Below are 72,089 nucleotides of genomic sequence, written 5' to 3' on the forward strand. Positions count from 1 at the left end.
CCACCTTTCTAAAGAACAGCTCTGACAATCCAATATGGCAGAATTTGTGAGATAACAGAAACCTGGAGCTAAAGCAGCCCTTGAAGATAAACTCTATTGACTCTTAGGCAACTTTACAACCTTTAAATACTTGAGTAAATTTTAAAATAAGCAGAGGAGATAATGGTAGCTGCCAAAGATTCCATCTTGGCTTTTTCTTAAAGGGAAGTGGCTTGGCCTAGGGAAAAGAGCACAGGCGCTGGAGGCAGGTGCACCTGAATCTGAATTCTGACGCACTTTCTGGTTGTGGGACCTAGTGCCAAGGAAGTCAATAACTTCTTTGACCCTTCTTTTGCTCATTTGCAAAATGGGAAAATTAATGCCTATCACTGGAGATTGCTGGGAAAGTTAAGTGACTTTCAGTCTGGCACGTAGTAAGCACCGTAGTAAGTTCCTTGTTGCACATATGAACATCACTGTGCCAAACAGACTCAAAAGATGAGCTATTGACCTATCAAGTCATTGAGAATAGAAAAGGATTCAGGAGAAGGCTTTGCTAACCATACTAAAACTGTAATTTTTTAAAGGATAATCCGCTTCCACTGGTAGAAGTAGATTTCCTAATAAATATAATAAATAAGGCATTAGAATGGCATTTTTTTCTGTGGTCATGAATGACTGAATTTCGTTTCTGCTGTGTAAAGAGATATGCCTTGCTTTGGTCTGTACTCTACCCATACAGTATTTTTTCTTCTTTTTTCTTTTTTTTTTTAAAGGCTGGTCAAATAGAGCAGTGGGAGTGGAGAGGGAACAAAGGAATCTGTAACTGGTTGTGATCAATTAGTTGTAAACACCACTGCACTTGGACCAACCAGTATTTTTTCTTTTAATTTGCTATCATTTTTGAATACCTATCATGTACTTCTTTAAGTACTTTACATACATTTTTCTCTCTTAAGACTCCCAATAATCCTATGGAGGGGTGTGATTATTCCAGTATTACTGATGAAGCTCAGTGAAATTAAGTGACTTTCCTGAGGCTACACACATTTGCCTAAGTCCCCTCATGATTTTAGAGGGTGTGTGTTATGTGTGGACCTCTGAAATGTGGCCTTTATATGTACATGACACTGGCTTATGTTTATCAGAAATGCACTGAGTTATTTCTCCCATGATAAAGGTAACTGGTACTCAACAGTTATTTCCTGGATAAATGAATCTTCTCTTTTTCATCAGATAATCAGCCATATGTCTTCATGTTAATAGCAACATCCATGGAATGGAATTTTCCCTCAGGGGTAAAAATCTTACTTTCATTTTTCCTAAGCTAACCATGTCAGACAAAGGTCTGGATATCCATTTGACACTCAGTATCATGTTTATTCTTTTCTTACTTACAAGCCTTGAATCTGGCCCTTGTCTGCCTTTCCAGCCTCCACACTCACAACTTCACATTCCAGCCATACTGTGCTTCTTCTAGTTCTTGAAGGCACCATGTTTCTCCATCCCTGGGGTCTTCACAGGCTGCTCCATCTGCCTGTAACCCCAGCCCCTTCCCAAAGAGTTGTATCCTGCTCTTCAAGTCTTAGCTTAAATAGAACTTTCTCCAGAAAACCTCTCTGACTCTCTGTTTCAGTTATCCATAGCTGTATAACAAACCTCCCCAAAACTTAGTGGCTTAAAACAATGACCATTGATTTTCTCATGAATCTGCGAGTTGGGCTTGGTTAGGGAAAGCTATTTTCTGCTCCACGAGGTACTGGCCCAGGTTGGCTGATGTTTGACAGTCCAAGATGGCTTCACTCACATGTCTGGCATCCCAGCTGGGATGGCAGGCTGGGCCCCACTCTCCATGATATTTCTAACAGCTGGACTTCTTTATGTGGTGGTTGACTTCTAGGAGGTGAAAACAGAAGCTTTGAGGCATTTTAATGACTATGCTTGGAATGCATATGGTGTCCCTTCTGCCACATCCTACTAATCAAAGCAAATCACAGGGCTAGCTCAGATTCAAGGGGAGGTGAATTAGCTCTCATCTTTGGAGTGGCAGGTGCTTAGAGGGTTGGGAGGCAAAGCTGGTGGCCTTTTCTTTGCAGTAATCTTCCACGTGCTCCTAGACTAGGTTAGTTCTATTAATATTATATAGAGTACCACCTCCTTCTCTGTAAAACTAAGTGAACTTGTATGTATTTATTTAATTTCTATCTACATTCTCCCATCACCTCCCACCCCAGCCTGTAAAATGTATTAGAACAGAAATCCTGTCTATGTTCATGGCTAATTATAAATATGGGATGGATGAATGAATGAGTGAATGAATGAGTAGGTGAACATGTATACCACAGACCAGGCATACCATACAGTTAGCACTTAGGTAATATGTGTAGTTTTCCTTTCTTGGTGATCATAAGCTTGCTATTTAAAGTTATAGCACTTCCTCTTCTCTGGAAATATTGATACACATCTCATTGGCAGTCTCTAAGGGCACAGACAAACTTACAGTCCTCAGGAGTGCTTGGAAAATTCTTACTTCTCTAGGCAATGCCTTTTCTATGAGGAAAAGGCAATGATCACGTTGTTAGCAATTGTCTTAAAGTTATTGCAACATGCCTTGTGTTTTGGTGCCTGGAAGGTCTTTACTGCAGTATTAGAATAACTTGCCTTGCTGGTGTTTGTCTGTAAGTGCCTGTTTTGGAAACACATTGGAAAATCCCTTCCCCCATCCCCATCTGTCCCTTTTTGTTTTTAATATGAACAAAAACCAGAAGGGGGCTTTAAGAGAACAACAAAACCAAACATGGCTATGTCGCACTCATGGGAGTTTGTTTCAGAAGCTCACATTTCAAACGTTAAATTAACTACAGGCTTGTAAGAGTAAGAGTGAAAAAGTAAATTCTTAGAGCCAGAAAATTAAAAAAAGAGTAAGTCAGGGGAATCAAAATCAATGTGCATTTCTTTTATGTATTTTTTCCATGAAAACAGAACAGGATGTGAGGCACAGGGAAATTGGGACTTTTTCAGCCAGAACAGGGCTTGAAAAATCTGGTTTTGACCTATGAGTCATTTGATGCCAAATCTGGAGCCTATGCTGGTCGCTGGCCATCTCCTCGGCCTTCATCTGCCTGACTAGCTGAGCTGGGCCAACGCAGATGACAAGCAGAAATTGGATTATCAGCCACTCTTGCATTGTGTCTCATATGTTCTTCTCCATACTAATCATGCTTAGGTGCCAGGAATATTTGCAAGCATTCCTAAGATTAAATGAGTACCTGTTGCCATTATTCACTGCGATTTTTTTAAAAAAAATAATAGAGTAAGAAATAACCCTAAGTTGCTTCAAATTCCTGTAAGAAAATATATAGATATACATATATACAGGTATGTGTGTGTGTGTGTGTGTGTGTGTGTGTATTTAATTTTCTTTTTCAGCAAATTGAAAAGATAGTTCTGAGCTAGAAGAATGCAGGCAAGCATGCCTTCTTAGTCTCATAGACCAAACACTCAGTATCTGAGAGCTGAGAATGACATGTTTTTCATTTGGCTTTCTAGGCTTGAGTTCAGCATTTATTTCTTTATAAATACATATAAACAAAGTCTCCAGGCAACCATCATGAAATAAAAACAACTAGTTCTGAAAAGCAGAATAATGACATTCCTTTTAGTCTTCTTTTTTGCTACTTAGAAAATCTCTCCCACTCTACACCACTCCCACCAACCACCCATACACATTCCCCAATAAAAATAAGAGTAGCTTATAGGTTTTTTCACCACCAAAGAGGGAAAAATTTCTTGAGCCTCAACATGTTGAATATCAGTGGCAGATGCCTTCACAAAATTCCATCAGATAGTGCCCTACGTTGGCTGGTCTTTCCGACTAAAACACAAATCAATGAATGTGGGAGTTTTCATTGGCTTCTAGCATCATCTGCCTCAGCACAGGTTGCCTTTATTGCTGCACAGTTGCCTAGCAACCTGTCACCAGCCAGCCTCACTCCTTCCTGCTCATTACCTTACCCTGGTCCCCAAAGGTTTTCTCTACTTGTTTGCCCTGCAGTAGCAGGATCCAAACACCCAACTCCTGCAAGGTTGGCTTAGAAGTTGTTTGAGATAAGATTGTGGTGGTCCTTGAATGCCAAGCTGTGGAGTCTCTCTCTAATTTGGGAGGTGATGAAGAGCCACTGTCATTTTGATGCAGGGGAACAACAAGACCAGAGCTGGCTCCTGCTTAGGAGGCTAGGAAGCCATAGACCACAGTGGCCTGTGGGAAGGGAAAAGAGGGTGCAGGGAGAGCCACATGGCGGTGTAGAAGACATGCCAGCTGTGAGGGCCCCCAGATACCCTGGGTGCAGGCACGCTTCAGGCCTGTGGGCATGATGAGTCTGAAGTGCCAGAGGAACAGAGAGGCCAAGGGGCCCACATCCTCCACAAAGCGTCCTCTAGGAGGCTTGTTGCCAGAGAGACTATTCCAGGAGCTATGCGACCGTGTGACTTCCTTCAAATCACAAAAATACTGTGAAGAAGTAGACACATTGGGACAGCATGTAGTGATTTTCCCAAAGCCCCACTATGCCACCACCCACTCACAGGGCTGTCCCATGACCCAGGCTGAGCCAACTGTGGCACCTCCGCCCACTAGCCCCGTGATTGGTCTAAGCTGGGCAGGGGTCCTGGGCTGAGGAATCAGCAATTCCCTGGAAATGTCTACAAAGGTCTCTACCTGGAAAGATCTGAGCCTAAACCACATTCCCCACCAACAAATGCAGCCTGTCTTCAAAAGGAGAGAATAAAACTACTTTTCAAAGGTAAACAAAGACAAGAACCTGAGCTGGTGGGGATCCAGTCCCTGAGGCCAGCCAACTCTGCGGTCAGGCCTTCCCTTGGCTGGGTTACATGAGCTAATAGATTCCTTTTTTTTTTTTTTTTTTTGGATTAAGCAAGTTCAAGTTAGGTTTCTTTCACTGCAACTTATGAAATCCTGCATAATATTGTATTGCCATCTTGATTTCACAGACAAGGGAACTGGGGCTCAGAGGTTAACTAAATCCCTTATCACAGTAACGTATGTTAAGGCACAGGGTTTTGAACCTGGGTTTATCTGGACTCCAAAGCCAGTGTTCTTTTCTTTACACCATTTTGCCTCCCAGCTAGTCCCACAATTGTTGCTCTCAAGAAAAGGGAAAAAATAAACAAATGTGTTTGGATCTCTGCACATTGTCCATAATCCTCTAGTAAAGCCATCTGTGACATTTTTAATGCCCGATGCTATGGAAAACAGAAGATCTCTCATTTTGCAAATATTTTTCCATTCACTCCAGATAGTAACTCTTCTGGCTGCTCCAGCTTTACAAGCAAAACACCTGCTTTCAGCTTGGGAAGAATCACAGGACAGGTATTTGCAACCTGCCACTTAAAGGGAGTGGTAGAGACCTCTGTGCTTTGAGGCACAAATCCTCATTAAGGACCACGGGTAGAGATGGGGAAAGTCCGGCCGAATGGGGCAAGTGTCCAGCCCCCAGCTCTCTAAGAAGCAGGAGCTGACTCAGGATTGAAGAGAGGATGGCTGGGGATGTGGCTGTTGCATCAGCTCACAAAAGCCTCTCTCCAGAGCATTCCCATTAGCCTGACTCAGCTCCAGCAACAGTCACCCTCTGAGCCTGTTGGTTCCAAGTTGCAGATTCACATGTTTCAGGACACATACTGCTTGGCATAACACAGGTCAAGGGCCAGCTCCTAAATTAACAACCTATGGTGAGGACGAGGGTCCCACAGATCAGCTAGGACCACGGGGGCCAGAAGAGGGAAGGTGGAGGTGAGTCAAGTGGTCACCCCAAGAGATGTCCACCACAGCATGAAGGTGGGCCCTGGAGGCAGTGACAAGTTCTGTCACTTACTGTGCAGGCAGGGCCACAGTAGATCATGGCAGTAAGAGATCACTGCAGATGCTACTTGTTTGTGAGCAAATGGGAGACACAACCTGGGGATCCAGGGGACGTGATGAACATGAGGATAGTAGTCACAATGATCAGTTACTCAGCCTGCACAGGCGTATCCCTGTCCTGAGCTCTTTACTCACACTCACTAACTCATTTAATTCTTACCACCACCCTGTACAATGGGTGCTACTACATTACACAACCAAGTAAGTAAACCAAGCACAGAGAGATAGAGCAGCTTACCCAAAGTTGCATGCAGGGGAGAGCTGGGTCTTAGCTTTGAACCCAGACACTATAACCCAGAGGTCCTGTACTTAACCAGTATTTTGCTCAGCAACTGGGATGATGAAATAGGGTTGTTGCTCTTATGGTGGCCCCATTTGTAGCCAGATTACAGTTAGGCCTGCTGGGGCCTTTTTGTTTGTGTTTTGTTGTTCCTATTGTTTCAGATCAGCCTTATTCACCACTTGACAAAACATGTTCAAGGCACAGTTTAAACAGAATGACCTAGAAAGGCTTAATTCAGACCCCACATATATCCATACATGTGAAACTGTTCACACTCTTGCAGCTGTAATAGCCTTTCTCTATTACAACCTCATCTGAGTAATACCAATCCTACCCCATAACATGCAATCAATCTGTTCCATGTATGGATGCTCGACTGTGTCCTTGGGAACCAGGGTATGGATGTGTGTATTCACATTACCACCCTGTCCTTTCTAGAGGATAGCATGGTGTACACCTGTTGGGATTTCGTGGTTATTTGGAAGTTGCTGCTATTGTTGCTTTGGGTTTTTCTTCTGGCATTCATCTTCTTAGTCCAGATGGAATTTATTTTGAACTAAACCTTAGGCTATGCTCACATCCATCCGCTAGGGGCATTTCTAAGCCCACAATTATGGATTTTTATGCATGCATGCACAATGGGGAATGGGGCTGGGGGGTGAGGAAGCAGCTTGCACAGGAGGGTTTTTAAACAAGTCAACCACTAGAGGGAGCTGCAGAGGAGCGTCTTCAGGGAATGGAGCAATTCCCTGTATGAGCATCCCCAGTGAGTCAACAGATGATAAGGTCTTTACCCAAGAAAGAATATGGTCTGGGGCTACATTTCTGTCATGAAGAAGATTTGCCATCTCCTTCCTGCATGTTTGGCTAATTACATTTTCTCAGCTCCCCTTAATTATACACACCAGATGCTTTATGACTAGAAATAGCCTCAAAGACAAATCATCTATGACGACGAGCCATAAATTGAAAGAAAACAACAAATTAAGTAGTCTAGTCACTGTCACACTTCACTCACCGCAGTCCATCTTCTCAATTCAATTAGTTTTAGTACTGAGTGCAGTGGTAAGCATCTTTAAAAATCGCAGCCAGAGTATTTTGGTTGTTTTCATGCTTTCCTTTCTTGTTTTTTTTTTCCTTCTTCTGAAATAAGCACTAAAGGAAAAATTAGCGTTTGGAAATGCTAATTTCCAAATACTTTAATGGAAAAATTCATCGGCTAAAAGATGGAGTACAGAAAAATCCCTTGGTAGTGCTCATTTTTAAAATTAATTCTTAATTATACAAGTAATAAATGAATACATTATCCTTGTAAAAAAATAAATTACGGGTATGGTTAAAGTCCCCTTTGAACAACACCCACCACCCTCCATCTCCCCAGAGATAACCATGATTTCCTCTTTGTGTGTTTTCTTCCAAAGCGTATTCTAATTATTAATGTAGGTGGTGACGTGCCATTGGAAGAACAGGCTTCCCTTACACCCTTTGTACATCCCGGTTTACGGCAGGCCTTACAAGATACTAGAAAGAGTACTAGACTTGGATTTGGTAAGCCTGCATTGGAATCCCAACTCTGTTCCCTGTTACATGGTTGGCTTTGGGCAAGCCATGTAAGTGCTCCACAAATAGGGTTGGAAAAACCTACTTCAGATATTTGTTCATTTGTATTCTATAAATATTTACTGAATTCCTCCTAAGTACCAGGCACCTGGACAAAGCCTTGGTCTAAGGCAGCTTGCAAACAAGTAAACAGGCCATGAATGTGTAGTGTGATCCGGGGCATGGAATGGAAGTGCCACGTGCTCTGGGGAAGGTTTCTAGGAGAGGGCTGTGACTGAGCTGCCATCTGAGGGGTAAGGAGGAGGTAAGCAAAGAGGAGTCTGGAGGTCAATTGAGGGAAGGGGGTAGGCTGGGACAGTTTTCCAGCAGAGGAGACATCATGCCCAAAGATTCACTAGCTAAAGAGAATAAGGTGAACTTAGGAATTTTTTAAAAAGTTCAGGCTGGGCGCGGTGGCTCACGCCTGTAATCCTAGCACTCTGGGAGGCTGAGGCGGGCGGATTGTTTGAGCTCAGGAGTTCGAAACCAGCCTGAGCAAGAGCAAGACCCCGTCTCTACTAAAAATAGAAAGAAATTAATCGGACAACTAAAAATATATAGAAAAAATTAGCCAGGCACGGTGGCGCATGCCTGTAGTCCCAGCTACTCGGCAGAAGGATTGCTTGAGCCCAGGAGTTTGAGGTTGCTGTGAGCTAGGATGATGCCACGGCACTCTAGCCTGGGCAACACAGTGAGACTTTGTCTCAAAAAAAAAAAAAAAGTTCAATAAGCTAAAATATGATCAAAACAAAGAATATGAAAGGGATATAACAAGAGATGAAGTGGGAGAACTTGGCAAGGACCATAGGATACCATGTAAAGGAGTGGGGTTGGATCCAGCGGGCAATGGGGAGCCACTGAATTTAACCAAGTCTGCGCTGTATTCAGACTTGCCCTGGAAATGGTAAGTGTTATTATTAATACATTATATCCTTTTAGGCAACATAACCAGCACCATCATCAACAGTGATGGCTATCTAAGAACCCATTTATAAGAAGGAGGAGAAAGGGGAGGCTGCTGGCTATAGCGGGTGGTGTGACAGTTGCCAAAAGCCCTATGGAATCAACGTTCTTTCACCCCAAACTCTCCATTGCAGTTGCGCCTTTATAGTCACACTGTGGCTTTCATCTTTTCCCTTCCCTAAAACCGGAGACCTGAGAAATAAGGGGGAAAAGACAGTGAAGTTTCAGGTACACAGAAGCCAGAGACGCAGGGGCCCCAGGTCATGGATGGTCCTGTGCTATCGTGTGAACTCATGCTGCCCAGCTATGGCCCTGGCGGCTACACGAGTGGGAGCACTTAGCTAGGGGAGCCAGGCTCCCTCGAGCTCACGCTGTGGGACGCCCAGAGCCTTTCTGATCTCTCTGGATATGTTTCAGCCCAGGAACAGGAAATTAGAGAGGGAGCCAAAGGCCTGCAATTTGCTCTGTGAGACCTTGTCCAGGCCACTCCTCATTACCCTCCCCACATCCTCAGTCTCTGTCCTTAACCTGGTTGGGGAGGGATCAGTGAAGAAGATGGTGGACATGATTATCTTTTCCAGCTCAGATGTGATTCTGCATTTGGTGACCCTGCCCAAAGCCAGCTCAGTAGGAGCAGGGGTCTCTCATTTGTAGCAGTTGGAAAGTACACTGCACCAGGCCCAGCCAGATGCCTGCCTGGGCAGGAAGTTGGGGTAAATTGTCTTGGGACCTTTTGAAATAGTAATTGATGCATCTTCCCTTGGTTTCATCATCAAAACCAAACCAGACTTACTGCGCTAGGGAAGGGAAGACGCAAAGGAACCCAAGAGAACAGTCAGCTTTGAGTTCCCATCGAGTCTTAAAGTCATGGCTTTCAACTGCAAGAACCCAGCACCAGGGTGGAAAGTGGGGAGGGGTAGATTTCCTTGGATTCAAAAAGTTTGGCTTTAAATATCTTTTGCCAAAGCTGGAAGATTCAAAGCAGGCTGTAGCCAGATTTGGCACACCAACCATAGTTTTCCAACCCTGACCTAGAGTGTATGTCAGAAACCAGAGAGAAAGGAAGAATAAGATCCTTTTGTGGGCTGAGAAAAAAGCCTTGGAAGGGATTGGAAAAGGAAAGCAAGAAAGTTTAAATGCTAGTGCGGTGTTCACCTCTTTGCCCTCACCTCAGTGTTGAAGCTGGGTGGCAGAGGGAATTGGTGATAAGGTCCTGGACATGCTTGGAGATTTAGGAACAGAAGGCCCTGTGCCCAGCACATCCTGCCTGCAACTCTAGGTGACAGTCCCAAGGAACACACATCCCACATAGGACGGCCACAGGAGAGCAGAAAAGGCAGCATGGTGGGTTTAGCAAAGAGGGTCTGAGCCAGCTCTCCCACAACTCCAGGCCATCCTTGGCTCCCACAGGGCAGAGGAAACCTGAACTTTGTGTACACTCAAGCAGAGGCATGGGAGGTGGCTCTAGAGAGCCCAGGGCTGGCTGAGAGGATGGGGAGGGATGAGGTGAACAGACTCCATAGCAGAGCCAGGAAGTGGACAGCACAGAGGGAAATCACCCCTGGCTGGTGCCAAATGGACATTTTAGTCAGCAGAAGCAGCCCACCCAGCTCCCAGGACAGTACCCAAGACAAGCCTCACTAAGAGAAGGGTCACCCGGTGTCAGTTGTGGATGCCCAGGAAGAAGAGCCCGTGGAGGACCAATGTCTCTTTCCTGATACCACATATGATGATGTCTGATACCCAAACTCCAGCTTAGATTACTAATGGGCAGGAGGGAAGAAGGGAAAAGAGGAATGCAGAGATTGTCTGAGTATTAAACCCAAAGAGACATATAATCTAAACCAGAAGTGATGGAATTACCTTGAATTGGCAAGATTAGCTTTTCTACCACAGCCTAGGAAGAAGGGATTATCTGAGCTGGATTCATGCACTGGAAAATAAAGTTATTATCTGGGAGCACCAGACTTTGTGACTGTGAGATTTAACATGAGTACTTAGGAAAAGAAGGGAAGAAATCAAAGCAAGTGCATGAAAAGGGGGCAGGCTCCTAAGGTGGGCAGTGTTTGGACCTCAGAGATGCATACTCACGTCTATCCTGGGGGGCAGGTTATACCAACAGTCACCCCAATTCCATCTGTGAGGCTTGGCAGAGTTTGAAAAGGGCACAGTTTTTGAGTGGAGGATTGCAAAGCCTCAGAGGTGAGGGTGTAGGGTCTTTCCTAAGCCCATGGGTGTGGCTGCCCACACCTACAGGTGAGTCCCCGCTGTGTAGGTGTTATCACTTCAAAACAAGCATTGACATCTTGGTGGGGGGAGTACCGAGCACATGTGGCTTAGTGTTTCAAACATATTTCTTTTCATGGGTTCGTATTATTCAAGGTAAGGCATCAGCTGGCATCTGACATAGTGTCTGCACGGAGTAGCTTGAATTAATTAGTTAATGAACACCGTTACCATCTCCTGGTTCAGCTACACACTCATCTCGTCATTGTCCCATAGCAATTATTATGCTTCGTTGTAATTATTTCTCGAGCTGTTTATTTCCCCTGATGAACTCAAAAGCAAAGACTGTATCATCTTTGTTTTTATAGCTCCAAATATATGTAAATAGATAAAATGAATTTCAAAATAGTGAATCTCTGCTTCCTAAGAGAGAAGCAGAAGCACAAGGAGAGGAAGGGGCCACCTGTCTTCTGCCCACCATGTTGTGCTGCATTTTCCTAGCACTGGGTCAAAAGCCTATTTTAAATACCTGGGCCATAATCTGAAACACTGAAGACATCTTCAATGGCATTTTGAAATAGACAAAATATTTAGAGCATTGATGGTGTTTTCATTCTATCTCACTTTATTTCCCCACAGGGACTTTCAAAATTTGGGTTGGTGATTAACAGTGAACTTTGCACAGAAAATGCAAAGCTGACATGAACTGGTTGGGAATAAATAACCTGCTCCACCATGAGGAAGAGGAAAGGACTCTTTTCTGCTTAGAGAGAAGATACCATAAACCCTGCAAAGGCCAGGGCAGTTTCCATATTGTGATAAGGTGCGCTTTGTGAAATTAAATAAAGAACACACAATAAGAAGCAGCAGCAGCATAGAAGTCATAGAAAAAAACTCAGCCTCCCATGAAAGTCAGGATAGTTTTTGTTGAGAGCATACCATTGACCTATTTCCAGCATCCAAGAATAATTTCCACTAACTGCAATGGTTGTAGAAAAAATTGATGGCCTGCCTGTTTAGTTTTCTATTGCTGCTGTAACAAATTACTACAAACGTAGTGGCTTAAAACAAGACAAATTCATCTTACAGTTCTGGAAGTCAGACATCCTGAAATCAAGGTGTCAGCATGGCTGCATTCCTTCTGTAGGCTCTACGGAAGAATCCGTTTCCTCGCCTTTTCTTGCTTCCAGAGGCCCCCTGCACTCCTGGGCTCATGGCCCCTTCCCCACATCACTCCAACCGTGGCTTCTGTTATCACATCTCCTTCTCTGATTCTGACCCCTGCAGCCTTGGAATCCATATATACAGTCCAGAAAGATCTTTTCATATCTTAGCCACAACCGAAAGCTAAATTCAAGTTCTATCCCTTGGTATTTCTAGGGCCAGGGAACACAGGAAACAAAGATTTATACATCTGGAATGGAAGGTAACTAGGACCTATCCAGCTGCCTAGGATAACTATAAAATCTGGATTAAGTATTTTTAAAAGCATCAAAGAACAAACACATTAGTGAGGAATTACTAGGCTCACATCTAAGAGAGGGTAAGAACCCAGAGATGTAAGCCCAGCGCCCAAAGCTGCCTTTGTCCTCAGCACATTTGCTGATCCAAAAGAAACAGTTGAAAACTGAACCTGACAAATTCCCAGGCCCAAGAAGACAAAAGTCAACCCAGAGCCCACCAAAAATAGGTACTGTGGTAAGACATCCCCTCTCTAAGCTGGGACCCAGAAGGGCCACAACCTTAGAATAAGGGGAACTGGAAGAAAACCTCACAGTGACCTGCAGCCTGGTTTTACCAAGCCTGTGCACCGAGGAAAACTCAAGACATGGACTTAGATTAAGGGAAGCCTAGAGGATTAGTAGTACCTCTAGGCACCTAGCAGAAATAAATGAAAATGCTTTCAGGATAAACATGTCCTCATCCTAGGCCTCATATTATAACTACAAACAACTTTTCAAATACATAGACACACTCAGAAACCAGATACCATAAGTAAAAAAAAAGAGCAGACAGGCCAGACAATAGAAACAGATACACAAAGACTTAGTTATTTTAATTATCATATGCAAACTATACAACAACTATGCTTACTATGTTTATAGAAATATAACAAAGGCTTAAAAGTTTTAGCAGGGACCTGGAAATTATATATTAAAAAGTAACATGGCAGAATTGAAAAAGAACCAAACAGAAATTCTATAATTTAAAAATGAAATAAGAAAAATTAATAGCTCAATAGAAGAGTTTAATAGTAAATTATACATGGCTGAAGAAAGAATTGGCAAACTGGAAGATGGGAGAGAAGAAATGCCACACCGAGAAACAAAGAAATGGAAAATACAAAAGAGAGAATCAGAGACCCCAAGGATCCAGTGAGAAGATTTAACAGGTTTTTCAAAATCCCAGAAGCAGGGTGAGGGAGGAGAATGAGGCAGAAGCAATGTCTGAAGAGATCATTGGGATATGGCTGGCATCAGGCTCCCTGAATAGTCGGTAAGTTATGTTCCAAAAGCATTCTGGAGTTAGCCAGCTGGTTGGCCCAGAGCACACAGAGGTCCTCTAGGGGGCGGTGTTGCCTAGTACCAGACACCAGGGTGAGCATCTCAGATCTGAAAAAGCACAAATGCTCTTTGCTGATGGAAGAGGAGGTGGTTAGCCTGAGTAAGAGGAAGAAAGAGCGTGTTCCAACTGGAGGAAGTCACATATGCAGAGACTGGGAGGCAGAAAGAGGAAGAGATAGAGACTGAGAGAGAATATGAATAACTCCTTCTAGAAACATGAATGAGTTCACTATGTCTGGGGCAGAGAGGAAGCTGATGAGATGATGGAGAAGCCCTCAAAGGAACAGGTGGAACTGGGACATGAACTTCATGAGCCATAGGACATTGGGGCCTCATCTTCTGGGCTACAGAAGCTATTAAAGGGTTTTAAGCAGAGAAGTGATGTGTTCAGATTTACATGTTAGTGCTGTTGAGAATAGTTAACTGATGCAACTTTCTGGAAAGCAATCTAGGAATATGTAATAAAAATTTAAAGATGGATATATATCCTATAACTCAGTAATTCCATTTCTAGAATTTGTCCTAAATAAATTATTAAGAATGTGGCATCCATCTCAATATTAATTATAGGAAGAAAATATTGAAAACAACCTAAAATGTCCAATATTGGGGAATGATCATTAGTGCATTGGCTTCTTAAAGAAGAAGCATGACAGAAAAAGTAAGGCAGCATTTGAAATAGAATGGAATCCGCCACACTGGGGCAGTATAACTACATCCTGTGGGCAATTGCCAACCACCTGGGCTTCCACACTGCCAACCCCAAAGCTCTGAAGAGGAGCCCTACTTGATGAATAAAGCAGGCAAAGAGAGAGAGGCTTATAGAGGCAAAGTATCAATTTGGGACACTGTGTTCTCTGGTTTAGAACAGAAATTGAACTTGGAAATAGCTAGATCCATATAGTGAGAAAAGATCAGGAGGGAGATTAGAGATCAGAGAAAAACACATTGTGAAGGATCTTATTGGTGTTTTTCCACTGGGGATTCCAAAGTGGATATTTTCCCTTCATGAGTTAGCCAGGTAAGTATCTTGTCACTGACTGCTGTGCTTTGGAAACAATCCAAGTAGAATCTGCTTTTATTAGCAACAAAAAGCCAATTTCTTGTTTCAATTCAATGGAGTGGAAAAATGAATAAACAGACCTGTGCCTACGAAAAGGTCATTTCCAAAATTGTGCTGTTAGGCCAATTGTTTGGAAGTTGGAATGCATTTTTGCACAGAACCAAAGTGATGTCTAATAATTAGGTTTTCATGACCAGGTCAAAAGAATCTAGTCATCCCATAATGAAACTAAAATATTAATTTTGCAATTGAGAAGAAAAGAAAATAAGAGAAAAGAAAAAATAAGAGAATAATAAAATGAGCCAAAAAAATAGAGGGATTCAGTAGTCATTTATTAAATATTTGTTTTGTACAAGATGCAGTCGATCTGAGTTTGATGTTCAGAAGATCAGCAGTGGCCTGTGACAGCAGATTTAGTGGGTGAGAGGAACCAAAGCCCGATTAAAGTGAGTGAAGAAGGAAGAGCAGGTGAGACAGGAGAAACAAGTGAGACTGCTCTTTGTAGGACCTCAACTGGGGAAAAAGAAAAATGCGGTCATGATAGCTGGAGGAGGATACAGGTCCAAGGCCTTAAAGTTATTGGAGTTCTTTGTTATGCTTTTAGCCTGCTCGAAAGAAATCAAGACAAAATAAGAGGCAGAAATACAGGTTCAAGGGGCATAATCAATGGATCTATGTCCTTGTGGCAAAGACTACTAGTTGCTCTCTGCCATCTGATCTCTGCCTCCCTTCCTTAATAAAAGAACCCTGATTTTAATGCACCTAGCTAGAAGATTACATCCCCCGGCTTCCCCTGCAGCTAGGTGTAGCCTTGTGACTAAGTTCTGGACAATAAAATACAAGTAGAAATCAGCTAAGGGCTAGGTGCGGTCCTAGCACTCTGGGAGGCTGAGGCGGGAGGATCGCTTGAGGTCAGGAGTTCGAGACCACCTGAGCAAGAGCAAGACTCTGTCTCTACTAAAAATAGAAAAAAAATTAGTGAGTCAACTAAAAATAGAAACAAAAAAATTAGCTGGGCATGGTGGCTCCCACCTGTAGTCCTAGCTACTCAGGAGGCTGAGGCAGGAGGATCACTTGAGCCCAGGAGTTTGAGGTTGCTGTGAGCCAGCCTGATGCCACGGACTCACTCTAGCCTGGGCAACAAAGTGAGACTGTGTCTCAAAAAAAAGAAACTTCAGCTAGGACATTTAGGGAAATGATTGACTCAGTTGGGAGGGAGCCCTTTGTCCTTCCTGTCAAAACATATAAATGTTAAAAAAAACATAATTTCCACACATACCAAATTATCTGAGCACACATCAAAGTAAAATTAATTCATTACTGAAGAAAGCCAGTAAGGTAACAGAGCTGGTTCAGTAGAAACAAAAAACCAAAACTCTGAAATACTAATGCTAGACATAAAAGTGGCAAATGTTCTGCAGGGTATCTATAGTAAAACCACCTCTCCTAGTTTTCATTTGCATCTTATTAGTTCTTCTAAGTTAACATCTAACTCCAGAGTCTAAACTCTAATCAACAGTAACTAAAGAATGATTCACCCCCCAAGGGTGAGATGACTGTTGGGGGACTGGACAATGCTTTAGTATGACATTGGCAGAATATGTAGTCACCTTTTTGCCTTATATCCAAGTTTTGGATAATTTTCCTGAACACCACTTTCCTTCTTCCTGCTGACTGGAATGTGGATGCAGTGGCTGGAGCTGCGGCAGCCATGAGGATGGAAGCCACAAATAGGATGGCAAGACAGAAAAGGAGACCGTGTCCCCAATGACTGTGGAGCCACCAAAACAACCCTGCAGCATCTACTTCTGGCCTTCTTTTATAAGAGGGAGAGAAATAAAGTTCTCTCTTACTTAAGCCACTGCTATTTTGGATTTCTCTTATGTGTAGCCTAACTTAATTTTCTATCAGAGCAGGAAGCAGACAAGAGAGAAAGAACTATTTAAATAATACTGGAAACTCAATGGGCCATTGCCCTCAAAGAGGCTGCCTACAGGCAGGGATTCAGGCAGGGACGCCGCTTAGTGAAAGCTACCAAAGAAGGTATAGATGACTTAGGGGTTTCCAGACCACAGACAAATAAGAGAAATGCATTGGTCCTATTAGTGGATAGTGGTGGTTTTACGACAGCACTGGAGAAGAAATTGAAGCACTAACTAAAGACTGTAGAAAAACTGATAAAGTTATCCACAAAACTTGGATGATGACACCAAATGGGAAATCAGAATATTTATAAATTTGCTCATGTTACAAAATGCTTACTTGATTTATTTTCTCAATATAAACCCTCTTTGGAATTGCATGCTATATATTACTATATATGTTATATGCTGTATACCTGATATAGTCTATATACCTAACACCTATAAATTACTGTCTACTTGATACACTCACATCTACATATTACTTGACAGGATTGTATTCCCAAAGCCATGTCTGACCTACTGTTATGGGTGATTTAAGAAATCTTCTGAGTAATGTGACTTTTGCCTGTGGGCTAACTTACAAATCTAATCTATACCTTAAGATGTGATTCCATTCTAGAAGCTGAAAGGTGATCTGGTCAACAAGACTGGTGGAGAGATAGGCCTTAAAACCACAGAGAAGCGGGGAGGTATAGAAACAGATCGATTTGTTGGCTAGGAAGTAGGAAAGTAAGCAAGTTCTTGGCTGATGGCTTCCATGTTCTCAGTATGAGACAAGCCATCTGTTGAAAGCAGGTGGGCAATGGGACAGGAAGACTTTCAGGATGCTTAGGAAACTGACAAAACTTTGAAACAGCTGCTCTGGGGAACGTGTTTGGGAAGTGACCAGGGACTGGTAAGATGATAAGCAAAAGGATATGCCTAAGTATCATACATGACTCAGCTCCAAATTGGCATCCTCCTCCTCTTTCCCTATTTACAGGCCCTGCCAGGGGAATGGGGGATAGGGAGGAAAAAGATCAAGCAGTTATCCATTAAGCCTTTTCCACTCAGAGTAAGTACAGTCCAATCTGTAAATAAGATAACATCCAGTAAGTTGTGCAATTTGATTACATTTGTCTAAGAACTGAAGTTTTAGTTACTTGTTTTAAACATTTTAGAATTAAACTCTGCTCCTTGTGCAACGTGGGCACTTAATAAATGTTGAATGATTAATCAAATATAAGCAAATAAGTATTTTATAGCTGTCCAAGTTCTGCAGAAGCCATTGTTTAGAAGAAAAGTTTGCCAAGAAATGAGTCTCTAAAATGGCAACAAATTCACCTGTACCCCTCCTATGAGGACCCCTAGAGTTTGAGATCTCAGTTGCTGCTGTTTCTTCTCTCTTCTGCGGGTATACCTTCCTCTTTCTTAAACAATACTCCTGCTTAAGTCAAAAAGAACCAGGGAAAGGAGTCTTGAGAGAAAAGGAGTGAACATGAACCTTACATAACAGATATTTTTATATCACGATCTAAACCTAATACGGTTTTCTGTCAGTGGCTATATTTACTTTTGAGAGCACGGTGTTTCAGAATTGCATGCCGTGCTGGATTGCTCCCCACTGTCCAGTCTGCCCAGGGGCTTTCTGACATCACTGGAGTGGTTGGCTATGTTTGTGTGTTTGGTGGTCACAGTGCTAATGAGGCAGTGCAGTGTCTTTTGTGCACAGGCAGTGGGAAGCACCCTTTATTTCCTTCTGGGTTTTAGACAGCAATCGAACCAAACATGAGAAAGGAGGCAGAATTTGGCAGCAACCTCCTAGCCTTGGCCACCTCTTCTCATGTACATGGAGCCCAATTTCTTGGTAGTTAAGGGAAATTAAGTTCAGTTTGCCATGAGAGGAAGGAAACCATTTCTTTCTGCAGAAATTAAACTTTTCAGGTACCTAAAGGCATTTTGTCAAGCCAAGACGGCGGAAGACTTCCTCTTCAGGACATGGACAAAGGTGACCCTGAATGGAGAACGACTGGATTTAGGACAGAGTCGGCAGATCCAGTGAATTTATTTTGAACTGTCTCCCAAAGTAACCACATATGAACTTTGTACCCAGCTTGGGTGATGGTAGGCAGCTTTTCCCTGCCATTGTAAGAAAGCTCCTGGGGCAGCAAAGAAGCTGGCAGTTTTGCCTCTGGGCTACAAACGTAGAGCCAGATCGTCTTTACAGCACTCCTACTCTGTGCCAGACACAGGGGCTGCCACATAACGAAAGGAAGCCACACGTTTCAGAGTCAGTAACCTCAACCAGGCCCAAGCCCCGATGCAGCTGCAACAAGTCAGAAAACAGCAGTCCCCTCGCCCCCCTGAGAGTCTGTGTGCTGCTGCCTGCAGCCGGTTGGGGAGCTGGAAGTGGAGATGAGGGGCTGGCCTCTTCTTCAGGAAGGGAAGTAATACAAATGAATGTGATAGAGAAAACCGCAATGCAATAATGATCAAACTCACACGCAGGTGAGGAACAGAGTAAGGGGGTGCTGTTGAGGAAGACACCAGCCACTGTCCATAGAAAGAAGAAAATGTGCTAGGACAATAGCATGCTCTTAGAAGAATTTTTTTACAAACCCTAATTTTAAACACACACACACACACACCCTCCATGAAGATAAAATCCAAAACCTCAGAGGTTCAATGTGACTGAAATGCAACTGGACAAAAATCACTTAGGTGTTGTCCTGTCAGCTTCCTCCTTTGCTTCCGCTGCCAACTGCAGGGGCACGCAAGGGCAGGGGAAGGAAGGAGTGTGAGTGTTAGATCAGACTCCCTAGAGAGGGCATGGCCAAAAGGAGGGGCCATGGGTGAGAGGGGAGGCCCCTGGAGTTTACACAGGAGAGTTGAGGGCAGAGGGTTTAAAGAGTAACCATGAATTGTGACTTAGATCCTTTGAAATTTTTGAAGATCTGAGTAAAACTGAAAAATACCTTTTTGAGCAGTGCTTCTTCAAATATGAACCATTCTGAGTCTGCACTGTGTGGGTTGTGACTCTATAGGTACTATCCAAACAAGATAATGAGGCTTTTATTGTCCTTTTTTGAGCAGGTTAAATCGAGGAAAATGGAATCCTTCTCTATTTCAAGTACTTTCTTTGCCACCCCAGACCAATCATGTGCCAACCTCTTCAAAATCTACGTATTATAACAAAAGAATACATCCTATGTATTATTACTCATTTCGAATTAAGCATTTTTAGGCAAGGCAGTTTTCCAAGAAAATAATCATAGGGAATATAAAGCTCTACCATAAAAGCTTAATTCCAAAAGAGCTTTAAAGCGGCAATCAAAAGAGATACAGATCGCATAGCAAATAAACCAGACATGCAAGTGCGCGCCATTTCTTAAAAATGCTGCGGCTGATAGGCTGACATTAATATCGTCAAACTGTAAAAAGTATCAAACAACAACACAGGATCTTGTAACCTGTCTGCAGGAAGACATTCTAATGTAACACGAATCACATTCTAATGTAATTCGTTGAAAGGGCTTCATGGGATAGATGAGACTTCAAGTGTGTCAAGAGCAGACTACAAAGAAACTAATTAACATTGCTCCTGTCATATCAGTAGCATTGAGAGAAATACATAATTTTCAAGGTAGATATTGTGGGAAAAGAAGTCATGCATGTAAAAGAAATGAAAATTCCATTTTCTAAATATTTTAGTATCTCCTATGGACATTCAGGAAACAGAACCAGGTGTTTGAGGGCAGGATGCAGGGCAGGGGAATAAATTTCTATTCTGTAATTTTTCAATTCCAGAGTGTCCATTTGCTATCATCTTTCTACAAGATAGATACTTTAAAAAATATATACAACAGATTTATTAAGATTCATTCATCTAAAGCGTACAATCTGATGCTTTTTAGTATATTCACAAAGATGTGCAACCGTCAATTTTTAGATACTTTCATCACCCTCCTCCTCCAAAGGAAAAAGCCCCATAACCATTGGTAGTCACAGCCCAGTTCCTCCCAAACCTCTCCCCAAATCTAGGTAACCACTAATCTACTTTTTCTCTATGTAGATTTGCCTGTTCTGGACATTCCATATACAGTCACGTATCCCTTAACAACAGGATACATTCTGAGAAACCCATCCTTTGGCAATTTCATCGCAGTGTAAACATCATAGAGTGTACTTATACAAACCTAGATGGCAGAGCCAACCTGGGCTGTAAGGCATAGCCTACTGTTCCTAGGTTACAAACCTGTACAGCATGTTGCTATACTGAATCCTGTAGGCAACTGGAACACAATGGTAAGTATTTGTGTATCTAAACATAGAAAACGTATAGTAAAATTATGGCATAAAAGATTTTAAAAAATGGTATTCCTATATAGGGCACTTAAGCATGAACTGAGCTTGCAGGACTGGAAGTTGCTCTGGGTGAGTCAGTGAGTCGGTGGTGAGTGAATGTGAAGGCCTAGGACAGTACTGCACACTGCTGTAGACTTTATAAACACTGTACACTTAGGCTACACTAAATTTAGTAAAAGTCTTTCTTCAATAATAAATTAACCTTAGCTTACTGTAACTATAAACTTTTAACTATAAACTTTTTAATTGTTTTTAACTTTTTGACCCATGTTCTTAGCTTAAAACACACATTGTATGGTTGTACAAAAATATTTTCTTTCTTTCTTTTTTTTTTTTTGAGACAGAGTCTCACTCTTTTTGCCCAGGCTAGAGTGAGTGCCGTGGCGTCAGCCTAGCTCACAGCAACCTCAAACTCCTGGGCTCAAGCAATCCTTCTGCCTCGGCCTCCCAAGTAGGCTGGGACTACAGGCACGCACCACCATGCCCGGCTAATTTTTTTTTCTATATATTTTTAATTGTCCGATTAATTTCTTTCTATTTTTAGTAGAGACGGGGTCTCGCTCTTGCTCAGGCTGGTCTCGAACTCCTGAGCTCAAACAATCCGCCCGCCTCGGCCTCCCAGAGTGCTAGGATTACAGGCATGAGCCACCGCACCCGGCCTATTTTCTTTCTTTATATCCTATTTCTATAAGCTTTTTTCTATTTTTAAAATTTTATTTTTTATTTATTTTTATTAAATTTTTTTTTTAGAGATGGGATCTCAGTCTGTTGCCCAGGCTGGAATGCAGCGGCCCCATTGTAGCTCACTGCAGCCTTGAACTGGGCTCAAGGGATTCTCCCACCTCAGCCTCTCTAGTAGCTAGAGACTATAGCACACACCACCATATCCAGCTAATTTTTTTTTTTTTGTAAAATAAAAAAAAAACCTGTGTCTTAACTTTTAAGAAAAAATTTAAAAGTAAAAAAATCAAAAATAAAAAATTTTAGGCCAGATGCAGTGGCTTACACCTCTAATCCCAGTACTTTGGGAGGCCAAGGTGGAGGAGCCCAGAAGATTGAGGCTGCAGTCACCTACAATGGGGCCGTTGCACTCCAGCCTGTGCGACAGAGTGAGATCCTGTTCTCAAAACAAACAAACAAGAAAAGTTAAGACATAAGCACACACATTAGCCTAGGCCCACACAGGGTCAGCATCATCAATATCACTGTCTTTCACCTGCACATCCTGTCCCACTGGAAGGTCTTTAGAGGCGGTAACACACATGGAACTGTTCTCTCCTATGATAACATTGACTTCTTCTGGAATACCTTCCGAAGGACCTGCCTGAGGCTGTTTTAAGTTACTATTTTTTTAATAATTAGAAGGAGTACACTCTAAAATAATGACAAAAAGTATATTATAGTAATGATAATGATAAAAAGTATATTATAGTAAATACTAGGCTAGAAATTTTTCAACTCCATTTTAATCTTATGGGACCACCATTGTATGCGCAGTCCGTAATTGAACAAAACATTGTTATGTGGCACATGACTGCAAATGGGATCATACAATATGTGGCCTTTTGTATCTGCCTTATTTCACTTACTATAATGTTTTCAAGGTTTATGCATGTTGTAACATGTATCAGTACTTTATTCTTTTTTATTCCCAAATAACATTCCATTGTATTAATCCATTTATCAGTTGATGGACATTTGGGTTGTTTCTACTTTTTGACTATTATGAATAATGCTGCTATGAACATTTGTTTACAAGTTTTTGTGTGGATATGTTTTCATTTCTCTTGGGTAAACAAAAGTGGAAGTACTGGGTCATATGGTAACTGCAAGTTTAACCTTTCGAGGAACTGCCAGCTAGTTTTCCAACGTGACTGCACCATTTCACATTCCTACTAGCAATGTATGAGGGTTCCAATTTCCTCATAATCTTGCCAGCACTTGATATTTGTCTTTTTTGATTACAGCCTCGTAGGTTTGATAGATGTAAAGTTATACCTCATTTTGGTTTTGAATTGCATTTTTTTGATGACTAATGATGTTGAGCATCTTTTCACATGCTTATTGACCACTTATACATCTTTCTTTTAGAGAAATATCTATTCAAATCCTTTGCCCATGTTTAAGCTGGAGTGTCTTTTATAATTGAGTTATAGTTCTTTAAATATTCTGGATACAAGTCCCTTATCAGATACATGATTTACAAATATTTTCTGTCCTTCTGTGGGTTATCTGATGGTGTCCATTGAAGCCAAAAATTTTAATATTGATGAGGTCCAAATTATTTGTCACTTGTGCTTCTGGTATCATATCTAACAAGGCTTAGCATAATGTAAGGTCACAAAGATTTATTCCTATATTTTCTTTTAAGAGTTTTGTAGTTTTAGCTCTTACATTTAGATCTATGATCCATGTTGAGTCTATTTCTGTGTATGAGGTAAGGAAGGCATCCAAATTCATTGCATTGCATGTGGCTGTAAAGTTGTAGCAGTACCATTTGTTGAAAATACTATTCATTCTCCCATTGAATTGTCTTGGCACCATTGCTGAAAATCTATTGACCATAAATATGAGGGTTTATTTCTGGAATCTCCAGATTAGATTAGATTCCATTGATCTATATGTCTATCCATATGCCAGTGTCACACAGTCCTGATTGCTGCAGAGCTTTGTAGTAAGTTTTGAAATAGGAATGTGAGTCCTCCAAATGTGTTCTTTTTCAAGATTAATGTTTTCCCTGAAATTTGGGAAATTTCCAGCCATTATTTCTTCGAATGTGTTTTTTTCCTTCTCCTTTTTCTTACTCTTTTCATTTTGGTACTTCAATTATGTGTATGTTGATACATTTAATGGTGTTCCACATTTCTCTCAGAATCTGTTCATTTTCAATTTCTTCATTCTTTTTCTCTCCATTCTTTAGGCTGCATTATCTCTATTGATCTATTCTTCAAGTTTCTGATTCTTTCTTCTGCCAATTCAAATCTACTGTTGAGGACCTCTAATAAAATTTTTCATTTTGGTTGTTATATGTTTCAATTCTAGAGTTTTCATTGAGTTCTGTATATGTATGCACATATGCTATGTAGAAATGCTGGCAGCCTGAGCTCTGGGAGAGAGACTGGGAGTTGGGGTGACAGGAAGGAGCCACGTATTCTTGGCCACACCAACCTGGAGTGGATCTTCCATCACGCTGAGTTGTGGGCAGGGAGAGGCAGGAAGTAGTAGACCATACCTCAAGAGTCACAGATTCTTACTATCCAAGATTTAGTAGATTTTCCTCAATAAATGTTTCTTCATTTGCTATATGCCCTCTGGACAATTTCCAGGGACTTAGAGAGGCTTTTTAAAATTTGTTTTTTTTTTTAAATAATTTTCACCAGTTAACTGTTTCGCTGGGGAGCAGGTCTGAGAAGCTTCTCATACCACCATTCCGGAACTGGATCTCTGGTACTTGTATTTGGTATTTTCTCACAGAGGGAAAACACAGTTTAAGTCAGGTTGGGAGCCATTTAAAAGGAGTGAGAACTTGGAAGCCAAATGAATCTGTTGGTCATGGTTACTTACCTCTGGGGGACTTTGTGGTTCAGCTCACTCTGGAGTTAGACCAGTTCTTGGCCAAATTAACACTGGCAAGGCTGTGGGCAATGATGTACGACAGCTAGCACCACTGTGAGGCATGTGATGGTATGAAAGGAAGTGGTTTAGAGAGATAAGGGAAGAGTGGGATGGGACTGAGGCTCAGCAGGGCAGGAGGCAGGGCAGTTGGAGGTGAACAGGGAAAGGTCAAGGGCTGCTCTCAGGCTGGCAGTTTTTGTTTGTAAAATATTTATGTGCCTACTTAAAGACTCTGTAAAGCAGTAGTATCACATAGTCATATTTTGCAAACTTCCACCAAAAAAGTGCAAATTCTCTGCTACTAAGTGAAAGGTAAAGAGCATAAAAAACAATCAAAATCCAGTTACTTAAATCATTATTTTTTTAAATATGAAAATTCAGTAAAAAAGAAACCCAAGAATTAAATATTATCTCAGGTTATTTGTAATACAAAAAATAGGAAAAAAAAAAAGATATTGGTTAAATTTATTTTGGCAAGACCAAAAATACATTACTATATGATTATTTTAAAAAGCTATTTGTAATACTTCATTAAGTGGAAAACAGGTTACAAATCAACAGACACAGTACAATCTGATTTTATTTTAAATTTATATATGCATAGCAAAAGAGATGAAAGGATAATAATAAAAACAGCTTCCAGAGCATTTTACTCTGTTGCTAAGCTCTTTATATTTTTTAAAAATTTAAAAATTAGGAGGGGAATATCCATTAAGAAAAATGTCAATAAGACTGAAAAGTAGTTCAATTCGGTGGGTATTTTCTGTACCCTGTTAGGGCTCAGGCACTGGGCTGAGTGGGGAGGAAGAGAGAAAAAGAAAGATCTCGTACCTGACTCCAGGTGCTTCTGATCTTGTGGCTACTATTTGCTGGATAGAGAAAGATGAATTAGTAGCTTCAATCCCATTCCCTGTCACCAGATATTTCTAGGACAGAAAGTGGTGGAAATCTCATTAATTGAGTAACTAAAACTGGATTTAAAAAGATTGAGACTTTTTTTTTCCTTTTATGGAAGATTTTTTTTTTCTTTCATAGAAAACTTTCTCTCAGTGGAGATCTTTGAAATTGGATAGATCTCCATTTTTCTGGGATGTAATTCATCCTCTGTGACTTGTTACTTTTAGGTAATGTATTCCTAACAATGATTTTAATTTGCCTTTCAAAAAAAGTAAAAGAAAAATAATTTTCATACATATAATGTGATGAAACAAATTAAATCAGGGGTGGTGATGATAGGTAACCTAGTAGTTGGGGAAATAAAAAAGGAAAAATGAGGAAGCTGGAAGTCCATTCGGGTGCTGTGGAAACTACAGTGTGCTTTAGTTTCCCAAATTACCAGAGAGATGGAGCGTATTCTTGTAACCAGGCAACCAATGACGAACTCACATCCCACCTCCCCCACTCCCGCCTACCCTGCCCCGTTTATAGGCACAGGACACATAAGGCGAAGCATGGAAGAGGACATAAGGAGCCTTGAGTGTTAAGAAGGAGCCTGAGCAATAAAGGGAAAGGGTGACTCACACTGACAGACTGGCTTATGGGAATCTGGGAGGCATTGTCCGTGCCAGAAATAACTGGGAGACCCCTGCACTAAGGGAGCAAATTTTCAGCATTCAAGTTCATGAGGGCTCAGGTCATCACACTTCAGATATCAAAATGACACATGAGAAAACGTGCTCAACACCTTTAGTTGTCACAGTGAGATACATTTTATGCCCACTGGAGTAGTAAAATAAAAAAACACTAATACCATCAGATTTTAGTGAAGATGTACACCAACGGGAACTCTCATAAGTTGCCCGTGGGGGTGTAAAATGGCTCATACATTTGGGAGAATTGTTTCATAGTTTCTTTAAAGTTCAACATACAACTACCCTACGACCCAGCAGTTCCACTCTTCAGTATTTAGCCAAGAGAAATGAAAACAAATGCCCACAAGATGTTTTATGCAAGAATATTTATAGCAGCCGTATTCATAATAGCCAATTACTGGAAACAACCCAAGTGTCATCCAAAGGGTAGCATAATCAAACAATGAAATAATACTCAACAATAAAAACAGAACAAATTACTAATATATATAATATGTATAAATCTCAAAAACATGATGCTGATATATGATCTCATTTACATGAAATCCAATTTCCATGGTGATAAAAATCGGCATGTAGCTGTAGTTGGGGGTAAAGGACTGGAAAGGGTCACAAGGGAACTTTCTTGGGCAATGTAAATGTTCTAAATATTATTTTGGATGGTGGTTACTTAGGTGTATAAAACTGTTAGAACTTACCAAACTAAACCGACTAAGATCTGTGCTTTTTATTGCTTGTTAATCTTACCTCAATAAAAAAATTATAATGACACATGATCTTATTTTATAGTTACAGGCCAGTGAGGCCTGCTATGTTTACATTATATATCATTTTTTACTAACTATACTGTCGCTTCTTGGACTTTTGGCTAACATCAAGTGTAGCATCTGTTTTTATCAGTTTAATATACTATTAATTCCTGTAACAAAAAGCTCCTTTCACCTAAAAATGATTTTGAACAGCATTAAACAGGTGAGTTAATTTGTGTCAAATTTTAAGGTGTAAATAAACCTGTTCAGAATCTCAAGGATTGGCAATTAAATTAGCAAAAATTACCCAAAGTGAAAAGATTTCTATGTGACTTAAGCGGGGGCGGGGAGGTGATAGGTTGGCCAGAAAGCTGCTCCTCCCTCTAGTGGAATTTCCTTATTGACAGCTCCGGAAAACTGGAGATACTTTTTGTTTTAAACATAAATAAGCTCATATTATACAACTTGATTTTTTTCACTCAATATGTCTCAGAAGTCTTTTCATAAAAGTATACATAGATCTACCTCCTTTTTTTTTTAACCTAGGCAGCCTTTAAACATGACTTCTTTGGTCATTGCATGTCTTGTTTCCCAAGTAATACTCAAATTGGAGACATCGCCTGTTCAGGAAATAGTCAAATAATCACTGTCTGTGACCAAACTGTAAGATTCTCAAGAGTGTAATAAATTACCCTAACTTAGCATCTAAAACAACACGCATTTACTTTCCACATGTTTCTGAGGGTTTAGGACCTGGGGATAGCTTTTTTAGTTCAAGATCTCTAACGAGGTTGCAGACGTGAAGGTTTCACTGGGACTGCAAGATCTGCCTCCAAGGCCACTCCTATGATTGCTGGAAGGAGGCTTCAGGCCCTTTCTACACAAATCTCCTATCTCCTGAGAGGCTGCTCACAACATGGCTCTTCCCATAGTGAGCAATCCAAGAGTACAAGTGAGCAAGACAGAAGCTGCAGTGTCTTTATCTAATCTAATCTCAGGAGGAACATCCCACTGCATCTGCTGTACTTTACTGGTCACACGAACTGGTCCTGTGAGTGGATCAATTACAAAAGGTGTGAGCACCAGTGGGCAGGGCTCACTGGGAGCCATCCAGGAAGCTGGTTACCACGTATCCCTAGTACCTACAACAGTGAAGAAGCCCCATAAACATCTGCTAGACTGGACTGAACCAACCAGTGGCTGGCAACTCAATCCAGCTATCGCGGTCCAACACTTGACTTTGATGGCTGGCTGGTTAGGTTACCCAAGCTCAGTGGTTTTTGAGTGGCTCAATACCTGAGTAGTGTTCAGTAGTTGTACTATAGTAACCGAGGAATAGAGAGGAACAAAGATAGCACTGTGTTTGAACTAAACACTGGGTTAGTAAATGTGACTGCAGACCCATGAACAGCTAACGGCATCTATGTAAATCACATACATAGATGTTCTCTTGCTTAATCACCAAGCCTTCCTCATTCGGCATTAGTCTGGACTCATATCTGAAAGTGGCTGGAAGCCAGATGTCAGCCTAGCACAGCTCTGGCTGACCTTGCTTTGTACTTCCCCCCACCCCAGACCCACCAACTCTTGTATGCCGTGCTTGTCTTGGCCAGTCTTTGCCTTCTCAAGCAGCTCTGTCTCTGAAGGTATGCTGGCCACAAGAATGCTAGAGTCACTGTGTGTTGTGCTGTTCCTGCCTTTCCACCTCATCAGCCACCACGGTTCCCCTCTAGTGCATGTTCTAGCTATACAAAAGTCTCCCAGAGTGCTTCAAACACAGTATGGTTTCATGTTTCTGTGCCTTGAGCTCTGCCCTCTTGTGGGAAAGTCATTCCTGCGTCCTTTTCTGCCTGGCAAATCCCTTTTCACCTTTCAAATCTCAAGCATCATCCCTTATAATGAAACTGCCCTGACTCTCTGGGGCCTGCCTTGTCCCTGTGGCACACTGGGACAGAGTTAATCACTCTTTTCTGGATTATTACTGGAATTTTCACTTGTCTCAATTTCTGAAATATTCTTAATTATTCACCCCTAACATCTGTCCTCAATGCCTGGACTGTAATAGATACACAATAAATATTTCACAAGTGAAACAGTGGACTGAGAAATGCTTATCTGTACATTGCAATGCACTGCTAAGTGAGAGAGACATCTGGTTCTATTAATAACTTGTAAAACCACAATCCTGTTTATGTCCTACACGCAGCACACTCCATCCACTTGCAGTGGCTCCATTCCCTATGTGCTACACTAGCTGCTGGGCTGCATCAACCTTTGCCTCTGCTTCTCCAGGGGTCCCTTGCTTATTGGCCACTGAATGGTCTGAAGGCCTTCTCTATATTCTAAAGGGATCATTCTGGCTACATGGAGAGCCCAGGCAGGGTGGTGCAGTGATTAAACACACAACCTTTGAGATATGTAGATATGGGATTGCTTGCTGTGGATAAGTTACCTAGCCTCTTTGTGCTAGGTAAAAGAGGGCATTTAATACTTCAACTTGTTTTGAAGATTATATTGGTCAGGTGTTTGCAGGAAACTGACTTCACCCTACATGCTTCAAATGAATGGATTACTTACAGAGGTTTGCACAAGGGAACAAACAAAAGATGGTGGGGCACCCAGAGACTAGCAACAATAGGAAATCATTACCATCCTCAAGGCTGAAAGGACAAAGGGAGGAAATAATGTTACCTGAGCCCACTGAGACATGGAATCTTGGAAGAGGTGGCCCCACAGGCACTATAGTGTCAGGGATACAGCTAAGGCTGGAGATGCAGCCCAATGCATCAAGGGAATAAGGAAGAAATATCCCAGCCTCTCTCTCATCCCATCCTCCGATTGCCTGCTGGTGTTACCCCGTTGGTTGAACAGAAATGACAATCAGGACAGAAATGAGCTCTGGGAGCTGCAGCCTGCATGGTCTGACTTCCTGGCCCATGTAGCAGAGAAGAGACAGCCAGAGAAGGGGTTGAGGGGCCAGAGACGAGCCAGCACAAGGACTAAATGAGAAAATGAAATGCACTTTTCATATGACCTGGCACACAGTAAGCATTCAACAAATAGTAATTGTGGTTACTGTCAGTATTACTATGGCTGCAACATCAGTGTGCTTTCTGGTTATACCTGATGTCATCTTCACACCTCTGAGCAAGAGCCACAGGCCTCTGACTTCATGGTCAGCACGGCCCTGTTTCAGTAATGCTCATTCTCTCTGGTCTACTCGGTCTCACAGCTTTGTTTCTCCTGACACCAGAATCGTAATGATCCTATCTCTGTTCTCATCAGGCTAAATTAGGCTGTTTAACTTATCTTCAGGTTTGGAACAACAAAAAACAATCTCTAAGGAAAGTTCTTTTGGAAAAACTATCCAGGTATGTACCACAGATCCCTTTCCATATGGTCAGTTTCAAAGATTTTCTTTTTTCCTTCTTATCTAATGGACTGAGACTAAATGGTCATGCTAATGGCAACTGTCTTGCATTCCAACTGCTGCTGCCCTGCCATAAAGTACACATGCTCATGAGGGCTTATAAATGTTTTTAAAAAATCTTTACCTTGTCACTATTCAGCTTGCTGCTTTTTTCCACTCTGCTTTCATCCCTGTCACTGGCCCAAGGTATCAGGATCTGATGCTCCCTGACCCCATTACTACCTTTCTATTCACTACTGAAATTGTCAATGCCATTCTTTTCCTTTCCTCATTTTTCCTCTTTTCCCTAGCTTAGGTCTCCTGTCACATTTCCCATTCTTCTCAGTGCTGATCACAGAAGGCCGGCCTCTTAGGCAACACTGCTAGCCCATCAAACAGTTCCTGTCCTTCAAGGAGACAAACTGATCAATCACTGCAGATGAGATAAAATCTTTGGTTCTTTGACTCTTCTTGGCTGCTTGTCTGTTGCTGAGTGGCCAGGGTTTGAGGTTTCTGAAAGGCTAAATGTGATCACTAACCTTCTCACGTAGTAAAGTTTGATTGTGCAGTTTGGTTGGCGTGTGCTCCAGGCAGAAAGTCAGTGAATTGGGGATGGTTTAAAAAAGCAGAGAGCTTGTGATGCTAGGGCACAGTCTTGGATGGAAAATTCTCTTCCCCCATCTCCCTGCCCCTTTGGGTAGAGGCAGGAAGGAGAACCAAGATGAAATATCCAGTCCTTTTGGAGCTGGGTTCCTGATTCTCACAAATACCAGCTATAGTTACCGGTGGACCCTGAAGGGAACACTTCTCTCATTCTGTGAATAAGAACTTCTGGGGGTGAAGGGTTGGATGGGCACCATTTATGAACCTAAATATTGGCTAAATAACTGAGTCTAAATTGTGTTGTCCTTAATCTATGTGCATTGGATAATCGCCGTTAGTGGCACATGGAGTCTATGGATTTCATCATTCTTAACATTAATTTTGAAGACTTCTAATTTGAAACCTATTTAGAAAACAATGCTGTATTACTGGAATTCAATCCAGGGTAAAAACTGTAGTGTCTTAAGAACTGGACAGATAAGATTTAATAGGATTAAGCTTGGCTTTCAAAGTAAATTCTGAAAGAAACAAAGGAAATGACCTCCATACTTTAACAAGTCAATTCTGATGCCGTTAAAACATCTTCATTCCCCATAATACTTTGAAATTAAAAAAAAAAAAAGACATCTTCATTTACTCAGCTTGTCCACGAAGTAGCTAAGGCACCATTGCATTAATTTGAACAGGACCCAGCTTTTGAAGGTCTGAAAAATTCTACAATGAATAGCAATTGTTTTATTATTTATGAAAAAGAATTAAGAATGTCAACCTACAGACTTACGGTAACACAGTTACCTAAACCCACCTGCTGTATATAATAAAGGACAAAACTAACCAGCTATACTCAGGCAAATGTTTAGTGAATAAGGAAGCTCATTCTAGGAAGCATTAACCTTAATAAAAACAAAAACACACAAGTCACTCACTCCATTCCAGTCTTAACAGTATTTCACCCTCTTTCTTACTCATCTCTAATCACACAATGGCTGATGCAGTGATAAACCAAGACCATCTAAAACCGAGCTCTAATTTGCCTTTTTCTCAAAGGACAGTCATCGACGCAATCATTTAATGAGCTAAATGAACCCAACAAAATTCTCAGTGGGAGAGTTACAGAGAGGTCAATAGCTAAGGACCACTCTGCAATCCCACCAAACTTTTCACTGTAAAAAAATTTCCATCATCTAAGGGCTTTAAAAAAAAGACAGTCCTACCATTAAAGTATAGAACATAAAACTCACCTGAAATCAGATTTGCAAAGTTAAAGCTACATCTTAACCAAATAGTATTCCTGGGAATTGTTAATATTAAAATTATCTTAAAAATAGGGGGCAGGATGGGGAGACTAACAATGTCCGTCAACAGAGAATGGATAAATTGTGACATATTCAAACACTGGAATGCTACTTGGTAGTAAGGAATAGACTGTGAACACACTCAACATAAATGAATCTCAAAAAAACTGAGCATAAGTCAGACGTAAGAGTGCACATGATTTCATTTACATGAATTTCTAGAACAAGCAACACTAATCTATGCTGATAGAAATCAGAACAATAGTTATGTAGGGAGGGGTTAACTGGAAAGTGGCATGAGGAAATGTTCTGGAGTAGTGGAAAAGTGCTGTATCTTTATAGGTGTGGAGGCTATCAATCTCGTATTACAAATTTAAAATCTGTGTATTTCACTGAATGTAAATCATACCTCAGTTACAAAAATGTTTTATTTATCTACTGGATCCTAAAGTTAAATAAAATCTACCCCCTTAGAAAGCATCTAATGAATCTTACTATTATTAAAAATCAACACAGGACATCCAGAAAGCAGATATGAAGCTTTAATTCACTGTGGGCATTTCTGTGACCATTCTCTGTAAACTGTTTCATATGTCTTCACACAAATACATCTTTTACAAGACATCTTTTCCTACCAAGTACTGTGAACCATACCAATATTCCATGTAACTAGTAAAGGGTGTATTATATACCATGAACCAATTAAATATAAATACATAAGGTGAATACATATGTTAGAAAATTTAAATTTAAAAAAAAGTAAGAAAGGCTAAATACCATGGAAGTTTACATGTATTCTTTAATTCTGGACATCACATCATAGTGACAACCAAGTACAATAAAACCATAATTGCTTTCAGATAACGGTACAGATTTTCTAAACCCAATTATTTTCATTTCCACAAAGTCAACTCCACTGCATTTTCATTTCTATAGAGAGTAGACCAGCTTTCAGATTGTAGACCAAGTTTCTTTTGTAATATTATTACTATCTTGATCATGACCACAGGAAACCAATTTTATATTTCCTGTGCTATATAGACATGAGACATTATTCAGTATATAATAATATGGAACTCTTCAGTGGTGCTGTTCAAGAACAATTCAAATAGTAGCTGAAAATGGGTTTTTCTACAGCAGTCCACATATTTCATTAAAAGATGAAGGCTCTGTCAAAACATTTAGAAATAAATATATAGTACAGCCTTTCTCCCTCCAAAATACTGCCTAGAAAAATATTTCCAAGCTGACTTTAAAAAAAACAAAACCATCTCAAAAAACAATTATAGGAAGTTCTGAGCTGCAATCTTCTGGAGTTTATTTTCAATTGGAACAAATTTTGCAGCCAATACTGCACTGATACAGTATCCACAGTCTAGGAGTCCTTGATCCCTAAACACCGAACTAATTACATAATGAAAGCTGATCGTGTTTTGTATTAAAATCCAAGTGACTATCAAACACAATCATAGCCATTTTTTTAAACAGTGATGCTAGAATAAGTGATGAAAATATATGCACAGCTGAATACAGATCACCAAACACAGGAACAAAATGCCATTTGATGCATATCAAATAAGCTCCCCAAAAGCCAATTTGAATATATGTATTTTCATTTACTTTGATACAGTATTAGAAGGGACTGCACATAATTATGGAGACTGCTGCAAACAACACTTGACAATACTAAGTGTTCTATTAAGCATCAGGCATGCACAATAGTTATTTAAAATTTTTCATGTATATATCTTAACACATGTATCTTAAGCTACAATATGTTTAAAGCATTTAGTAATTTTAAACCAAATATTTTAATTGACCTATGTCTAAATGGGTAAAAATAAAAACTTCCTCCTGTCTCAGTACCTGACGGTAATATTAAACCTTACTCCCCAAATTGATATTTAAACTTATTTTATATATGTCATTATCTTTAGAATTCCAAAAGTGATGAAGATTCTTATCACATTAAATAAGAGGTATGATTCCCTGGCAGCAGTCTACCCACCACACACTTACAGCATGCCAAGTCTTCGGGGATTACATAAGAGAGTGATGTGCTGGTGGCTAAAGATGATAATAATTAAACATATCAGTCTCTTCTTTTTATTTTGGAACTCTTTATTTCAAACTAAATAAAGCTTTTCATTAATACAAATAAAAAATATTTTTTATTTAACATCAATATAAGAGTAGATAAAACTAAAAACCTTTATTGTCTTCAAGTGTGTGGCAAAATAGAAAATGTTTCAATTACATCAGGAAACCAGGGGTGGGGTAGGGAGCATAGTTCTTCCATTTAAGAAGCATTCCAGTCAAATAATCACAAAAACTTACAAATTGAGATTGCTTGGTTCTTGGTCATTTATGGCTTAAAGTACTGGATCTGAAAACCATTTCAGGGTAAAATAAATTTATATGAATAATGCATAGATTGTATACCTAGAAAATCATGCAATAAATATACGTTCTCATGTACATCAGAATCTTAGCGAAGAAAGGGGTCTGTAGGTGTGAAGAATATTGTTTCTTCCCTTTTTCCAAGAGACTACACCCAGAAAGATCCTTGCTTTTGGCCTATTCAAGATCCTATTTGCCAGGTCATCCTGATTTTCTCAGGTTGGTAAAAGAAGCCAATATCTCAAGACACCTATGATGAGGAATTGACTTGCTTCAAAAGTGCAGGTGCTGTGAGGTCTAACCTAGGCAGAACCAGACTCTCATGATCCTGCCACCCTGGTGCAAATCTGGAGTACTTGACTAGCGAGAGTATCAATCAAATGGGTAAATGCTTAGAATGACCCACTGGAAATGTTTATTATATTAGTATCTTTTGAAAATATTTATTTGCCCTTTAAATTTATTTCATGTGAGAATTGCCAGGATAAGATCCACTCACTATTCCTGGTTTTGATATGCCCCTACAACATGTGAATTGAACTGAACTACAATGATTGTAATGTCGTCTCTATACATCCGAGCAAGCTCTTCAGGAAGACTAAGCATTTTGGAGAGGCGCTCATGATCAACTGTCCCAAACTCATTGTTGCCCACAGCATGGCGGATGAGATGGGTTGCTGCATTCTGATCCTCAAATACTGAGGACATTTTGGTTCTCCTTTCTGTTAAAAGGCCATGCATCTGTCCCAGAGTCACCTTGTAGCCACCAACAGCTATTGGCTGTTGGTGATGCATGCCAGTTAGGTACTCACCCACAATCCTAACCACATCCTGCCTATGCATAGTCTCCCACAACCCATCAGTAGCCAATACCAGAAACTTATCCTGTGGCCTTAATCGGTGGTAAGTCACCTCTGGCTCAGCAGTGAGATAAGGAGGTGTGTAATAATTAGGAGGGATAAACTTGGTATACTCGTTGTCATTCAACTGGTCTGGGCCAGATTCTATCACTCTCTTTTGAAGGTCAATGCTCCATTTGAACTTTACATCTCCAAAAGCCCTAAATGGCATGAGCAAGCCAAGCAGCCGATCCTGTTTCACCACACTCTTGGCCTCATTCTTTGGGTGTTCCAATTTCAGCCGTTCTAGTTCTCTTTCATTCTGAGCATTGTGGTCATTAGACAGCGTGACTGCTGACCAAGAGCCGTCTTCTTCCTGCACACCCAGCATGGCTCGGCTATCACCAGTATTGGCCACATGAAGGTCAACACCATCCACATGGGCCACACAAGCAGTGGCCCCAGAAAATGCCACTCGAAGCACCAGGTAGTTGAGAAAAGAATTAGGATCACCAACTTGAGCCTCCAAAGATATGTCATTATCAAGCCTCTTGAAAGCATTAATTAAAGCCTCCTTAACATCAATATCAGTTGATTCGCCCGTGTTGAGATCTATAAGTTCTTGCCAGTAAGTCCTCAAGCTGTTGAAGTACAACTTGGATGCTTCCTTACTGAAGTAATCATTGGGGTGCTTGTGCCACTGGAGGATGGGTAGCAGTGCCCGACCACTCTCCACTGCATTTTCAATCTCTAGCAAAGTCTCATGGGGTAACAAAGAGACAGCAATATAATAAAAGAGTCTTTCACTGACAGCTTGGGAACAAGCACAGCCTGCATGGCCATCAAAAACCCCCAAAAGCATCCCTCTGGTCTGCAAACAGGTTGCTGCACTTCTCCGATCCTCGATGGGTGCATTTGCAGGCAGCTGATTGCTGTCAAACCCAAGGACAGAACTGACATTTTTTCCATCAAATTCTGGCACTTTGAAACTGTATTCATTAGCTTTAAGGATGCTGTTGACTTGCGGAGGTGTGAGGTAAAATTTCTGCGGTGTGGAAGCATATCTTCTTCCTTGGGTGTATTGCCACCAGTTCTCCTTTGGCCTACAAAAGGTAGCATACGCCGGATGGGGTGTATATCTCAGGCGACTCTGAGGAAAGTAGGGTGATGAACAGCAGAGATGTTTGTGGTGGCAGTAACACACAGTGCCATAGATTCTGCTCAGTTCACAATTACGGATGAGAGGAAAAAACAGTTGAGTTGGTGCTGGCATGGCATCAGAGAACAGCGGCAGGCTGGAACTTCTGACTGGGATTCCTAGAGAGCAAATTAGACAGATGTACACAAAGAAAAGAGTTACATTTCAAATTACTTAATCTAGCTTTGCTTTATTGCAAATATTAAGCAAGGCAATCTACATGCTAAGCTTTGTGTCAGGAGGTACTGTATTTTATACACATATCATGTACTATTTCTACAGGGTATATTCTGATAAGTACAAATCCAAATTATTCATGGAGCCAGGAATGAACTCCTGGCTCCTGTACTCGAGCTTCAATTTTCTCTTTTCTTCATATTTCTTTGTGCAGTGCAAACAGTACAGAATGTACAATAGATTTGGCTGAGGAAAGCTGAGGAGATGAAGATTATGTAACATTATGCAGTAGCAGTCTACCTGGCCAATCACTCTTCTCCCTCTCCATCCTTTAAAAAGGCCTTGAAATCTCCCACTTTGCACAAGGACTTCTTCCATTTATGAAGATCCTGTTCTAGATCCGTGGTCAATTGTTAGCATTGATTACACGTGGCTATCACCAAAAAAGGGTTAAGATGCACCCCCAAATATGTATATTTATAAATTACTTTTAAGTTATATACATATACTACTGTATTAATACAATATACATTATAACATATATAAAAAAACTCTACATAATGAAATAATAGAAATTCCAATATTTCCTTCCTGTACCCAAGTGAATGGTCTTGCAAACCCCGCTTCTCTAGACCACTGTGCCAATTTGACAAGCTAAGGGACATAGATCTGCCACCAACACCCGAATAATCCTGGAAAAGTCAGCTCACATCTTTGGGTCTCACTATGTTGAACTATAAGTGAACACATCAGAGCAGATGCTATCTGAGGCCTCTTCTACGATTCGTGCCTTTATGTTTGTTGAAGTGAGGCTTTGAAATCAAATATAGGTTTTATTCACTCATTGTTGAATTTTACTGTACCCTCAGTGATCAAAAAAAAGGTTTACGTATTCTAGTAGCCCTAAAATTTTGTTAGTAATATACATGGTCTCAGTTCTAGAATTTAATTTACTTGCTACCATTGTCCCCTGTTTAGCAGCCACAAGGAAAAGCTATAGAAACATTTTCATTTCCTATGGATCCAAAGTAGAATTCACCCCAAGAAAAATGTTTTCTCAGATATGGCAATTACCCCAATTTCATGTATACATGTATTAGAAACATCACATTGTACATCATAAATATGTACAATTACAGTCAATTATAGATTAAATATTAATTAAAAAGGCAAAAAAGTTTTCTCTTACTTTAAAAAAAAGGTATCTATTTGCCCTAGGAAAGCAATAAAGAATAGTAAAATAACAGTCTAAAGTTTTGATTTAAAAGGTACAGCATTACAATCGTGATTTAGAAAAAAATTACTCACTATAGGACACTGAAAATAATTTGCTGGGCATTTATCTAGAAAATTTAATAACCGTGTATCATTAATCCAGATAATTTATGTAAAAAAAAAATCCCTCTTCTTCCTCAACAACATACATTTTCCCTGAATTCTTGAGATATTTCTTCGAAGTATTCATTTGGATTATAAAGAAACAGAATTTGGAAATACTTTAAACAAACTCAATAAACAAAAAGGAATAAGGAAAATAAAACCATTTGAGTCTTAGTATCAACAATTCCTTCCCAAGGCTGACATGATTAAGAAAAAAAAATTTACAAATAGCAAGTGTTAGCTATACAGTAAATTATTTTCATGTACCTTCTTTTGGAGAGTAATTTGAGAAGACTTCATAAGTAAGGGGGAGGAGGGAAGCAAAGAAAACTAAACACTGAATAATCACTGATTCTTGTTTGCTCTGTAATAAGCACTGCATAAGCCAGCCATACAGAAAATGTTTTTCAAGTGGTATAAAGTAACATTATTTTAACTGCACTAAGAAGGGATTTGTTCACAAAAATGAAAACAAGATCAGGCAATAGAAAGCGATGGCTAGAATCTGGAAATAAGAATCCATTACTAAATAAGCATCCTGAAATGCAATAATGAAAAACAGAAATTCCAGAAGAACAGGAATCCATCAGAGTTAACCACTTAAACAACTGCACTTCAAACTGAATAACTGAAAGTCGTCCAAAGGTTAAGCGTATATGACTGAGCCAGGAGATGTGCTCAAATGTTGGGCCACATGACATTGGCTTCCAGATATAAACCCTATCTCTTTTTAGGTTTGCATGCAGAAAGTACATCAGCTCACGTTATGCTTTTATAAAGATTTTCTGTAAAAATATGCATCTTCATGAAAAGAAATTTTCTTCACAATTTTACGTCTGCATTTGTCCTTAAAAACTTAAGAATCTCACAGGGAAAAAAAAAAGTGTCTGTATGGAATGTAGATTGACTCAAAGTACTATGGGGGGACAGGGAGAGTTGATAGATGCGTGACAGGGCTTGACTGTCTATTCAAGGAATAACAAATCCAGGAAACCTGTACTTTCTTTAAATTCCTGTTTTGACATTTTTCCTGCTTTTATAGCTGCCTGAAAAAGGAATAAAACTTTGTGGCAAAAAGCTAATGATTCATGCAGCAGGTGCTTTGAATACTATTTAAATTCAAACATCAAACAATCAAATATTCAACCACATTTTTCCTTCCAGGCAAAAATTCTCAAGATTAAAAAGAAAAAATCAGAGAGTAAATTGTCTCAACAGTATCTTTCAGGGGTTTAGTATATGGACCGATATTGTATCCTAATCCCCCAACTCCCAACATGCCTTCAAAAGACAATATTCTTAGGGAAGTTGGAATTCATGAAAACTCTGCTGTGATTAGTCAGTGTTCTATCCTCATCAGTACAACTGATATATTCTCTCCATCAGACCACATAGCCTTAGGAGTCCAAATACTTTCAAATGCTTTCATAAACAGTAAGTGAGCATTGGAAAACTATTATCTTTCTGATTATCCTGTGATGCAACAAGAAAAACCCCTATAACATGAAAACTTTTGCTGACACACAAGCTTGCTAAATTAATGAAGTAGATGGCTCTCGATCAGGCACTAAGAACAGAATCAAGTTACAGTTGTTGGTAAAAAGGAGAAGTGTCAAATTTTCAAGTTATTCCTGACCATACTTTCACAGAAAAGTTCCTACTCCACAATCCAGACTCAGCCACATATAAATGCAGCATCTTAGTCTTAGGCAGATTTGGCCGATTTTGCCAATGACTAATAAAGAGAGATGTGCTGCAACCAGAAACAGCAAAGAGACCCATCCATTCCTACTGATGTGCTCGGCAGAGCCCATGCCAAGAAATGATTCCACTTCGTCAATAAACCCAGGGACCAAATTAATTAGAAAATGCTATTACTGTACCTACTCCGGAGCTCCACAGCTTTGCAAAGCTTCTAATGTAAATGAAAAAAAAGAAAAGCTACACTAGCCATTAAATGTGTCAGAACCCCAGTTTATGTAATCCAATTGCATTAAACAACCTACATGAGATTCTCCGCAATTTTTCAGCATTTTCTGGAAATGCCTAGCCATTTCAAAGCTCTTGTTATCTTAATATGAATGAAGAAACCGGTTTCCTTTGGACGACACAAAGCACCATGCCAACACTTGTTTGATTAGTTTCCTTTGTTTCTACCTGAAAATTCCACTCACGAAGGCATCAAAGCTATCCCAATTCAGAACGCCTTTGTCCCCTTTTCTTATCTATCTCATTCCTTAATTCCATGCTGACCCGCCTAAAACCATCCACACACAAAATCCGTTATCATCCTTCCTGGGTACCCAACGCAGGTAGTTAAGTGAATACCTACCAATTCGCCTGGGCCCGGGACACACACACATTCTCCTGTCATCACAACACGGAGCCGACAACATCCACAACCCGCGCGGGCAGCAGCAGCGACAGCAGAACCGGCCCATTGAAAGCAAAGCAAAGATGCTCATTAGAGGAGGCGAGGGCGGGAGGCGGGAGCGGAGGAGGGGCGAGGTCTAGCTTCAGCCCGGTGAATGGGCTGGGAGGGGGGAAAAGAATGGAGGAGGAAAAAGGGGTGGGGAGAAGAAAGAAACCAAACAAACAAACCCACCCCGACGGGGAGGCACAGCCACAGCTCGAAGCCGCAGGGACCCAGGCGCAGGCAGAGGCGCGCCCCGGGGCCAGCCCCTCCATCCAGCCGGGGCGTGGATCCCAGAGCGCACTGCATCCCCCGCCCACTGCCCGCCGGTCCCCAAGCGGCGCTGACTTCAGTCCAGAAGACCCGAGGTCGGCCGGCGGCGGGCTGTCAGCGGGGCCATCCCGCACTCCGGGGTGCGTAAGGGGAGACCCTCAGGCAGACACGCCGCGCCGCAGCCTCCCCGGAGCTCACCCTCCTGCGGGTCCCCGTGGCACCTTCCGCGCTGACAGCGGGCGCTCAGGGCTCTGAGGATCCGAGGGCTGCAAGGCCGGCCCGCCCCCACCCAACGCCCCCACCCAACCCCCAGACGGCCCCCGGACAGCCCCCAGCGCCGACGCCCCCGCGCGCACCTGGCGCTCCAGGGCTCCTCCCGCCCTCCGCACGCCCGCGGCCGCCGCTCCGCAAGCACGCCGCGCGCCCCCGTCCCGGCGCCTCCCTCACAACTTTGGACGGGTGGAGGAGGATTCCGGACGGGGCGGCTCGTGGCCCGGAGCAGGGAGTACGAACCGGGCACAGCAGGAGACTAACCGCTTTTTCCTGACGAGGCGGCGGCAGCGGCACTATGCGGCGCTCCTTCCACGCAGCCCCGTGCAGCTCGCCGGAGCGCGGCCCCACGACCCTGGCCGGCCCACTCCGCACCCCTACCCGCCGGGCCGCCACCCTGCCCCGCCCGCACGTTCGGGCCGGAGCGCTTCCCGCCTCCCGATTGGCTGCGCGGTGGCGGGTAGGCGGGGAGGCGGAGGGAGGGCCGCGGCCGGGCGGAGGGGGCGGGGGCGGAAGAGGAGCGTGCTCCCCGCCAACTTTGTGACGTCATGGGGGTCAGACAATCCCTTCCATTCGGCGCGAGCCACCCATTGGTTCCACGGGCCCGCCTCACGTCGCCGCGCCCGGGGCGGGTGGAAGGTGGGGCTGAGCTGTGCTAGGGGGCGTTGGCGGCGGGCGGGGGCTAGAGCCTGGGCCGGTTCTTGCATCTCCGCGTGCGTGGGGCGGGAGGGAAGCGTGCCGCCCCGCCGGGTGGGCTTCCGCGAATCCCTCGCACCTCCGCGGGGAGCCGGCAGCAGCCAAGCCTCTCCCGCGCCTCGTGGGTGGGTGCAGGCTTTCCAGGGTAGACTGCAGGAGCGGCTTCTGGCCCAACAGGAAACTAAACTCCCTGAAGTTCACCACAGCCTGGAATATAAGGCATGACGAAGAACCTCGAGAGTATCTGTTGCTTCATTCATTTGATACGTTGCAGATTTTAGGAGCATTACCTCGGCTAATGTTTTCTGTCATTTTCCGGACACCCTTCAGGTCCCAGGGAGAGGAAGCGGATCTAAATAGACAAGAGGGAGCTGTAATGAAGGAATTCTTTACCCTTTAGCACAGGTGTGTGCTCACCTTCTCTGAAGGGCTTTGAAATCAGTATGATTTGCCTTGGGTGGTTACAAGGAAAAAGGGTAGAATACAGCCTGGAGAAGTGGGAAGAACACTGGACTTGGAGTCAGAACAGCTTCATCCAAGTCATTTTCAGGGTTGAGTCCCATTTCCACCCCATGAGACTAAGTTCCTGCATCTGTATGAGATGAGATTAGGCTTAAGGTGGCATTAACATTGGTTGCGATTAAACAGAAGACATCCCGAGGGTTCTTAGTTACCTCCGCACACACACACCCCTCTTCATGGGATAGTGAGTGGCTTCTAAAAGCTTTCTTGGAGATACCAGGTAGATTGTTGTACTTACCCTGCTTAGTTTTAACCAATGAGTTAACTTTGATTTATTAATATTACACATCTGCTTACAGTTCACAAAGTGAAGAGGACTGATAAAAATTTAACAGTACTGTGGAGTTCTATATTTATTAGCCCTAAATTACCTGATTTTTATGTGATACAGGAAAAACAGTATCTGCCCAAACTAGTTCTTCATGACTCCTAGATCTTTCAAGTTGCTCTATTTTCTAAGTGTTAGAGGAGAACCATTTTCCCATTCCCAGGTTGCCCATGGAACTTCTGTGGCTAGTCTGTCCAGCCTTCATCCCAGTTTTCATGGGTCCATCTACCTCACTTCACCCTCTCCTTTTTGCTTCTCAAATGAGCTTCCTATAAATTTGCAAGTATTGTTCACTGTCTTTTTCTTATTACGCATCTGATTTATGTTTCTGGTTTTCTCTTGTCTCGTAGATACAGTATAGGATGGTGTAGCATAGTGATTAAGAGTGGATTAAGAGTGGGCCAGACTTCCTGGGTTCCAGTCTTGGCTCTGCAGCTTACTTTGTGGTCTTGGGCAACCTCTGCATGCCTCCGTTCTCTCACGTGTAAAATAAGAATAAGGATAGTAATAACTCACAAGGCTGTATTAAGTGAGTTCATGTGTGTGTGTGTGTGTGTGTGTGTGTGTGTGTGTGTATAACTTGCTAAGAAAGTACGTAGCATGTAGTAAGTGCCAAATAAGTATTAGCTATTTTTAATATTATAGACATGTCCAGATCAGTGTTTTAGGTTAAGACTCCCAGAAAGAGTAAGAGATCCAGGCCCCCAAGTGCAATCTATTCTGTAGTTAGATACTAATAAGTTATTAATAGAATGGAGAGTCTTAGAACTTAGGATATCACTTAAAGTAATCTACATGAGGAGTACCTCTTAGCCCTAACTGGGCAGGCATGAAAACCAGTTAACTGAAACTAAGAGTAGATTTTTAAGGGCTTTTGCCTTAGGACCCAGAAAGGAAGTTTATACTAGACTTCTCTCTTGTCTATAAACTTTTTCCTAATGGTTGTGAAAGAGTAATGAGAATCCAGAATTTATACATCCATATCAAATGCTACTTCAAAGTTGTTACCTTGGTAGCAACCCTTATTCCACACTGACAATGCCTTTATTCAGAGCACTTTTAAAATTCCCTTTTCAAATTATTTTCAGATCTGTGCAGGAAACTGCAACTTGTTTTACTATAACCAACACTTTGGTTTTATACCAAAATCATATTGATTTCCCCATCTTCTTAGTTCTGAATGACCTGGCATTTCTGAAAATAGTACCAACTCTCAAAAAACTGGTATTTGCCACCACTAAATATAGTAAAAAAGAAATGTTTCAGAAGTATTAGATGTCGAGAAGTCAGAATAAAGCCTTCCCAAAGTGATGGCTTTGAAATAATCTCATTTAGAGGTATAAATTCTGTTCTTTAGTTGCAAAGTTACATGATTCAGTGATAAGTATATTGTAAATAAAGTGTCCTTCTGCAGAGGTACCAACTGCAGGTACCACTGGAGGAGATTCTTTAGTGTCTCAACCTTGATTCTCCTCTGGCCTGACTTTGTTCCTGTTTCTAGATGGAGGTCCATTTGGCCACCCAATAGGCTTGCTTCAAAAGTGCTGTTTGTTATCACATGGCCATCTGATTAGGGCCAGGGCAGGTCCTTAGGTTGGCTGCTCTGACCCCACAGACTATTTTAGCCACCAGAACACCTGTTGACACTTCGACATTGGAAGGTGTTGAAAAGTAGCACTGAAACAACCCAGGATTGTTGCAGAGAAGGGCAGGCAAGGAGAGAGGAAGGGGCTTCAAAGATAGTGTGGTACAGAGAAAGCACTGTGCAAAAATGCCTGTTTTGTCTACACAAATGCTTTCTGTGATATCAAAAATGCAATGATGTTTCCTGAATGTTACCCTTAACATTTTCGTTCTCTTGCCCTAGAACAAACCTAGTAATTAACAAATGCTTGACCAGATTGGCCTGGTGTTCTTATGGGCAGGTGATAAGACCCTTAGGGACTTGGAGATTAGCTTTGACAACACAGAGATGGTCCAGCAGTCTTAGTAGTGCCAGTCAGGAAGCTTAAAATAGGCCTGCATGTGGGTCTGAGGTGTCAGCCTGGTGATTACTGACTTACTATGGCCTTTGCCAAAATCAGCAGTCACAGGAAAGAGAGGCTGGTTTACCACTTTTCCTCTTTTGCTCCTGCTTCTCTACAGGTCTTGGCTAGGAAGTCAGCAAGTAATTGCTAAGTAACTAAAGAATGGGTGCCTCTTTTATTAACACCTCAGTGTTGAGAGTTGCTTCTTTGAAATTAAGTTATTTGGAGTTATGCAGTGAGATTGACAAACCATGTACACAAAAGAAACAGAACATGTATTGCAGCCTCTCTCCTTTGAGCCAGAGGCTGTTCTAGGTGTTTTCACATTGATCTCTTTTTCTATTTGAAAGGCATCCACTCTCATCAGAATTCATAAGGCAATGGAAGATTTAAGAAGGAAAAAAATATTCTCTTGCAAAATTAGGGACCAAAGTCTCTTGGCTAACAGGCAGCAAGTTTCTGTGCATTAGTTGAACATGACAAATAATATGAAAAGTAGGTATTGAGGTTGCTTAATTATAGAGGCTCAGGCTTTTAGCAAAAGGACTGCAGTCTGTGGACTTGAGACTGGCATGTACTTCAGATATTCCTGTTAGTGAGGATATCTTCAAAGGCTAAGGATGACATGCATGGGCAAAAGAGAAATGAAGGGGGCTTGGTATTACTGTCTGGCCATCGAATAATTTGGCAAGATTAATTTTTCATTCAGTGTAATTTGATAGATGGATTTCCCAAAATATGGAGGGTATAAGGTAGAAGGAGAGCTTCAGGGGAGTTGAGACATTGGGGTGTGTCTAGAGCACTTCTTAGGTGTCAGGTCATGGCTGCCTCTGAAGCAGGTTCTGCCAATCTGCAGACTTCAGGAGTCCTCAGCCTATGAACTCAAAGATAGTAGTGGCTGATTCGCACACTTCTTTAAAGCTATCATTCTTTGCTTATCTTAACTACTTAGAGTGTAAGCTTCTGAAGAACGGGGACCAGGTCTCTTTATGCACCAGTATAAACCCATGGGCTGGCATATAGTGAAAACTAACAGGTGGTGGGTGCTTCCTTTATACCATCCCCTCTTCTAAGTACATTGTCTTATTATGAGGTGGGTATTATCCCTATATCCATTTCACAAGAGAGGAAACTGAGTCTCAACAAGGGTCATTTGCCCAAGGATCACATAAGTAGGCAGCTGTGGAAGCATCTACGCCAGAACTTGCACTCTAAGGCAGCGGTCCCCCACCTTTTTGGCACCAGGGACTGGTTTCATGGAAGACAGTTTTTCCATGGATGGGATGAGGGATGGTTTGGGGATGATTCAAGCATGTTACATTTATTGTGCAGTCAAACCTCTCTGCTAATGATAATCTGTATTTGCAGCTGCTCCCCAGCACTAGCATCACCGCCTCAGCTCCACCTTGGATTATCAGGCATTAGATTCTGATAAGGAGTGGGCAACCTAGATCCCTCACATGCCCAGTTTACAGTAGGGTTCATGCTCCTATGAGAATCTAATGCCACCACTGATCTGATGGGAAGCGGAGCTTATGCAGTGATGTGAGTGATGGGGAGTGGCTATAAATACAGATGGAGCTTAGCTGGCCTACTGCTCACCTCCTGCTGTAAGGCCCAGTTCTTAACAGGCCACAGATGAGTACCAGCCCATGGCCCAGGGGTTGGGGACCACAGCTCTAAGGCACTATGTTATAGTGACCACTACACACAAAGTGCTCAATAATGAATAAATGAACTTGTTTTAAATGAAGAAAAAAGTGACACATTGCAACAGGTGAATGAGAATATTTCATGAATGAATATGTCACCTTTTATTCTATTCTTTAGGTTTTCAAAGGGCTTATGTTAGAATTAGGATTCAATTATAGCATTGTGAGAACTAAAGAAGTTTCACATTTCCATTACAGATTTAAGGGCAAACTATATACTTACAATTGCAGAATTTCCATCCATGCTTATTGTGTCTGTAACTAGAAATAAATTTGGCACAGCAAAGTGTATCACTGCTGAATAGCCACTCTTGTTAGAGAACTGTAGGGTTTGGCTGTGGTTTTTCAGGAGAACCAATTATGGCTTATAAAAATATATTTTTCTTAGAAACCAGATATTATAAATATTTGTAGGTGAATACCTAATGTATCCAATTTACATTCTAATATTAATAAAATTATAGTTGATTATATGACATGAAGTGAACAATTTGATCTATCAAAAGCAATATGTTAGTATTCAGTTTACAATGTTACTTTTATTTTTAAGCAGTATCAGCTGGAGAGAGAAAAGTTCAAGGAGAGAAAGAAAACAATGAACTAAAGAGAAATGTTAATAACTGTTGAATTATGGATCTAGTTTCTACGAGGAACAGTGAGCTCTGGGACTCTAATCAGGATATTTTAAAATTACTCAGGTACAGCATCTGCATTGTGATTTTATTCCCACATTGTGATTTTGTGCAATGGGTATGAGTTGGAGTTGAAGAGACCCTGAGTTCAAATCTTAGCTCTGGTTCTTCCTAGCTGGGTAATCTTTCAAAATTTATCCAATAGCTTCAACTTTTTTTTTTGCTTTTTGCTTTTAATCTAAGGTGTGTTATAAGGATTAGGGGTAATGTGAATGAAAATGCCGAGTGATAGCTGGCAAATAACACCAAATGTTAGCACTTAAATTAGTTCCCTATTTCTGCTGTAACAGATTACCACACATTTAGCAACTTAAAACAACACACATATATTATCTTTCAGTTAGGTCAGAAATCTGAAATGGGTCTCACTGGCTAAAATCATTCCCTTCTGGAGTCTCTAGGGGACAATCCATTTTCTTTCCTTTCTCAGCTTTGAGAAGCTGCCCACATTCCTTGGCTCATAGCTCTGTTCTCCATCTTCAGAGCTAGCAGAGTAGCATCTTCAAATCACTCTCTGTCTCCGACTTCCTCTTCTGTCTTCATTTTTTAAAGACCCTTCCGATTACATTGGACACACAGTGATTATCCAGGATAATCTCCTTATTTTAAGGTCAGCTGACTAGCAACCTTAATTCTATGTGCTACTCTAATTCCCCCTTGCCACGTAACATAGAATATTCACAGGTTATAGGATTATGATGTGGACATTTTTTGGATGCAAGGAGGGGGCACTGTTCTGCATACTACAGAACTTTTCTCCTTTAACACTCATTTATTCATTCTCATGCTCATTAAGGAAAATATGAATAGTAAAAAATATCTTTACCCTCAAGGAACCTAATGTTTAGGTAGAAAGCTTAAATATTATTTGCAAAAAAACATTAACTGACAATACAAGGCAGCATGCAACAAGCCCCAATATGAGCCATTCAAATTTGTGCTACAGGATTTTTAGAGATCAGTTAGATGTATGAGCAAGAGAAAAAGAATCACTGGAAATTTTGATTGTCTAAAAGCAGCAATCTAATGAGAATGCCCACTTCCTTCCTCAAAAGGTAAATGTGATCTCAGGTTGTGTTAAGAACAACAGAGGTGATAACCTGCCTCTGTTCTGCCTTGGTGAATCTCAACCAAACTTTGACAGGCATAAAGAAATCTGCATTATAGCCAGAGGAGGGCTGCCAGCAGGATGAAGAGTTTAGAAACAGAACATATGAGAAGTTTAGGGATATTCATGGCATGGCCTTCAAATACTTTAATGACAGTCATATGAAAAGATAGCCAGCTTGTCTTTAAAAACTCTGGAGTTGGAAAAAACTAAAGTGTGTGGCAGTTGGATTTAAACTCGGTATGATAACTTTATGTGGTTATAGTTTTCTGAATATGGAATGAGCTACCCCTTGAGATAATGAGTTTCCTGTTACTGGAGGTATTCAAATAGAATCTAGACAGCAAGTGACAATGTACTCTCAAAGCACTTTGTTCATTCATGTCTTGAACGTCATTTGCATGCCAGTCTCCCTGCATAAATCGTGACCTCTTTCGGGGCTGAACTTACCATATTTGTTTTTAACCTGGCTTAGGAGGTAGCCAGAAAAGGGTGGATGAATGGATGATGCACGGATGAGGTTGAGTCTTGGACAGAGTGACTGTTAGAGTCCCTCCAACTCTGGGACTGTCTATTCTCTGAGCTAGGTCCTGAGCTAGGTTTAGAGAATTGGGTTGGGATACAGAAAGGGGGTGGTGGTGCTACAATCTAGATGGAAAACACAGTGTAGAAAGGCCCAGAAGGGAGAAAATCTGAGTGCAGGATCTGTGGTTGGTGATGAGTGAGAGAGTTGGGGCAGAGTCTGGTCCTTGATTCTTGAACGTCTTTAATTTCAAAGGTATTGGACTTTCTCATCTTGCGGTTGGGATCTGGATTGACATTTGACTAAATCATGATGAAAGAAGAGAAAAAGTGCTGACAATGATACGCATCATGGCTGGTTAAGGATAGCTGGGGTGATTGCCGAAATATGGGAGTAAATAGTTAAAATGCAGAACTAAATGATGTCAGTGAAAATGTAAAGGAGGGAACAGAGTTACTAAAAAAGTCAGGACTTGGTGGTGAGTTAAATAAGAAAGGTTGAAAAGGGGAGGGAATCAAAGAGGTTTACATCCAAAGCTTTGCACATGAATGGCCACGAGGATGGACATTTATGTCAACTGAGTTTCTTTATTGCTGAGACAGAGATAATACAGAAAAATATTAAAAATATCCAGGATTTTCCAAAACTGGTTCCATTAAGTTCATGGCTGAAAGTGGGCTGATTTTAATATTTATGAAGATGGAAAGTCAAGAGTATTAGCCTGTGAAGGGCACACATTTTTTAAGAGGCAAACTGTTATGCTGGCAAAAGCTGGTGCTGAATAGTAATACTTATAGTAGATGCTGTTGTATGAGCCCATTATGGGCCTGCGTGATGAGACATTTTGCATGTTTCATCCCCTTTCATTAAGTTATTTGTGAGTGTGAAGGATCGGCTTGTGCTCCACACAATGTCTGCTTTAGGGCAGTACCCAAGGAGAATTCCCATCCATGCTAGTACTAAGGATAATTATATGTCTCTAAAGTAATTGGATATTTAAAAAAAAATTTGGACTTTGAACCGAATAAATAATTAACTGTGTCTCTGTGGTGTGAAGGGGTAGGGGAGGAGGTAAGAGGAGTTATTCCAACTTTGAGAGCCAGAATTGTGACCCAGTTATAGAATGTGTGTAACATATTTTTTTAACCTTTTTCCTGTTTCTGTTTTATATCCCCACTCTTGTTTTTCTGCTCTCCCTCCTCCTTTAAATTATGCTGTTTTGTATTTTTTACATCCCTGAAGGTAGTCATAAATTCATTCTGGAACAAAGGAGAGTAAGTATAAATATATTTCTATTAGTGCCTACTTTATAGATAAAGAAGAAGAGGCTAAATTAATTTATCTAATTTGCCCAAGATTACAGTGGGTGTATTTTTTATTGCTAGGTAACAAATATCCACCAAAATGAGCTTGAAACAATAAACATTAATGATCTCACTCAGTTTCTGAGGGTCAGGAATCTGAGAGCAACTTAGCCAGGTGGTTCTAGCACAGGGTCTCATGAATTGACAGTCAAGCTGTCAGCCAGGGTTGCCATCATCTGAAAGCTTGACTGTGGCTGGAGAATGCGCTTCCAGCTCACTCACGTGGCTGTTGGCGGAACATTTCTGCTCCTTGCCACAGGGACCTCTCTATAGGGCAGCTCACAACATAGCAGCTGGCTTTCCCCAGAACGAATGATCAGAGAGACATAGAGAAAAAGAGAGAGACCAAGACAGAAGCTATAATGTCTTTTATAACAATCTTGGAGATGACATATAATGACTTCTGTATGTTGATAAAATTTGGGTGGGGGTTCCACGAGGGAATGAATTCCAGCAGCAGAAATCAGTGGGGGCCATCCCAGAGGCTGCCAAACACAGTGAGTAAACAATGATGCTGCTTTTACAGAAGTGTTGGATTCAAATATGCTTGAGTTTGGCCCCAGAGCTGTTTCCATTTCTTTCATCTTGAAAACCAGGGGAATGAGCATGAGCAAATGGTGCTGTCCTGGGTTTCTGGTTTTCTTCCTCTGCTCCTGCTTACAACGGCCAATGCTGCCACGGTTTTGTGCAGCCTCATGATTCTATTTAATCACTACTAAAAGTAAATACAAATTTGAACTTTAAGCTCACACTAAACAATCGAACTTTGGGGTAGCACTAAGGAGTTAAAATAATAGTTAACATAACACTATGTCTGTTTACATCCTCTGAATTTGGTAGTGCAAGAAATGATTGTAATTTTAGTTCCTTGTACTTTTTATGTTCATGGGAAATGTATGTGTATAGAGGATAAAAGTTTTGGGTGATTCCACCCCTCAGAAGGGGAAATGGTCAATGTAATAAGAAAATCCATAAAGATATTTTTATGAAACATATTTTTACTGCATTGTTGAACTGTAGCCAGATTTTGTCAGGAAAATAAGAACATGTTGTTTTCCTAGTTTCAGGGAACTGCTGGCTCAGTGTTCAGTTTTCAATCCACAAATCCATGACTCACCAATCAATGACCTGGATAGATGAACACATAGGATCTCATTTGCAACTGGCTTTTGAAGTTTCTTATTCTATTCTGCATCTGGAAACTCCATTTTTATTTGAAATATGTATGAATGGATGTCACTATCAATGTTTAAAGACAACCCCAAACCAATTCCTTAGCCAAGATGATTTTTCTGAACGAGTTTTTGTAGTGTGCCTGTGGCATTTGAATGTTCTTATAACTTTCTTTACATCTCTAGAGCTTCCCTCCAGGGCCTGTTATAGTATGCCAGTTTGTACATAATCAGTTTGGTCTAGGGAGAGAAGCTTCTTTGTACATTTGACTTAGTTATATGCAAATTAATAGCTTAAATACTCTTAGAATGTTCACTGTATTTTAGGCTTTGTGCTGTGTTCTACAAATGGAGAAAATAGTAAACATAATCTTTGTGCCTTTAAAAATTTGTGGTCTAGCTGCTAGGTAAACATTAACAGGAATACTTATGAAATTATGTGATATGAGGGGAGTATTCACAAAAATGCTTGAAGAGAAAGAAGAAGGGGATTAGTTCTGCCTGGTAGTAGAGTGGGCAGATGTCAGGAAAAATTTTCTCTTAGATCTGTAGTCCCCAAATGTGGATCCCAGGATAATAGAATTTTCACCAACTTATGGCAGAATGGGAAAAAAAAGGCTGTGACTTTTTAAAAAATAAATTAAATTTCATAAGCTAACTTTATGATTTTTAAAAAATTGTGGAGCCAGAAATTATGTGACTTCTTATGTGTTTTCTGTTATATTGTCCTTTACTTTATGAAGTAATGATGATAATATGAATTATAATGTGTAGATGGTTATATTCAAGCTAGTGTTGGAATAGAGACACACTCCTATATAAAGACGTTCCTGCTATTTGCCTATTGGTGATTTAGCCACATCTGTGTTAAGGGGAAATTAATTTACAAAAGAACAAAAGCTATATGCTTGCTTTTTACAACTGGTTTTGAATATTTTTCTTGTATGTGTCTAGGGGATCATGGGGAGAAAGTGAGAAGTAAGAGAAAAAACTTGTGCTTGCAGTGGTACAGAATATGAACTGTAGCTGTGGAAAGCAGCTGTTGCCAACATGGAAACTGGTTCTGGAAGGATTTTCCCCGCATAAAATCTTATACAGTTTAGATAAAATTAGGCTTGATGAATGTGAACCTTCTACTTATTTCTAGATGTTAGGTTAAAAAATAAAAAGGACCTTTGTGTATATGTACCTCCTCCCTCCCCCACCTTATTTTTTGCAAGGGGAAGGGAGAAATAATAAGCCATTGGACCTGTGTGTCTGAGCAAGTCAGCAGTAATGGAGTCTTTGACTTGGCCGTGCTGAAGGTTTACTGTGCTCAGTGTCCCTCGTTCAACTCACCTACAAAAGCTTTTCATCTATTTGCACATGGATGCCTCTCCAGACTTGAGCTGTATCCATAATCTTAAAGAATGTGTCATCTTTTAAGAGGGGTTCAAGAAGAACCATAAAGATGATAAAAGGACAAATAATATCAAAAAGATGCTTACGAAAAGTATAGGGATTCCTCTCTCTGAGCTCTGGGGCGGTGATCTTACAGGAATTTATCTGCCTGGTTTCCTCCCAACATAAGCACTTTAAGAAGTGATCAAAGATTTCCTTGACAACTTGCCAGACAACGATCATAAATAACAGAAGTTCTCTCTACTGTGCCCTTGGACGCACTCCCTGTGCGTGGTGAAACATGAGGGCTCCGAGGTCAGACACACTCTGTCAAACATTTGCTCCACCGCGTGACTGTCAAGTCACAGCCTTGCTAAGCCTCAGTTTCCTGCTTTCTACAGTGGGCATAATAGTTCTTACTTCACAGGGCTCTTGTAAACAGAAGTAATATGCATGCAGTAAGCACAAGCTACTATTCTTCTTATATTTTAATTGGTATTACTGCTATTTCCCTCTGGGAGGAGTGCTTCTCTCCCGGGCCCTCTCCCTCCCACTATGCACTGTCTACCGACTGAGTCTGGAGGGTCCTGAATCATATGAACCAGTACTAGTTGGTTCTTTCAGCTTCCTTGAAACTAAAGCATCTGCACGTGAACAAAAAATATGCCACTGTTCACAGGGCAAATCATTTATTTGGTTAATTGTCATATATTTAAGCAAATTAAACAAAATTTTATATCACACTACTTCTAGACAAAGTCACGTAGGGAAATAATGTTAAGTATTCAAGGAAATTATACATTCTATCAACAATCCTCAGACTTCCCTCTCCCCATGACCTTTAGCAACTCAGCAATGAAAATACTGGAAGGAGTTGAACTCGCCAGTGCTGATGGGTGAGTCCTTCCTGGTTCCTGCTTTGCAAAAAAAGAGAGAGAGAGAGAGATACATGGCCTCAAGGGGTGTGATCATGAAGTGATCTGGCACACACAGGTGTGCCTTGAAGCCTGTCTGCCCTGAAATGACTAGCCAAGCGGTTGGAGGTTAAAAGAGAGAAACAAGAAGTGCTCCTTTATTTTTTACGCACTTCTAAGAAAGAAATTTTGTCGTTAAATAAAAAGGAGTTGGAGGAGTCATGTGGTTATATCTCTTGCTCAGAAAGTCTAGGGAAGTGTTGAATTGACCTACCCTGAAGAGCACTACTTTTAGTCATTAATTCATTCTACCAATAACTATCGGACACCCAGTGTGTGCCAGACACTGTTCCTGGCACAGGCGATAAAACAGGACAAGGACCCTGTTCTCATGGAACTTGCAACCTAGTGGGGAAAATGATATAAAAAGAATTCCACAGGAATCATTACAGCATAGCCAGCCCTCTGGTGGCATAGGAATGCCCCAAGGGTGGGTTTGGTGTGTTATGCGCCTGAGCACTGTGTATTCACCCAGAGACATAGGTGTGCATTTTTAGTATTGTTGCACTGATTATTGAAGCAGTAACTTCCAGTTAAAGCAGAGAGTATTTTTGACCTCTCAAAAATGATTGACATGGCTTTGGAGATCTATTTTTGTCCTCAAGTTCATGTCCTTTGTGGTAGCCAGCAAGGAAAATATCACCCTGCTGCAAGTGTAACAGAATAAGCTCTGTGTTATCCGTGATACTTCAGCCTCCACATGCTGAGAAGCAAATCTTTGATTTACCTAATGTCATTTTGTGCTTTAAGCACTGGAGTTACCTTTAGTGTTTTGCTTTTTGATATACTTACCTTTTTTTTGGTATGCCTTCTTAAGTTTCCACAGAAATTTTAATAAGGGTCAGAAAGCTTGGATGAGGCCAAAACCTGGATAACATTATAGATGTACTGATAAAGGCAAGAAAATGAACTTCAGATTTCTGTAGGCTGGTGGTTTATAAAAGAGGAAGTTTAGTTTTAACCTTAACCCACCTCTACCCCTTGTAAAAACACATGGTGAGCCATGCAGGGCATGTTAGGTGTTGCATTTCAGCTATGGAGAGATATCTAATATCAACTCAATATTGTTTTTAACTTTAGATGTACTGTATTAAGTGGGTGAGAGCAAGTCTCTCAAATATCCCCCCCAGATTATTGATTGATTACAACAGGGAAAAAGATACCTTTACAATGGGAAGATCTGGTAGATACCACCATAACCAGTGAATCTAATGTCATTAATAATGGTGATTATTGACTGACATTATGTTCTTCCCTGTGAGATGCAACGAGAAGTACGCAGCATCGTGTAGGTAAAATTCTTATTAAAGAATGTCTAACCCAAATCTAATCACGAGGAAATAAGCAGACAAATTCAGACTGTGGGACATTATGCAGGGCAACAGGCTTGGCTCCTTCAAAAATGTTAATGTTGTGAAAGACAAAAAAAAAAAAATAGATAAAAATAAGGTGGGAAAATGCTCCAAATTAAAAGAGACTAAAGAGACATGATGGCTGGGTGATTGGGTGCTGGATCCAAAAAAGAAGGAAGGGAAAGCAGAGGAGAAAGGATGGTAGGAAGGAGGAAAATATCTTCAAAGGACATTTAGGGGACAATTGGAGAAATATGAATACAATCATTTTATTAGATAATGCTTTTATATTGCTGTTAAATTCCTTGAATCCAATTGTTATGGAAATTGTTTTTGTCCTTAGATGTGCATGCTGAAATGTTTTAGATGTGAAATGTCATGAGATCTGCAACTTTCAAATAGTTCAAGAAAAAAGATAAACATATGAAGAAAGAGAGGGAAGCAAACAGGGCGCTCTGTTAATTGGTGAATCAGGGTGATGGCAGTATGTGTGCGTACTGATGTAGTCTCTCAACTTATCTGTAGGTTTCAAATTTTTCAAAATAAAAAGTTGTGTTGGAATGAGGGGGAAACAAGAAAAGTCTATTTGAAGGGAATTATTACGGGATTCCAGAACAAAAACAAAAAATGTGAGAAAACATTCATAGACAACTTATATGTGAAGCCTCACAGGAGAAATGCCCAGGACGATGGACAGGACTCTGGAATGGGCATCACAAAGAGTGTCTTCTCCTGTCTCTGTCATCACAAGCCCAGTGACCATGGGCAGTTTACCTAAACTCTCCGTATTCATTTTTTAAGGCTGCGATAACCACGTACTGGTGGCTTTAAACAACAGGAGTTTACTGTCTCACAGTTCTGTCCACCAAAAGTCCAAATGCAGAGTGTCAAATGGCCATTCTCTCTCTAAAACCTATAGGGTAGAATCCTTCCTTGCCTCTTCCTGGCTTCTGGTAGTTTGGCAGCAATCCTTGGCACTCCCTGGCTTGCAGCTGCGGCACTTTAGTCTCTGTCTGTGTCGTTACATGGAGTTCTCCCCTCGTGTGTCTCTTTCCCAGTGTCTGGTCTCCTCTTATAAGGCACCAGCTATATTGTATTAGGGCCCGCTCTGATGACTTCATCTTAAACTTGATTACATCTACAAAGACCCTATTTCCAAATAAAGCCACATTCACGGGTACTGGGTGTTAGGACTTCAACATATCTTTTTGGGGGACACAGTTCAACTCCTAACACTCCGTCTCTGTTTCTCCAGCTCCTAAACAGGCATGGGGAATGCGGTGGAGGTGGTGAACCAAAATGAACTCTCAGCTCCCTGCAGCTCTGAGAGTCTGGGGTTCTGCGTATCCACCCGGTCTAAGTTCACACATTAGTCAGCCTTGAGCAGCTAAGGAGCTCTGGAGAGACTTGGCGAGGAGGAGGGTCCAGGTTATGATAAAACAAACAAGCAATGTGGCCTTTGGAAAGCATGATTCACGTAAATTCTTGGCATAGCAGGCTGCTTTATTTTGCTTGTCACAGTCATCCTTTTTGTCCTCATTTTTATTTGTCTGAATGATTGTTGGTCAAAACGTTTTCTAAGCTGAATTCCCATTCTGTTAACCCACAAAATTACATAAAATGAGATGTTAGTTTTTTTTAAAAAAAATAATTGTTACATCACATATGATTTTAGCCTGCCAGCTGGAGCAGATTAACAAGGAAAATTGAGACTCCTCTCTCTTTGTCCTTCAGTCTAAAAAAAGGCAAGATAAGAAGAGAGGACATTCTGTAATGAATAAGGGCTGCTGCACTTTCAAACTGTCCCAGGGCCCTCCTGCTGGGCCAGCCCTCCTATCTGGAGGAGGAGACCCTTTGAGCCCCACAGGGACACTTGCAAGCAGAGGAGGCAGGGGGGAGCATAAATGGAGATGAGAATCTGTCCACACTCTCTCTTGATGTCCCTGTGCTTCAAAGAGAAAACTGCGTCAGAGCCAGGGGAAGGGGAGTTGGAAAAAGACATTTCCCCAGACAGCCAGGCCTGTAGTCCTTAGTGGGACACTACATGTGTACAAAGGTGCATCTGCCTCCCTCCTGCATTTCCTACTGTGTGACCTCAGGTGGATACCAGGAGGCGTTAATCAGGACAGGGTGGTGTCCCATCTGGGAAATCTCTGACTTGGGAGCAGGAAGCAAAATCCTCTGTGAAATGAAATCTTATCCAAAATTAAATAGCGCTATTTTTCCCGACTTTCAGAAATTATTCAGATAAACACTCTGTAATATAATTATAATGTTGTCATTACAAAAGCCTATTCTGTCACTTGCTGCCAACCCTAGGTAAAAACACTGGGAATTCACAATGTGTCATTATTATTCTGGTCTTTCTTTGCCATTCCTTCAGGAGTGGGAGTTATGGGTTTGTCAGCATTTCCATTATTGCCTTTTATTTTCAAGGCCTCTGTCTTAGTCATTGAAAATTGCATTGTACTGGATGGAAGCCTGGAGGTAATTTCCTTCAGTGTTGTAGCAGCTGCATTCTTTTATGGTTGTGTGTGACTTTGCAAGTGATTTCAATATCTTTTTATTTAAAAAATTCATACATAAGTCTCAACTCTTTTTTAAATGCATATAGTAGCTCTTATTCAAGATTAGGGAATGAATCATGCAAAGTAAAAGTTTACAAACAGCACACAACTCAAGAAGGCTACTGCCTTGGTGGTGACAGAAGAAAGCATGGCCAGGAAATAATGAGATCTGTGTATGTGATAATCAGTCACGTATCTCTGGGATTTACAATGTCAAAGAGAGGGGAAGAGAAAATATAGTCTTAAACTATAAATTTAAATTATATGTATTACACGTGTTGTGGACATTGGGATTTTCTCATCAAATCATAGAATTTCGGTATCCAAAGAGGACCTTAGGCCTTATCCTATCAATGAATTATTGGTGCTTATTTCATCAGTTCCACATTCCATCTTCTGCCCATCCAACAGTGTGTCAGCTATCTGTTGCTGCATTAAATCAACCCAAAATGTAGTAGCCTAAAACAATAATTACTGAGTATCTCATGATTCTCAGTGTCAGCAATTTGAACTGAGCTCTGCTAGGTGGTTCTTCTGCTGGTCCCGCGTGGGCTCATGTATGGGGCTGCAGTCAGCTGGTGGGTCAGCCAGAAGCCGGTTGATCATAGCCAGCCCCACTCACACATTCAGCGATTAGCCATGGCGCAGAGGTGCCTGGGCCATGTGTCTGCAGTATCTAGCAGGGTACTTTGGGCTCTTCACTGGCTACTGGGTTCCAAAAGCAGCAAAAGAGGGCAGCTCCCAATGCACAGACTGTTTCCAGGTCTTTGTGTCACATTTGCTAATGTCTCATTGGCCAAAGCAAATCACATGGCCAAGCTCACAAACAAGGTGGTGAAGAGATAAGACTCCATCTCTTGGTGGAAGGGACAGCAACATAAATGGAAGTCTGCATTTTTTTCTTTTCTTTTCTTTTCTTTTTACCATTTGTTTTTATTCAGAAACTAGTGCCCCATCCCCAGAGCTTCAGCTGGGATCACCCTGCTATTCAGTCTTGCCTTAAAAGAAACAGGAGGGGAAACATGAATGGGCATAAAGAACAAAAAAGCCTACTAAGGATAGGAGAGGGAAGAGAGTTGCAAGATTGTCCTAGGACATTGAGTTAGTGATAAAGTGTGTGGCGATCTCAGTACAGCCTTTGTCCTGCAGATGGCCCCAGTCCTGCCCCCATGATCTGTGCCCAAGACCTGAGGATAGTGCATATCTCATTGGAAGCTGCAATAATAAAAAGAACAAACAGGGTTTCAGTGAAGTTTCTGGGGAAGACATGGGGATTTAGAGGACAAAGGGAACATTCCTCATTTGGGTCTCCTGTTAGAATTCTGAAGGGGCAGAGCAGCTGGGCAGAGGCATGGCCTGATCTGAGCCCACTTCTGGACCAGAGATGGTCTGGGAGAGGAAATCTGCCTGGGGCAGGCATCCAGGCTGCTGTGGTGGACTGTCCAGGAGGAACTTGCAGCCTCAGCAGGTCGAGGTGGGAGAGAGGGTTCATTCTTAGGCACACACGAGACACCCTCTCAGGCCTCCTGGAATGAAGTAGAGGAAGTTGAGGAGACTGAAGTTCTATAGGGCAAGCAAGGCTGGAGCCAGAGAAATGGTTTTTGGTGGTCCTTATCTTAACCCTATTTCTAGCTTCTGACTGTTATCCCTTGAGAACAGGAATTAGAGTTGTTCTCTATGGATAAGCCCTGCTGTTCTTGGCTCTGGGTAAAACTGTATATTGTAGCTTGGCTTTGACTGTCTTAGCCTCCCACATAGATTCTCTTTTTGCTTTCTTGTCCTTATCTCCTGTATATTTTATTTACCATTAGAAAAGACTCTGCTTTCCTTATCTGACAAGTAAGTCCCCCCAGGTTTAAATTACTTCCCTGGCCTGGGAATATTTGCGCTTTGGTAGGAAACTTGTGATGATCTAAACTCACTCTACATCCAAAGGAATAAATCCTGAGTGGGAAATTTCCTTGTGACTGGTGGGAGAAGGAGATGGGGGAGATGAGAAGCCTTCCGGAGTCCCTCAAATAGCACTGCATGGGTGGCTCTAGTCGCAAGGCGTCTCTGTGCCTCCAGGAACTGTGAGGACTAAAGGAAGTACAAAAAGGAGGATGTACCAATTTTGGAAGATGAGAGAAGATAATGAACTTTTGTTTAATATTTTATTATGAAAATTTTCAAAAATACGGATAGTTTGGAAGGATTTAACACTAAACATCCATATGCCCACCACTGAGATTCTATCATAACATGTTTCTGCACTTGCTGTATCACATGTTTACCCATGTATCCCTTCCTATCCATTCATCAATCCATCTAATTTTTTGATACATTCCAAACTGAGTTGCAGACATCACTTTCCCCTAAATACTTCAGCATGCATCTCATTAACTAGAATTTAATTTTATTTACAGTTGTTTTATTTATAGGTATATATAATGATATGCACATATTTTAAGAGAACATTCTCTGGAGTTTTGATAAATACATTCACCTATGTATCTGAGATCCCTATGAACATAACACAGCTATCACCTCAAAATGCCTCATGAACCTTCTCAGTCAATCTCAACTCTTACCTACCCCAGAGGCAACCACTATTCTGATTTTTTCCATAGATTAATTTTGTCTTTCCTAGAACTGCATGTAATTGGAATCATACTGTGCATACTTCATTCATTATGCACGGCTTCTTTCACGTTGTGTGTTTTAGAGATTTATCCATGTTATTGCTTATAGCACACTGGTTTGCTCCTTCTTGTTGCTGTTTGTTAAATTTCCTACAGTTTGTGTGTCCGTTCTCCCACTGATGAATACCTGGGCTGTCTCTACTTTTTGGCTATTATAAAGCTGCCATGAACATTTTTATAGAAGTCTTTTGTGGACATGTTTTCATTTCCTTGGGTAAATAGCTAGAAATGGAATTATTGGATCATAGGGTAGGTGTTTGCTTAATTTGAAGAGAAACTGTCAGGCCCGTTTCTAAATTGGCTGTATTATTTTACAACTCCACCAACAATGTATGGACATTCCAGTTGGTATTGTCACTCTTTCTTATTCTGATAGAGGAGTGATGTGAAAAATGTATGAACACTTAAAAAATCAGTTTAAAAAACCTTAACAGGACAATGAAATAACCCATTATGTTTTTTTAAAGTTTATTTTTTCTATTTTATGTCAGTGTATAGTCTGGATATTATAAAAGTTAGAAATTATTGAGATAGAATAGGCGATGGAATGTTTCAGCCCATGAGGAAACAACTATGTGAAGATTTTCTTTTCTAAGCATAATATTGCCATGAGGACAACAAAAAAATTTTTGGTGGCTGTTGTTTCTAAAAGACAAACCAAGAATGAGTTTAGAATAATTAACTGGAAATTTATAATTCCAGAAATATAAGCCACTGGGGTCGTAGTATTAAAAACAAATGAAAAAGTATTCTAGGAATTTCTTTGTTCTTTTATTAACTGTTGATTAATGAGGCAAAAACCAATCAATTCTTTTTGGTTTAGGTGACAGAATATAGTCAAGTATAAATCATACTTCCTGTCCTCAAGCCAGTATGTATATGTATGTTAGTCTATGAAGACATATAAGCAGTAACTGATATGTAAGAAACAGGTGTTGGAAGAGGGAAGTTGAGAGCCCTGGATTAGAGAAAGACTTAGGAAGAGATACAGAGGTGGGTCTGGAAATATGACAAGATTTAAATAGACAAGGATTAATATGGAGGATATTCCAAAGAGGAATCAGAGCAATACCCACGAGGGTAGATTAATACTTTACCAAGAAACCTGCTCCTTTATTAAAAGCTTGGATCATGTGGTTGAGACATAAAAGAAATTGTAGGATCAGAAGAATTTGGAGGGGAGAATGTGCCCATATGCCCCTAAAATCTCAATATTCAGAATCACTAGAGAAATTAAGTTACTTTAGTAATGGCATTGGTGAACGATTGCCAGAGAGAAAATGAGTGGAGCGCTATGGCTTGAACAGCGTAGCAAGACCCTGTCTCTACAAAAAATAAAATTTAAAAATTAGCTGGGCGTGGTCACGCATACCTACAGTCCCAGCTACTCAGGAGGCTGAGGCAGGAGGATCACTTGAGCCCAGGAATTCAAGGCTTCAGTGAACCATGATCATGCCACAGCATTCCAGCCTGGGTGACAGAGTGAGACCCAGTCTGAAATGAAATGAAATGAAATGAAATATAAAATAGGAGCAAGAAAAAGCAGAAACAGAAAGAAGATAGGAGTCTTAGATAAAACAATGTATGACATATTTATTGACATGTATTTATTTATAAACACTCTATCTTGTAGAAAGAAGTTAGGTTGACTTAAATGGATAAATGTAAATATAACTAGAAAATAAGGGTGAAACAATTTTTGCATGAGTTTTTTAATGCATCACTGTATTAATAGCTTTGCCTTTGTGGGGACATTGAATGACACATCCGTCAACCTACAAAAAAGAAGCAGGTGTCTGACTGTTGTGCAAATTAGGTCCCTTCTGAGTTACCACCTATTGTGCATCAGGTTTGGAATTGATCCTATAAGTTCCTCTGGTTTGGGTTAAGGAATAGGCTTTATTGGGGAAAGGGTAAACGTATAAGGCAGGTTACACAGAATAAAAGACATGGGTTCCCTATCTCTCCTGGCCCCACAGAGAGACAGGCCAGGGTGCTCTGCAAGATGTGTAGTGTAGGTCCATATTCTAACGTAGGAGCAATATCCCCCCTTATTCCACCTTTTCTATAAAGCAAGTATGGTAACGCTGCCTTGTCAGTGTGGGAAGACCTAGGCAGCTTAGTCCAGCAGTCTAGATTTGGGGGCCCAGCTGTTTACAGGAGTTTCTGGGAAAGCCATCTGCCTAATATCTGGGGATCGTGGGGTCCATAGGATGATATAGCTTTCCTGCAGTGGGGAGGACACCACCAGTCCTGTGGAACACTGAGCTTGGGTGTAGCCACCTCTGCTGGGAGAAGGAGGTCTCTAATCCTATCTAGCTCATTGTCTAGGTGACCAGAGTGAGCTGCCAGCGTCGTTTTCAGGCTGTCTTGCTCATCACACTACACTTAGTGAGAAGTCTGCAGCTAGAAAGCCTAAAACTTGCTATGTGTCCTTAGGGGAGTTATTTCACCTCTCTGACCCTAATTAGAAGGTCTAATACTTACCCCACTTTGTAGGTTGTTAGGGAATCAAATGAGAGTGACCAGTAGCCAAACAACTAGAATGGGAGGCTGACTGTATAGTTATCAGTATTTTTCAGCACTTGTATTTTAAAATTAAAAGGTAAATCATAGGCCGAGCGTGGTGGCTCACGCCTGTAATCCTAGCACTCTGGGAGGCTGAGGCGGGCAGATCGTTTGAGCTCAGGAGTTCGAGACCAACCTGAGCAAGAGTGAGACCCCGTCTCTACTGAAAAAATTGAAATTAGCTGGACAACTAAAAAACATATAGAAAAAATTAGCCAGGCACAGTGGCGCATGCCTGTAGTCCCAGCTACTCGGGAGACTGAGGCAGGAGGATTGCTTGAGCCCAGGAGTTTGAGGTTGCTGCGAGCTAGGCTGACGCCATGGCACTCTAGCCTGGACAACAGAGTGAGACTCTGTCTCAAAAAAAAAAAAAAAAAAAAAAGCTAAATCATAGCCAACCAAGCAAGTGTTAATAATTTTCCCAAAATATACCTTCCAAAATATATGCCAGTAGCCAATATAAATTCAGCCCATTCTTCCAAACCTCCTAATTCTATAGCCCAATATGATTAAATAGTGATGCTCACACTTTAGTGAGCTGGGGACATCTCAACATCCCCAGTCATCAAAAAGGAAGAATATGGGCCCCCACACATGAAATAAAGATTAGCCAAACATTTGAACCAAAAACCCAAAAATAAAGGATGGTTATGGTGAACATTTTTGGTTGACAATCTACCAGCCAGCCCCCTTTCTCCTTGCTAATAGAACCCTAGTTTTGCTTAACCTTCATGGGTCTTGGACAAAGGCTCCTCCAAGCCTGAGAAATAAATCTATCATTCTAAGCCAATCATGGCAATTCCATAGGCTCATGATGTGATTCTGACCAAAGAAACCTGAGAGGTCTGTGAGGGCTCCTGGGAAAGTGTCTCCTTGTTCTTGAAAAAGGAAGACTACAGAGACATTTGCTGTCTTTAGACTTGCTACGTGAAGAGGGAGTGCCTGGGCTTGTGGAACCTTCTTGCATTTCAAGAAGCTGCTGCTGCTGAAGCTGACTTTCTGAGGATGTCACAGTAAAAAGATACAAATAACTTGGATCCTTGATGAGATCACTGAACCTCTGAACTTTGAGACTGCCCAATTCTGGGCTCACTACTATACAAAATAATAACCCATTATCTTTTAAGTAAGTTGAGTCAAGGTTTCTCTTACTTGCAGCCAAATACATTCCTAAGCAATGCACTGCTTCAGGTTTGTTTGTTTACTTTTTAACAAGAAAACGTGAGTTAAAACACTTCATTCTAGTTAAATAAATGATTTATTATAATGGGTATGAAAAAATCTTTTAAAAGTTAAACAAGCACTCTCAGATTTAAGTTACTATGATTAGCTTTCTAAAAATCTGGCTCTTGATATATTGCCATTCTTTTTGAAATTATTTTTAAGCACTTCTTTTTTTGCAGTATATCACCAAGTTAATTCAGTTTGGAGAGCAACAGAAAAATATTAAACATAGATTACCTTGGAGAATTTTGCAAGAATCTATGTAGGTTCTGTTGCAGTAGAATTATGTCCAACTATGCATGTTCAGAATTTCTTGAGGTATCCCACTTGCCAATGAGTGATGAGTGTGGTACAGCCTAAACTCATTGAGAGAAAGTCCAAAGTGAAGATCATCCGTGTTGGATTTCATTTATTTTTTCTAATTTAGAGGTGGCCTGAAAAGCACAGCTTGGAGGTATATGTTCATGGTTTACCACAAGATATAAGATAGAGAAAATGCAGAAGATAGAATAGTAGTTCTCTTGCAACTGAAATAATACATAAAAGCATGAATAGCAGCAAGAGCCAAGAGGTTTGGGACAGGTGTGACTACTGTTGAGCCATGGCTTGGATTTTTTTGGAAGAGGGGACTATAGAAATAATGGAGTCCCCCGTTAGATTAAAGGGAAAATCAAAGGTAGAGGGGGCTTGTGCCCCATTTGCAGTTTGGAAATCTGGGAGGAGCCCACCTCACCAGGGGAGGCTGCAGAAGAGCAGAAAGGACAATGTGTCAGGGTCAGGCAGAGAGAGGGCCTGCACGTGGTGTGCAGGTGATCCAGAGAGTCCCATATGGCTCACTGGGGGAACACGGACATCTGAGTGGGCAAGAAGGGAGCTGGGTTTGGGATGAGGCGAAGGTGCAGTGTTCAGGCAGATGACATTGGTGCACCTTCAAAGGCCAGATGGAACCAACTGCATCACCACTGCAAAGGGCAGTGGGACCCAGAGGTTGTACACAGACCAGTGGCCCTGCTTCTGTGGATGGGTTAGGCTTCTCTAATACTTCATTAGCCAAGACTGTGTCATTCTTGTAGCTGGACACACTACTGCCCCAAACAAATTGAGAGGTGTGTTACTAAGAAAGAGATGGGGAAAGGATATTGGAGGGCAACCCACCTCCATGGTGCTCACACAAGCCTCCTCGGTGCCCAGTGCTTCCAGAGTAAAGGAGCAGGGAAGGAGGAGGAATCTTGAAAGACTATTTTCTCCAAATATAGATCCGCTTTAAATAGAACAGTGACTGAAACAATCATAATTGAATCATGCTGGGGATAAAAACACTGGTTAAGAATGATAATAACAGGATAATATAGGCTTAGTTGTCCACCTTAAAAATACCTGCATTGTTCAATATGGTGGCCACTAGCCACGTGTGGCTACTGAGCACCTGAAATGTGTCTAGTGCAATTAAAGAGCCAAAACTTTAATTTTATTGAATTTTAATTCAAACTAAAATTTAAAAACTGATTATTTAATTCTACCATTGGAAAACTTTGAAGCATGCGTAGATCTTGACCTACCTTTTAGGTGCTTACTTTTGGCTTCAAAATAAGGCCCAAGCTGCTCACCATGGCATTCTAGGCTCTCCATGGTCTGGCCCACCATGAATCCCACGTCCCTGAGCCCCACTGCCTTTGTTCATGTTAGACCTACCACCTAGAGATGCCTTTTTCTCCCCTCTCTACCTGTGTCCCTTCCTCCAAAATCTGTCTCTAATGAGGCCACCTACTCTCAGATGGTCTCCTTGAGTGCTACCCCATATCAGAATTGCTCCTTTCTCCTCCCATGTGTCCCTTGGCATGGGAGCAGGACACAATCTAGCCTGTGTTGTGTTCAGCTCTAGGGTGGTGGAAGAACCATGGGTTCTGGAGTCCTGCCACCTGGGGAGCCCCCAGGCCCCTGGCTGCCTATTTGAATACCTTTATCCCGCTATTCGGCAATGGTCTCTTTACCTGCCTGTTTCTCCATTTGGCTGTGCCCCACCTCAGGCCCACGTCTGACCACCTCAGCTGCCTCAGCCCCCAGCAAAGCTCACGGCACTGGAAGCCTCTGGTGACTGTCTCCCGAAAGAGTCAGAGGGTGAACTAATCAATCCCAGTTGTTTTCTTCCAAATGGTGTGACCTTGGGACAGTTACATAACCTATCTGTGACTTTGTTTCCTTTCTTCTAGTTTGGGGTAATAACACCTACTTGTAAAGGTGATTGAGGTAATGTATGTTTAAAAAATGTAAATGGCAGAGGGGCGAATATGAGGGAAAATGTGTGTCACATGAGTGGTGCAGAACAAGTCCCAACATAGTAAAAATATTAATAACTAGAACTTTTCCAATAGCTGTCACCTGCTAAGTGTTTTATGCCATTGTCTCATTAACTTCTCCCAACACTTGGAGGAAGGGCTTGTTGGACCCATCATACGAAAAACAAAACTGAGACTGAGGAAGTGAAGTCCCAAGCGGTGGCGCTGGGATGCAGAGCGAGCCTGCAAGGCTAAGCACTGGCGTGACTGTGCTCATCGCAGGGGGCAGCTGGTGGCCGGCCCCGGGGAGGCGTCCAGCAGAAGGACCTGGTCTCTGTCCCCATTTGACACCCATTCTTAATAACCTGGAAGACGGCAGGCACAGCGTGCCCTGCCGAGACCGGAGGAAGCAGATGTAGACATCCGCAGGAGCGGTGCGGAGCAGGAGGGGAAATGGATTTGGTGGAGGGAAGTGCAAACCAAGCTGGCCACAGGGAGCTAAGCCACAGCGCGGACAGAGAGGTCAGGAGAGAAAGACGGAGGAGAGCTGGAAGCTGAAAGCAGCGAGGCGGGGTGGCGGGCAGTCACTGAGACGCGCTCTGTAATGCGAGGAGGCCGCGGGGCCGCAGTCGCGCGAGCGGTGGCAGTACAGAGAGGTCGCGCTCTCTTCTTCATGTTCACAGTGGCGAGGCCGCATGAGAGGCTCAGTGTGGGTGCCCGCGCGGGTGTGTGCGACGCACACACACTTTGATACCGAGCCCCATGAAACCTCCATGAATCTTTTCAACTTTCCTTCTTTCCAAGTTTGACCTATATATTTCCTGATGTGGAGATAGAAGAGAAATTGTGAAGATACTGCTTTTATAGGATATGGGGTATAGATCAGAGTGGACAGGGACGCAGTGAGGAACTGAAAAAAGCAGCACTCGGACACACTGATGAGCTAGTCCCTTGTTCCAGATCTCTCTTTAGTCCAAGCTCTGTTCCTCCTAGTCCATCTAGAGTCCAGGCTGCTTCCAGGCAGGAACCTGGGTTTACATAGGGCTCCCCCTTTTACGACCTCTATACATTAATTATTCTGCCACATCTGAGTCTATTTCCTCAAATGTGAAGTGGGAATAGTAATAACACTGTCTCATGGGGTTTTGGAGAAGATGAAGAGCAAAAGTGCTGCTCCCATGCAAAGCTGGTTCTTAGTAAGTGGAGATCATCATTATTCCCTTTCAATCTGGTCGGGGCTAATAGTAGTGCATTCGCAATTTGTCTGCAGGCTTCTTATTTAGATGCCTTTGGATTTCGATAAATGAAATGTTGCACTGATTGACAGATTGAAATCCATAGCGGAAAAAAAAGCCAGTTTGAGGGCTTTCTTCTAGAGCTGAAATAAAATGATCCCCACCTTTGGGAAGCTGGTTAAATGGGTTTGGAGATAGACCAGGCTTTAGAGTCACACCTCTGGGACACTTTTAGGCCTGGCACCAGCAGGAGGGTGCAACGTGCGGGTACCACAGGAGGCGGAGCTCAGCAGAGATTCTGCCTTTCCTAAACCTCCCTGCCTGCCATGTCTACTAAGGCTTGGGAGTACCATTCCAGTACAACATGGCTCTCTCCCAGCACACGGACCATGGCTGTAGGCCTGCCCATGACAAGGCGAGGGAGAAATCGGGTGAGGGTCCCTGGGAATTTCATCTTTCTCCCTCTTATTTGGCAGATTTAGTGCCTGCTGGAAGCGGAAGGACCAGTCTGGGCACTCTCAGCTGGTTGATTTCCAGAAGAAGAAAAGAACATCACTGGTTTTCCAGCTGGAAGGTCCTTCTGGGTCATCCAGTCCGGCCTCTCCAAGGCTCAAGAGCTAACATTGCTTGTTTGCCATCCCTTGTTGGAGTGAGTGATGGGAGCGCCTGCACAACCCCCCAGGACCGCTCAGCTGGGGCCCTCCCATTACAAAGCCCTGGGTGGACAGGATGCCTCCAGGAATGTGGCAGAGAGAAGCCATGAGGGGATTCTTTCTTTTTCAAACCCAAGCAAAGAAAATCAGAGAGAGGCCAATCTTATGCCACTATCTTTCTGCAGGACTGACTAAGCAAAATTTTGAATAGGCCAAGAATAATCTTTCTTCTGATTCATGAACCTGAATTTGTTCTTGTAGCATTTGATTTATTCAATTAATAAAATATCGACCTGCTCTGTTTTTCCTTTACAATAAGCAGGTAAGTTTCTCCATAAAATGTCCTAAATAACTATGCTTTTGAATTGAGTGTGACCCTTTACGGGTGACTTTTGTGCATGTTGGAATGACTGTAGTTTAACAGGCTTTGTTGGTAAGGATTGTAATGGAACTTCCGGATGGAGAGTGAGGACAGTGCCTCCCCCCGCTCCTTACATTCACCCAGCAGGCTTGCTTGAGAAGCTGCCCTTGTAGACCCTTCTTTGAAAACTTCTCTTTGCTAAGTTTTATGTGATGGAGATGCTGAAATGTCTGGCCATTTTCAAGGAAGCTGGTGGACAAGGAGGACTTGCTGCTGCTCAGACGCAGTGTTGGGAGCTGTGCAGGTGCCCCACACAGCCAGCAAGCCCGGCATCTCTGGCATAGCACATACCCTTGTGAACTGTGCGATCCCAAGCAAGTCACAAACCTCTCTGAGGATCAGCTTCCTTATTCTTTTATGTAATTGGGATCTTCATAGCTGCCCTGCCCACCTTATATGGTTGTTGTGCAGATGAAATGGCATGATATATGACAAAGAGCTTTGTAGAGGTAACAAGACATGCAGATTCAAGAGGTAATTATTATGCTGTTATGGCTGCCTGTCCTTTACTGGAGCCAGTCTGGAGGACTTTATTTCCCGGGTGAAAAGTTCTTTGTTTTCAAGTTAAAATGGTTAAATTCTATCAAGGGCTATGGGCAAAGCCATCGATCTTCAGCTCTCACCCACAATGGAACAGTATCTCTTGGAGACAAGTCTGAGTTTTATGTGTGTACCCACTAGTACCAAAAGATACTTGTAGACATAATGTCCTTGGCTTTGGAAATCATTGCCCAAAAAAGTCTTTCCTCCAGTTCTGCAGAGCTATTCTGCACCCACACAGACCTGGCCAGTGTGCAGCTCCAGCTCTGTTCACAAAACACCAGACACAAGACCTGCTTGTGGTTGAAGAATATTTCAGGAAAGCTGCAGAGACTTGGGTGGAGCTGAGAGGCCTTCACTATACTGACCAGTTTATTCATAGAATCATAAATACTAAAGTTAGAAAGTTATCTGGGCCAAACTCCTCCTTTTAAGATGAGAAACTTATGGCTCAAAATAGATTAAGTAAGCAAAATAGGTTAAGCAATAGGTTATGTAGTTACTTTTGTAAAACTGAGCTTTTCTGATTTCCAGGCCAATGTTCTTCCTATTACATTGTTAATAATACTAACAACATCGATATCTACAAACAACAGCTACTGTTTATTGAACAATGAGCGTGTGTCAGACATTATGCTAAATTTTTTACATATATTCACTCATTGAACTCCTGCAACAAACCGGCCAGGCAGATATAATATTATTCACATTTTAAAGATGAGGAAAATGAATCTCAAAAATCTTAATTACTTCCCAAGGTCTGATATTTGTATCAGTCCAGAGTGTGGAGAGCAAGAAAGGATATGTGCACTGTGGTTGCTGCTAGTGTTTACGTAAAACGTTACATCTACTTTTTTTTTTAATTTAGAGATGAAAAATCATTCCTTATCCCAAATATGAAAGCAGCCTACAAAATATACTCTGAATTGAAGTGTCACACAAAACTCAGCCTGAGGAGCAGCCTGACTTTATATCAACAGGGGTTAACTGGAAATGAGGATGTGAGGCTTCCACGCCCTTCCGCATGCCAAACTTTTAGAATTCTGACATGAGATGAGTCATAAGAGAAATCTGCAGGCTTTTGGCCACAATAGAAACACTCATTTCCCCAACTGCTTAGCAGCAAAATATCAAGGCTAACTATTTTTATGCAGTAGGAGCGTTAAAAGCATTTCTCCAGTCTCTGTGTTGCTTTTAACATAATTAAACCAACGTTTGCTGATCCTGCTGTGGTTTCATTCTAAAGACCCTACGCTCAGGCTTTTTCTCCTCTTGCTTAATGGCAGTTATGATGAGAAACTCACCAGGCCTAAGATCATCAGCTGCCAAAATACATTTGCCTGCTCTTTAATCTCAACATCCTATTTTGCCCACTTCCATTAAAAAGCATAACTCTTCTATGAAGTCTTTCCACACTCTGGTACAAGTGATAGAGCTTGCATTTTAAAAATCCTGAACATGCACTTAATTATAATTCAAAAGATCAAGGAACATTTTTCAGAAATTCTATCATCCCTAAAATGTTAACTTGACATTAGACAATGCTATGAATGAATATCCAAAAAGCACCAGAATAGATGCCTGAAATTTCTCCAGTACAAAATGAAACAGAGAAGACACCAGACTCTGAAATCAGCCAAGGCTTTCCAAGCCCAAATAGAAACTGGATGAAATTTGACAAAAATAAAAGAAAAAAATCCTATCTTACAAAAGCAATTCCATAGTTGATGACTGGCTGTTATTAGAATACAGGGCATAATGTTGCTGAGAAAGAGAATCACAATGTTCATTGGACAGGTCAGTTAAAGAGGAGCATGGGCTGTGATGAGTGGGGTCTACACCATTGCTCCTGCTTTCTTTGTCTCCATCCTTCTGTGTACGTTTTTGTCTGTGCTCAGCATTTAAACACTTATAATTTGAGTCCCTATTACATGGTAGGTCTTTAGGATCCAAAGCTAAAACTGCAAGATTCATTTTAGGCCATTCTTCTGTCCTAGAAAACCTTCCCTGAAATCACTTCCTGCCCTGGTCCAGGTTAAGTACTGTGCCCATCTGTTCCAAAGCATCCTTTTACACCCCCATATTTGGCTCTGGTCCCACTGCATTGTGGTAGTAGCAGTGACTGCTCACTGTCATGCACTATTCACCAGCTGCTAGGCTCTGTGCCAAGTGCTTTACCTTCCTACAGTCCTTATATGGACCTTTGGTGGTGAGTACTATGAGCAGAGCTCCATTATGCTGAGGAGAAGATTGCAGCTGGGAGAGGTAAAGTAACCTGCCCGAGGCCACAGTTAGTAAGTAGTAGAGCCAGGATTTAAAGCCACATAGTTGGACTCCTAAACCTGGGCTGTTAACCACTGTGCTATACAGTGTGAACTTCTTTCCCCCAGACCACGTGCATCATAATGATATAGGAACATTCCTTCTCTTTGTATCCACAGCACCCAGCATATATAGAAAAAACAGAGTTCTGTTGCATGAATGTAAATGAATGAATGAGCGGTAGAGGCAAGGAGTGAAAGGGAGGTAAGAAAGTGGGCAGAGTGATCCCAGAGTGCTCCTTCATGGACTTTGGCAGAGTAGAGAGGGAGAGAGAAGAGAACCATGTTCCCAATGATAGGCTTTCTACAATCTCCCTGCTGGGGACAGGAGGAGAGGCCCGAGGAGGGTATTGGAGGGCACAGTGAGCTCCCTCGCTTGTGAGCCGGAGCAGAAATTGGTGCTTCAGTTACTTAAGAAATTTAGGAATACAATTTTTCAGATCCTTTGGGCACTAAAACTGCAGGTCTCAGAACTCCCTGTGTTCCTTTCTGCCCACACAGACATGTGTTTGTTCATTGTCCTCATTTCGCTCCCTCCCTGGCCCTGCCCAGGGCCACGGGAGAGTCTTACAAAGCCACTGTGGCTGTACTTCCCCTCTTTTGGTACAGGACTTGCTCCAGGCTTCATTTCCCATCCTCTGCCTGCTTCAACCCTT

General features: G+C 41.6%; 1 protein-coding gene across 1 annotated transcript; it reads right to left on the reverse strand.

Annotated features, from left to right (window-relative positions):
• Nucleotides 1–34,317: 34,317 nt before the first annotated feature.
• On the reverse strand, nucleotides 34,318–41,449 carry PDP1 (pyruvate dehyrogenase phosphatase catalytic subunit 1). Its single transcript, XM_012643649.1, has 2 exons — nucleotides 41,362–41,449; nucleotides 34,318–36,703 (listed from the first exon to the last, which is right to left on the reverse strand). Exon 2 carries the CDS (start codon nucleotides 36,657–36,659, stop codon nucleotides 35,046–35,048), a length of 1,614 nt encoding a protein of 537 aa, XP_012499103.1. The 5' UTR covers nucleotides 36,660–36,703; nucleotides 41,362–41,449; the 3' UTR covers nucleotides 34,318–35,045.
• Between the last annotated feature and the right edge of the window lie 30,640 nt (nucleotides 41,450–72,089).

The sequence above is a fragment of the Propithecus coquereli genome, unplaced genomic scaffold, assembly GCF_000956105.1.
Source record: "Propithecus coquereli isolate 6110/MARCELLA unplaced genomic scaffold, Pcoq_1.0 Scaffold2, whole genome shotgun sequence".
NCBI classification, from domain to species: Eukaryota; Metazoa; Chordata; class Mammalia; order Primates; family Indriidae; genus Propithecus; species Propithecus coquereli.

Bases quoted from the DNA above. Each gene is read 5' to 3' on its own strand.
- PDP1 (XM_012643649.1), bottom strand. From the start codon at position 36,659: ATGCCAGCACCAACTCAACTGTTTTTTCCTCTCATCCGTAATTGTGAA.